General features: G+C 43.2%; 1 protein-coding gene across 2 annotated transcripts; it reads right to left on the bottom strand.

Annotated features, from left to right (window-relative positions):
* Positions 1 to 15,730: 15,730 nt before the first annotated feature.
* On the bottom strand, positions 15,731 to 67,238 carry SYTL1 (synaptotagmin like 1). 2 transcript variants are annotated; one of them, XM_044286079.1, is made up of 15 exons: positions 67,148 to 67,238; positions 58,269 to 58,482; positions 40,972 to 41,120; positions 40,315 to 40,414; positions 39,581 to 39,626; positions 39,202 to 39,247; positions 32,640 to 32,725; positions 32,436 to 32,543; positions 30,122 to 30,288; positions 28,428 to 28,530; positions 26,052 to 26,213; positions 24,572 to 24,650; positions 22,644 to 22,743; positions 21,345 to 21,550; positions 15,731 to 16,843 (listed from the first exon to the last, which is right to left on the bottom strand). In XM_044286079.1, the coding sequence occupies exons 2-15, from the start codon at positions 58,385 to 58,387 to the stop codon at positions 16,707 to 16,709; spliced, it is 1,608 nt and encodes a 535-aa protein (XP_044142014.1). In that variant the 5' UTR covers positions 58,388 to 58,482; positions 67,148 to 67,238; the 3' UTR covers positions 15,731 to 16,706. The 2 variants fall into 2 exon arrangements, with proteins under 2 accessions (XP_044142014.1, XP_044142015.1); XM_044286080.1 differs by lacking the exon at positions 67,148 to 67,238 and adding an exon at positions 58,579 to 58,615.
* Positions 67,239 to 72,089: the final 4,851 nt, after the last annotated feature.

Here is a 72,089-nt window from a genome sequence, read left to right as displayed (position 1 = left end):
AATTACCTTGCTACCAGCAAGTAGGGCGGCTACTTGCTGGTAGCAGCCGCATCCTCCGATCGTAAAGACGCCCCCTCCGCAGTGTGATTGACAGGGCCAGGGAACAGGATCGTTCTCTGCTGGCCCTGCCTGTTTGCATTTAAAATCTTGCGCCTGCGCCGCGGCCGTACCTGTCTTCAATTGGCGCAGGCGCACTGAGAGGCGGCCGCTCCATCCTCAATGCGCCTGCGCCGGGTATAGATGTGACGTCATCGGCGCAGGCACATTGAGGATAGAGCGGCCGAGCGAGCGGCCGCCTCTCAGTGCGCCTGCGCCAATTGAAGACAGGTACGGCCGCGGCACAGGCGCAAGATTTTAAATGCAAACAGGCAGGGCCAGCAGAGAACGATCCCGTTCCCTGGCCCTGTCAATCACACTGCGGAGGGGGCGTCTTTACGATCGGAGGATGCGGCTGCTACCAGCAAGTAGCCGCCCTACTTGCTGGTAGCAAGGTAATTAGCATATTTTAAAAGCTTGTTTTAAACTAAATCTACAGGACCAAAATGATTAATTTGATCATGTAGCCATAAATCGCAGTGTAGGGATTATAAGTAAGCAAAAAAAAAAAAAAGGTTTAGTGGGGTGACAGAAGCCCTTTAATTTTTTTCAATAATAAAATTGGCCTACCCCCCTTCACTTCTATGGAACTTCTGAAAATAATTCAGTAAGTACACGCTATTTTTTGGAAGTCCCACAGAAGTGGAGACAGCTGCACATGCTTGAGACGGAGCTCCAATCTAGAGATAGTAGAGGGACCCAGAGGTGTCTAGATTGACAACCCCTTTCAATGAGGGTCATTCTCAGTTGCATCAATTCCTTTTATATTGCTGCTGTTATGATGAATTCCAAAGAGTAAACCTCCTCTTTTTGTTCTGCCTAGCTCCATCTTTCCCATCAGAGGCGGATTATAATTGGGACGTTTGGGTCTGTAGCTCCGGGCCCGACATCTCTGGGGGTCCCAACACCGACCCAAATGCCCACAAACTACAGCGGGGCATGGGAGCGCATAGTTCCCTGCCCCGCCGCCATCCACCGATCACCGCCATAGGCTTCAGGCCTAGTAGGCCTGAAGCCTATGCGGTAGTAAAATCCCGGCGCAGGCGGGTGTGATAACGTCATCGCACCGCGCCTGTGCCTGGACGCAGCACACTGACGTGTGTGCAGCGCGCCTGCACCATTTACGAGTGAGCGCCGACTGGGACACAGGTAAGTATTAGCTTTTATTTTTTATTATTTTTTTGTGTGCCAACTTTGGGGGGACATTACTGAAGGGACAGTGGGGGGCAAACTACTACGTGGGGGCAAATTACTACCATGGGGGGAATTATTACTGTGAGGGCAGTGTGGAGAAATTAATACTGTGGGGGCAGTGTGGGGGGCAAATTACTTAGTGGATAGCAGTGTCTGGGAAAATTATCTGATGGGGGCAGTGTGGGGGGTTATTACTTGATTGGGGCAATGTGGGGGCAAATTACTTAATGAAGGGCAGTGTGGGGGCAAATTACTTAATGAAAGGCAGTGTTGGGGCAAATTAATAAAGAGCAGTGTGGGGGCAAATTACTATTTGGATGGCAATGTGGGGGCAATTTACTTAATGGATGGCAGTGTCAGGGCAAATTATCTAATGGTGGCAGTGTGGGGGGGGTTATTACTTGATGGGGGCAGTGTGGGGGGCAAACTACTTTGTGAGGGGAATTACTACATCTGAGGCAGTGTGGAAAAAATTACTGTATAGAGCAGTGTGGGGGAAATTACTATATAGGGCAGTGTGGGGGAAATTACTATATAGGGCAGTGTGGGGGAAATTACTATATAGGGCAGTGTGGGGGAAATTACTATATGGAGCAGTGTGGGATAAATTACTATATGGGGCAGTGTGGGAGAAATTACTATATGAGGCAGTGTGGAGGAAATTACTATATGGGGCAGTGTGGGGGAAATTACTATATGGTGGTGGTGTGAGGGCGTTTCTATTAGGGGACACTATACAGGCATTATTACCTGGAGCACAATATAGGATATTTTCATTACTGGGGGCACTCTAGGGGACATTATAATCTCTGTAGACACTATAGGGACCTTTGGGGTAATTTATCAAACTGGTGTGAAGTAGAACTGGGTTAGTTACCCATAGCAACAGATTCCACCTTTCATTTTTGACAGCTCCTTTGGAAAATTAAAGGTGGAATCTGATTGATTGCTATGGGCACCTAAGCCAGTTGTACTTTACACCAGTTTGATAAATGACCCCAATTATGAGAAATCTAACGTGTCTGTGTAACAAACTCTGTAGAGACGAGATGTGGCTGGAAGAATTTGTAATGGCGCTCTGGGTCAAACGGAGGAGAAGAGGAAAGAGAAGATCTACATGACAGGAGATGTCACTGGAAGTAAGAGGTATGTGGTGCCGTATTCCCCTATATGTAAAGCTGGCTCACTACTGTGACCTGTGTCTCATCTTCTCCTCCAAGTCTTTTTTATCATAATAATATGTATTTTACATTTTTCGACTAAAATATTAATTTGTCACTTGTAGTCCTATGTACTGTAACATCCCAGATAACAGTGATAACTTTCTGTGTACAGATAATGTAGTAGATGTTCCATGCAGTCCTATGTAACACCCCACATAACACAATAGTTCACTGTGTTATGTGGAATGTTACATAGGACTGCAGGTAACATCTATGAAATCTTTACTCAGAGAGTTATGAGATGGTGAGGGTCTGACTCCTGGCACCCCCACCAATCAGCTGTTTGAGGAGACCGCAATGTTAAAGTGAGCACCGCAGCCTCTTTGCTCCTTACCAAGCACAGCTCTGTCCATTCGATAGCATTGCGCTTGGTATTACAGCTTAGCCCCAATCACTCAGATGAGACAGAGCTGCGACTAGACCATGTGAACGATGTAATACGGCCTAGGAAGAGACTTTGGCGATTACGAAGCACCGCAGCCTCTTCATACAGAATAAAAACTAAAACTAAAATGGAGGGAGGGGCCCAATTTGGGTAGACAGCCCCAGGCCTATCATGCAATTAATCCGCCCCTGTTTCCCATATATGTCTGGGTTCACATCTGCGTTGTGCACTCTGGCACTGTAATCCGGTCACTGTATCTGGTGTACATGCCGGCTTTCAGCCAGACACAAAATGCTACAGGGTCGGCGTAAATGGCAGAAAGCGTCCGGATTACCTCTGGATCCCATTACAGTGAACTCCGGCATTCTGTACCTCCAACCAGAACAGACTACCAGAGTTCACAGCACAGATGTGAACCTAGTCCAATCTTTATTGAGGTCCCTTTGGATGTAATCTTCTGTTATCTCAATAGTCTCTTTGTAAGAAGCTTGCAACAAGAATTTTTGCTTGTCTTTATTTATCCTCGTGAGCCTAATGAGGAATGGAATGGCCTTAATGACAAGAAACGGAGGGAAGCCTTTGTGGCACTCCTCCATGATAATGCTATTGTCTTTTAGTGACATAAGGACATCTAGAAATTAAATGTGTTGGCTATTAAACTTGGATTTATATTCATATTCATAGAATTCTCCTCATTTAAGTACAGTGCTGTGAAAGTATTTGTCCCTCGCAGATTTCTTCTATTTTTGCTAGTTTGTCACATTAAATTTTTTTCAGACAATCCAACAAATTTTATTATAAGATACAGACAACACGAGTAACACTATATGTAGCTTTTAAATGATCCTTCCATGTTTTTTAGATAAAGATCTATTCAAAACCTATATCACCCAGGTGAAAACATAAGGTTGGATTTAGACTGTCCAATTTTCGGGCAGATTATATTTAGAGTTGAGCGAACACCTGGATGTTCGGGTTCTAGAAGTTCGGCCGAACTTCCCGGAAATGTTCGGGTTCGGGATCCGAACCCGACCCGAACTTCGTCCCGAACCCGAACCCCATTGAAGTCAATGGGGACCCGAACTTTTCGGCAGTAAAAAGGCTGTAAAACAGCCCAGGAAAGGGCTAGAGGGCTGCAAAAGGCAGCAACATGTATATAAATCCCCTGCAAACAAATGTGGATAAGGAAATGAATAAAAATAAAAATAAAATAAATAAAAATTAACCAATATCAATTGGAGAGAGGTCACATAGCAGAAAATCTGGCTTCACGTCACCCAACACTGGAACAGTCCATTGTCAGATATTTAGGCCCAGGCACCCAGGCAGAGGAGAGAGGTCCCGTAACAGAGAATCTGGCTTCATGTCAGCAGAGAATCAGTCTTCATGTCATAGCAGAGACTCAGGCTTCACGTCACCCAACACTGGAACAGTCCATTGTCAGATATTTAGGCCCAGGCACCCAGACAGAGGAGAGGTTCATTCAACTTTGGGTTGCCCCGCAATATAATGGTAAAATGAAAATAAAAATAGGATTGAATGAGGAAGTGCCCTGGAGTACAATAATATATGGTTAAGGGGAGGTAGTTAATGTCTAATCTGCTTAAGGGATGGACAGGTCCTGTGGGATCCATGCCTGGTTCATTTTTATAAATGTCAGCTTGTCCACATTGGCTGTAGACAGGCGGCTGCGTTTGTCTGTAATGATGCCCCCTGCCGTGCTGAATACACGTTCAGACCAAGGCATAAAAGGCTAGCTCTGGCCACGTGGACAATTTAGAGACCCAGAACTTGAATGGGGCCGAACTATCAGTCAGTACGTGGAGGGGTGTGCACACGTACTGTTCCACCATGTTAGTGAAATGTTGCCTCCTGCTAACACGTTGCGTATCAGGTGGTGGTGCAGTTAGCTGTGGCGTGTTGACAAAACTTTTCCACATCTCTGCCATGCTAACCCTGCCCTCAGAGGAGCTGGCCGTGACACAGCTGCCTTGGCGACCTCTTGCTCCTCCTCTGCCTTGGCCTTGGGCTTCCACTTGTTCCCCTGTGACATTTGGGAATGCTCTCAGTAGCGCGTCTACCAACGTGCGCTTGTACTCGCGCATCTTCCTATCACGCTCCAGTGCAGGAAGTAAGGTGGGCACATTGTCTTTGTACCGTGGATCCAGCAGGGTGGCAACCCAGTAGTCCGCACACGTTATAATGTGGGCAACTCTGTTGTCATTGCGCAGGCACTGCAGCATGTAGTCGCTCATGTGTGCCAGGCTGCCCAGAGGTAAGGACAAGCTGTCCTCTGTGGCAGGCGTATCGTCATCGTCCTGCGTTTTCCCCCAGCCACGTACCAGTGATGGGCCCGAGCTGCATTGGGTGCCACCCCGCTGTGACCATGCTTCATCCTCATCCTCCTCCACCTCCTCCTCGTCGTCCTCCTCGTCCTCCAGTAGTGGGCCCTGGCTGGCCACATTTGTACCTGGCCTCTGCTGTTGCAAAAAACCTCCCTCTGAGTCACTTCGCAGAGACTGGCCTGAAAGTGCTAAAAATGACCCCTCTTCCTCCTCCTGGGCCACCTCCTCTTCCATCATCGCCCTAAGTGTTTTCTCAAGGAGACATAGAAGTGGTATTGTAACGCTGATAACGGCGTCATCGCCACTGGCCATGTTGGTGGAGTACTCGAAACAGCGCAACAGAGCACACAGGTCTCGCATGGAGGCCCAGTCATTGGTGGTGAAGTGGTGCTGTTCTGCAGTGCGACTGACCCGTGCGTGCTGCAGCTGACATTCCACTATGGCCTGCTGCTGCTCGCACAGTCTGTCCAGCATGTGCAAGGTGGAGTTCCACCTGGTTGGCACGTCGCATATGAGGCGGTGAGCGGGAAGGCCGAAGTTACGCTGTAGCGCAGACGAGCAGCGGCAGGATGTGAACGCCGGAAGCGCGAACAGACGGCCCGCACTTTATGCAGCAGCTCTGACATGTCGGGGTAGTTGTGAATGAACTTCTGCACCACCAAATTCAGCATATGCACCAGGCAAGGGATGTGCGTCAAACCGGCTAGTCCCAGAGCTGCAACGAGATTTCGCCCATTATCGCACACCACCAGGCCGGGCTTGAGGCTCACCGGAGGCAACCACTCGTCGGTCTGTTGTTCTATACCCCGCCACAACTCCTGTGCGGTGTGGGGCCTGTCCCCCAAACATATGAGTTTCAGAATGGCCTGCTGACATTTACCCCGGGCTGTGCTGAAGTTGGTGGTGAAGGTGTGTGGCTGACTGGATGAGCAGGTGGAAGAAGAGGAGGAGGAAGCCGAGTAGGAGGAGGAGGCAACAGGAGGCAAAGAATGTTGCCCTGCGATCCTTGGCGGCGGAAGGACGTGCGCCAAACAGCTCTCCGCCTGGGGCCCAGCCGCCACTACATTTACCCAGTGTGCAGTCAGGGAAATATAGCGTCCCTGGCCGTGCTTACTGGTCCACGTATCTGTGGTTAGGTGGACCTTGCCACAGATGGCGTCACGCAGTGCACACTTGATTTTATCGGATACTTGGTTGTGCAGGGAAGGCACGGCTCTCTTGGAGAAGTAGTGCCAGCTGGGAACAACATACTGTGGGACAGCAAGCGACATGAGCTGTTTGAAGCTGTCTGTGTCCACCAGCCTAAATGACAGCATTTCATAGGCCAGTAGTTTAGAAATGCTGGCATTCAGGGCCAGGGATCGAGGGTGACTAGGTGGGAATTTACGCTTTCTCTCAAATGTTTGTGAGATGGAGAGCTGAACGCTGGCGTGTGACATGGTTGAGACGCTTGGTGACGGAGGTGGTGGTGTTGGTGGTACATCCTCTGTTTGTTGGGCGGCAGGTGCCAACGTTCCTCCAGAGGCGGAGGAAGAGGCCGAGGCGGCAGCAGCAGAAGAGGTAGCAGGGGGAGCCTGAGTGACTTCCTTGTTTTTAAGGTATTTACTCCAATGCAGTTCATGCTTTGCATGCAGGTGCCTGGTCATGCAGGTTGTGCTAAGGTTCAGAACGTTAATGCCTCGCTTCAGGCTCTGACGGCACAGCGTGCAAACCACTCGGGTCTTGTCGTCAGCACATTGTTTGAAGAAGTGCCATGCCAGTAAACTCCTTGAAGCTGCCTTTGGGGTGCTCGGTCCCAGATGGCGGCGGTCAGTAGCAGGCGGAGTCTCTTGGCGGCGGGTGTTCTGCTTTTGCACACTGCTCCCTCTTTTGCTACGCTGTTGGCTTGGTCTCACCACTGCCTCTTCCTCCGAACTGTGAAAGTCAGTGGCACGACCTTCATTCCATGTGGGGTCTATGACCTCATTGTCCCCTGCATCGTCTTCCACCCAGTCTTGATCCCTGACCTCCTGTTCAGTCTGCACACTGCAGAAAGACGCAGCAGTTGGCACCTGTGTTTCGTCATCATCAGAGACGTACTGAGGTGGTATTCCCATGTCCTCATCATCAGGAAACATAAGTGGTTGTGCGTCAGTGCATTCTATGTCTTCCACCGCTGGGGAAGGGCTAGGTGGATGCCCTTGGGAAACCCTGCCAGCGGAGTCTTCAAACAGCATAAGAGACTGCTGCATAACTTGAGGCTCAGACAATTTCCCTGGTATGCATGGGGGTGATGTGACAGACTGATGGGCTTGGTTTTCAGGCGCCATCTGTGCGCTTTCTGCAGAAGACTGGGTAGGAGATAATGTGAACGTGCTGGATCCACTGTCGGCCACCCAATTGACTAATGCCTGTACCTGCTCAGGCCTTACCATCCTTAGAACGGCATTGGGCACCACCAAATATCGCTGTAAATTCTGGCGGCTACTGGGACCTGAGGTAGTTGGTACACTAGGACGTGTGGCTGTGGCAGAACGGCCACGTCCTCTCCCAGCACCAGAGGGTCCACTAACACCACCACGACCATGTCCGCGTCCCTTACTAGATGTTTTCCTCATTGTTACCGTTCACCACAATAAGAAAAATATTATTTGACCCAATGTATTGAATTCAAATTCAGGCCTTTTTTTACAGACACCTAACACTATCTGGATATCTATTTAGGTACCGTATTACACTAATAAAGGCACAGCACTAACGACAGATTTAGCTGAATATAAATTTGAGGCCTATTATTTAGGCGCTGGGTGACAGGTATACGTTTACAGACAGAATTAGACTTGGAATTGCACAGTAGCGTGTGTGTGAAGTTATTGAGTGACCCTATCTGCACCTTGAATCTAATATACCCTTTTAGGGATAGATTTAAAGTAGGCCTGATACAGCAGAAACCACTAATTTAGAGAATTGCTAAGTTGGGAATTGTATCTCAACCCAGAACAAAAACTGTGCTTTGACGGACCCAAAATAACTTGACCAGCCACAGCAATAACCACAGATTTAGATGAATATAAATTTGAGGCCTATTATTTAGGCGCTGGGTGACAGGTATACGTTTACAGACAGAATTAGACTTGAAATTGCACAGTAGCGTGCGTGAAGTTATTGAGAATGACCCTATCAGCACCTTGAATCTAATATACCCTTTTAATGAATAGATTTAAAGTAGCCCTGATACAGCAGAAACCACTAATTTAGGAAATTGCTAAGTTGGGAATTGTATTTCAACCCTGAACAAAAATATATCCTTTGCCAGACAGCAGACAGTATTACAATTGGCTGGCCACAGCTGAAACACCAGATTTAGGGTACTGCTATTTTGGCAATTGTATTTCACCCCTCAATAAAATAGCAAGCACAGCCAAGCCCCTGATGTAGGATATAGCCAAAAAATAACCACACTATTGATGGTTAAATGCACTTGGTGACAGCTTGCCCCTGATGTAAGATATAGCCAAAAAATAACCACACTATTGATGGTTAAATGCACTTGGTGACAGCTTGCCCCTGATGTAGGATATAGCCAAAAAATAACCACACTATTGATGGTTAAATGCACTTGGTGACAGCTTGCCCCTGATGTAGGATATAGCCAAAAAATAACCACACTATTGATGGTTAAACGCACTTGGTGACAGCTTGCCCCTGATGTAGGATATAGACCAAAAAAAAACACACTATTGATGGTTAAATGTACTTGGTGGCAGCTTGTGCTGGCGCACCACAAGACACAAAATGGCCGCCGATCACCCCAGAAAAAGTGACTGAAAAACGCTCTGGGCAGCCTAAAAACAGTGAGCAATTGAATAGCAGCAGTTCAATGATCCACAGCTTTAGATCGATCACTGACTTAAGTGTTTTGGAGGAGTTAATCACTGCCTAATCTCGCCCTAACAGTCGCAGCTGCAACCTCTCCCTACACTGATCAGTGTTAAATAGAGGCTGGGTCACATGCTGCACTGGCCAATCACAGCCATGCCAATAGTAGGCATGGCTGTGATGGCCTCTTGGGGCAAGTAGTATGACGCTAGTTGATTGGCTGCTTTGCAGCCTTTCAAAAAGCGCCAAGAAAGCGACGAACACCGAACCCGGACTTTTACGAAAATGTTCGGGTTCGGGTCCGTGTCACGGACACCCCAAAATTCGGTACGAACCCGAACTATACAGTTCGGGTTCGCTCATCCCTAATTATATTACAATCTGCCCATGTAAATTCGCTGCTAATCACCCGGCGAACGAGTGAAACGCTTGTTCATCGGGTGATCCTGTTGTTTGTGCAGGCACTCCAACCACCGTTTCTGTTTAGACAGCGCAATCTGCTGCCTAGAAACAATGATTATGGGGATGAGCGATTGCAATAGCCATCCCTTATCATCATACTGTGTGTAAATACGTAGTCTCCTTCACTGAACGAGCAGCTGACTGTCGGGAAGGAACGCTTCCTTCCCGACAATCGGCTATAACATTGTGCGGTGTAAACCTGCACTAATTGCCCCTAAATCTAATAACTGGTTGTGCCACCCTTGGCAGTAACAACTGCAATCAAATATTGATATCTGATAACTTGCTATGAATATTTCACATTGCTGTGGAGGAATTTTGGCCCACTCTTGCCACAGCATCTTAGAGGGATTCTAGTCAGGACTTCGGCTCAGTAACTCAGCACACCTTGAGGTGTGGTTTCTTGCGTGCTTTGGTCCATTTTCCGGCTGCATAACCCAACTGCACTTGAGCTTTAGGTCATGAAATGACAGGCAGATATTTTAAAAAGAAAGTGACAAAATGCTTCTTTAAGTCATATGTGGTTTTAAAATATGTGTTTGGTTAGGATCTGTTTAAAATATGTGTTTGGTTAGGATCTGTTCAAATCTGCATCTGAATTCCCTTAATATCAGTCACACAATGGATCTATTACACAACAATGGTGCCCCATGGATCCCAATGACTTATAATGCGGTCTGTCAAGTTTTGCTGTATTGTTACAGGCAAATATCAGGAAAGAACTATTAATTTCTGTGCCTAGGGCCCACCAATAAAATTCATTCTGGGGGCCCACTGTACAGCTACATGCAATCATCAGAAGAAGTGAGAGCTGCAGGCTCAGATTGTGTCATGTGCTTGTACAGGGATTGTGGGACTAGGGGCTGCCTCTTGCTCAAGGGCCCAGTAGGAGGTTCACCTGTCCCACTGTGGGCCAGTCCGAGCCTGTAGCTCTCACTTCCTCTGATGATTGCATGTAGCTGTACAGTGGGCCCCCAAATGAATTTAATTGGTGGGTCCTAGGCACCCCAGTCAAAGCCTGGAGTGCTGTATCTGCATGCAGCATTCATCTTCTCTGAATGGGGATGAGTGATTGCTACAGCAATTGCTTGTCCTCATGGAGAATCATTGTTTCTGGGCAGTAGACCCCTTACACAGGGATGTGCTGCACAGAAACGATGATTTCTGGTGCTAGATGAAAGACACAATCATCCAATGAGTTTGCTTGTTCATTGGGTCGTTCAGGGGGAAATTATTGGGATCGATCAAATCTACAAAGGCTCATTACCGATTATTGACCCAACTATCAGTCCATGTAAAATGACCTTTAGGCAGTACTGATGGCAATTCGGGTGCAAATGTGAACAGAGCCTTATAGAATAAAATAAATATTCAATAAATTACAAGCCGGATTCCAAAAAAGTTGGGACACTAAACAAATTGTGAATAAAAACTGAATGCAATGATGTGGAGATGGCAAATATCAATATTTTATTTGTAATAGAACGTAGATGACAGCTCAAACGTTTAATCCGAGTATCATTTTAAAGGAAAAATACGTTGATTCAAATTTTCACGGTGTCAACAAATCCCCAAAAAGTTGGGACAAGTAGCAATAAGGGGCTGGAAAAAGTAAATTTGAGCATAACGAAGAGCTGGAAGACCAATTAACACTAATTAGGTCAATTGGCAACATGATTGGGTATAAAAAGAGCTTCTCAGAGTGGCAGTGTCTCTCAGAAGCCAAGATGGGTAGAGGAACACCAATTCCCACAATGTTGCGCAGAAAGATAGTGGAGCAATATCAGAAAGGTGTTACCCAGCGAAAAATTGCAAAGACTTTGCTACATAAAGGGGTATCAGCCCTCAAAGGGCGCCCCATTTTATCAGGGGTGGGCAATCTTTGTCAGAATGTGGGCCTCTACATCGAGCAGATCCTGGCCCCTTTCATCTTAGCCTTACCATCCTATACACGGGACACTACGGATTTATTAAAATGCTTGGAGGGGGTCCACGTTGATGCTGATGACTTAATTGCCAGCATTGACGTGGATACTATTCAAGTATCCCTCTTGTCAAATGGCTCGTTTCACGTGCGAATCAGATGAGCAGGCCTTACCCTTTTTGGATGTCCTGATCACTAAGAATCAGACGGGTGAGCTGGACACTTCGGTGTATAGAAAACCTAATTCTACACATTCAGTCCTTAGATGGGAAAGTGAACATCCGCTCCCTTTAAAACGTGGGATCCCTAAGGGACATTATTTACATCTGAGATGGAATTGTTCTACTAAGAAATAATTTCTACACCAAGCTGCTGACCTGCGCCAGAGATTTTTGGCAAGAGGCTACCCTGACCTGTGTTCTTAAATCGGCATTTAGATCAGCCCTAATTAAGGAACGCTCCAGTCTCCTTACCCCTTGACCTAAACCGGCAGCAACAAACAGATTGATTCGCCTAATAACTTCCTATGATGGTGAAGCCAAATCTATTAAAAGCATAATTGACAGGAATTGGCACATCCTTTTGATGGACCCAGATCTGAGGGAAGTGTTGGGAGATTATCCCCACATCACCTACAGACGAGGTAGGAGCCTACGGGATAGACTTGTACAGAGCCAATACACCCCAAAAATATTGACGGGGTGTACCTGGCTCCGTAACCCGAATCAGGGCTGCTACAGATGTAGTGGGTGCATCGCCTGTCAATATATCAAGACTGGCAAATCCTTCAAAAGCAATGTTACAGGCAGGGAATTTATTATTTGTGATTACATCAACTGTCGGACAAGAAGGGTCATTTACCGGCTTGCCTGCCAATGTGGAAAAGAATATGTAGGCAAGACAATCCGGGAATTTCGTAGGAGGGTGGGCGAACACCTCAACGACATTGCCAAAAATAAGGACACTCACGTGGCAAAACATGTTCACAATTTTCCTAATGGCTCTGCATGTCTCTCTTTCATGGCCATTGACAAAGTGAATCCATCGGTAAGGGGTGGTGATTGGGACAAAATCATATTACAGAGGGAGGCCAGATGGATTTACGATCTTAAAACCATGGCCCTTACAGGTCTCAATGAGCAACTCAATTTTGGTTGCTTCATCTATTTACATATGGGCAACCCCCTTAGCTGCTTGCAAAAAAACTTTACTCACAAATTACCCTATATAGTAGGATAAGAAGCGGAGGAGAAGAGGATAATATTTTTTTTCAAAAGGGGGGGTGCAATAGTGTCACCATATTGGGCCCCCTTCATCTAAGATTGGCCCCGGTATTCCAGATTAATGATATGCTGCCTCCATTTAGGCATTTTTCCCTCTTAGTCTCCCCTCCCCTCTCTTTCCCTCTTTCTTTGTTTTTTGTTTCTTTTGCTCAGTAGCACATTGCTCTCTGTCTCTGTTTGTTTAAGAGAACATTTACCACTTTTTATTACCTGACTCCCTGCATTAAATGCTATATACATTGTTTCATGAGCGCTGGCTATACACCCGCTCCTCCGCAGCATGGACCAGACGTCAGCGCAATCGCCGGCATCTCCTTGCTCCATAGCAACGCACGCACATTTCCTCCTGACTCCCACCCGCCACATGTGGCCGAACGCTGCGCTTCACAGGCTGGTGCGCTGCTTTCCCCCTGCTCCACCCATGGAGCGCGTCGTCTAGGTCAGGTGTCCGGACCACGTGACTCCGGGAGGCGGAGCTGTGGAGTCTCAGGGCGCACAATGCGTCTATAAACATGGAGCCTCACATGTAATTCGGCGTGCAGCTCATGGAACCAATTCAGCTGCTCCATTGGTGTCCCCCCAGTAAAATGTGGGGTTTACCACTTGAAAGGGACCATTGACGTCCCGCTTTTGTATCCTATGGATCCACTGATGTCCCTGTTCTGTCCTCCTGTAGTTCTCATCTTTTTGTGAACCAATTCTCATGTTGATTATATCCTTCTTGTAGGACTGTTTCCTTTACCTATTTGGATTACTTCCCCTGATGATAGACGACTTGAAACGTGACACGACGGGAACTATCCTATAGGGCACAATAGGGATACCTCCCTATTCTAGGGTTAGGTATCCGGACGGGGCAGGAACTCTGTATAGACAGGCAGGGCCGTATCAGCAATGTCCCCATCCCCATTCAGGGATAACTAGGGATACTTGTTCCCTGCGTTGTCTACACTTTGAAATTACCAACGTCCATACCAAGTTACCAGCCTAGACGTGGTGCATCTCCTTTACCACGCTTGGCCTGTCCCTATCGGGGTTATGCCGGAATGGTAAGACTGTTCCTTATTTCTAAAGCCATACCTATTATCCATTGAACGTGGCGCTAGGTTTTAATAATTACCAGTAAAAGTTATATTTTAGCTCCCTTTTTTGCTTTCTTAGGGGAATTGATGTTTTGGAAAACCCTTTTAACTTTTTAATGGACATAATTAACATACAATTACACTGTTCGTAAATATTCCTCTATGCCAACTGTACCTATAGGTATGTCTGGAACTGTTGTCAGTGCTGCTAATCAGCTGAGAAGGATCACTAAGTGGAAGGAAAGGGCTGTTTTCTGGAGTGATTTTCCGCACTGCTCTCAAATGTTCAGCTCTATAAAGATGAGCTGGACAAGCTCATTGGTTTCAGAATGGATCCCCCTCAACATGCTAGTTGTCAGAACTATAGTCATTCATTTAATTGTCCCCTGTTGCACCTCTCTGTATCATCCCTAGCATTCATGTTTATAAAGGAAAACTTGAAAAAAATCAAGAAAAATCAAATGATGTCACCCCCTTCACTAGCTTGGTGATTGCCTAAGGTGCCTATCCATCAACCCACCCCTGCTGACTGATGCTATAATTTATAGGTGACTATACAGATTAGCAATTTTGAAGTCAGGGCCGATTCTCATCTTTGTTTCAGATTGCCCACCTTTAATGACACATTGCCCAGATCCCTAACCCCTCTGCTCAGCAGTTGCAAAGGCTTAGCGGGAACACTGCATGTAATATTGCACAGGACTGTAGAGAGGCGCTAGTAGACAGCCAATCAGTACATGCACTTCAATAATAAAGGTGTGTCATCAGTGAAATGACCTTGCTGATTGGCTGGATTCTCCAGTCAATCACACCTGCTACAGATCCAAACTTGTCTGTCTCTTTGTATGTCAAGTGTGGTTTCAGTGGCCCAGAGAAGACCACTGTATGATGAAATTATTGTAGCCTGAGGCCAACTTGAGGGATCACTGTATATAACAATATAATCAAATAATAGTGCAGCATGAGATGCAGACACATAATAAAAGTGTATTTATTTTATTAAGTTGTGATACAAATCTTTCTTCAACATGTAATACACGTATTTTTGGACATGTCTGAAATTAGGATGCACTTCATATTTAACATTGGGCATTCACAAGCAAATTAGACCAAGGTTTGCGCTATTTTTGAATAGTCTACTAGTCTGAAATTATGCTTAAGGGTATTGTGGTTCAGTTTTCGCAAAATTTCAAATACACAGGATATTTGTACTTACAGGGAACCTGTCATTTTGTATGCACAGTCATATCTGCAGGCAGCATGTCAAAGAAGGGGAGCAGCTGTGCAGATTGATATATAGTTTTATGGGAAAATATTTAGTATAAGGCCTCATTCAGTCAAACGTATTTGGTTTCCGTATCCGTTCCATTCCATTTCAATCAGTCAACTAAAAATGCGGACAGCACGCCGTGTGCAGTCCGCATTCCGTAGCCACACAAAAAAGATAGAACATGTCTTATTCTTGTCCATTCGCGGACAAGGATAGGCATTGTTACAATAGATCCGCAAAAAAAATAACAGATGCAATACAGATGCCAAACTGACGACATATGTATGATTTTCTGATCCATGTTTTGTGGGCCACAAAACGCATACAGTCGTGTGAATGTAACTTAACCTGTATATATACCATATATTTCACCCTATAAGATGCACCAGCCCATAAGACCCACCTAGGTTTTAGAGGAAGACAATAAGAAAAAAATATTTTTCATTAGACCTCAGATCAGATCAGCATTTAGACCCCCAATGTTAATAAGACTCAGATCAAGCCTCAGATCAGAGCCCAATATAAAGAAGACCCCCAATCAGACCTCAGATGAGACCCCCATGCCTCATATCAGCCCCCAGCCATATGTGATCAGCCCCCAGCCATAATTCAGCAGCCCCCAGCCTCAGATCACAACATAAATAACCCACTTACCTCTCCTGCTCCTGAATGCTGCCGCTCCTCATCGCCCGCGATCTTCTTCCTCCTGCCATTGGCTGTGCTGTGAACCGGTGCGCACAGCATGAGGTCACAAAGCGCCCTCACGCTGTGACAGGCCACTGCACTGCCGACAGCCGAGGACCAGGAAGCGGTGAGTACAGAGTCTTTACCGCTTTCCGGTCCTCCGGTACTAATGAGTGCTTCCATAATGGAAGTGCTCATTAGTATTCACCCAATAAGACGCAGGGACATTTTCCCACCACTTTGGGGGGTGAAAAAGTGCGTCTTATGTGGCGAAAAATACGGTAATCATTTAAATATCTGCTTTTTCTATGCTTTAAGACACCAGTAGGTGTTCCACTTTATGACCAACATCAATTTTTATGCACAATAATACAGGGAAGACTGTCAATCACTGCGTAGGACCACCCACTGGACTCCAAAGCATAGAAAGTTCAGGGATTTAAAAATGAAAAACTAGTCATATTAATTTCCCCCACACAAAACTGTATATCAATCTGCGCAGCTCTATAATATGCTGGCTGCATATCAGACACCATTTACAATGTGACAGATTCCCTTTAAATCTATATTTCGTTGTGGGAAATGAGTAAAGGTGTCCACACACATTAGTTTTAGTCCACGGGTTCCATTTTCACAGGATCAGACAGAAAGCTAAAGCAAATTGGCATAAGTAGATCCTGTTCCCTGGGAAAATAGATGATTAGCTTTGTTGGCTTTAACCGAATCATGTCTCCCCCGCTCCGCTCTCGTTCCTCCATGAACTTCAGCCAATCCAATCATGCTTGTTGCTGGGGGAGGGGATGTGGAACGGGTGTGATAGTAGCAAGCTGAGGAACTCTACTCTGGCAGTTATCTAAAGTCTATGGCCAGCTTACATTTATTAGCTGAGGTAAAAGTAGGTCAGCGTGGGGTTAGATTCTGTCTTATTGGCAGCGTCACTTCTGACCATTCGCCTGGATTTTTTATAACTGTCTCCCAGAATGCTTTTTCCTGTTCTGTAGAGTCCATCCAGCTGACTGGAACATCATAACTGCTTCCTGTAAAACAGAAATAAGGTTATTACAAAGTATTTCAGATATCACAAAATAAAACAAGGAAATAAAGAGCTCAGAATATATTACATGGTTTAGAGCTCATTCACACAATAGGACGCTTTGTCCCATTCTTATGCAGGTTTATAGCATCTCCATCTTCCATGATGTCTATGCCACTAATTTTAGCCCCAATTAGGACAAACTTTAAGCCACTATCCCACAAGCACTGCAAGCCACAGAAATCTGTGCAACTCACTGTGGGAAACGAGGTTAGGTAAGTATTAATTATAGTTTTCAGGACACTTACTGTGTTGGAGCTTATTTACAGAGGTGTGGAGAGCACACAACTAATTAGGAGGCAGAAAGGGGGCACTTTACAGAAGAAGAAAGGGGAAAATAAATGACTCCTATCAGAGAAGATATCACTTGTGAGTCACTGGATTTAACTGCACTATTACTGTTTAGGGACAGAAAGGTGGTAATATTACTGTGAAGGGGCAGTGAGGGGAAACTATTAATCTGCAGGGCATAAAGAGAGGCATATATTACGGTTTCTGTATGTACTAAAGTATTATCTGTCTGGAAACCATTTTTAGGGGGTAACTATACAGGTGAAACTCAAAAATTCAAATATCGTGCAAAAGTCCATTTATTTCAGTAATGCAAATTAAAAGGAATTGCATTAATGCAGCTTAAAATTAGATTTTTTTTTTTAAATGGTCAATGTTCTAGGCTCAAAGTGTCGCACTCTAGTCAGCTAATTTATCCATATCACCTGAGCAAAGGGTACCTCAAAATTGTGACTACGGGGTTTCATAATCTATAAGCCATAATCATCCAAATTATACCAAATAAAGGCTTAAAATATCTCTCTTGGCATGTAATGAGTCTCTCATATGTTAGTTTCACCTTTTAAGTTGCATTCCTGAAATAAATGAACTTTGCACGATATTCTAATTTTTCGAGTTTCACCTGTGAAATTATTATTTAAGTACAGTATTTGGTGGTATTTTACTACGCAGCACCTACAGTAATGAGGGAACCTGAAGAAGCATGAGGCACATTAATGGATGATGCAGCAAGATGGTACAGTTAGGGTCCATTCACACGTCCGTTGTTTCTTTCCTGATCTGTTCCGTTTTTTGCAGAACAGATCTGGACCAGATCTGGACCCATTCATTTTCAATGGGTCCTGAAAAAAATCGGACAGCACAATGTCAGATTTTTTTTAAGGACACATTGAAAATGAATGGGTCCAGATCTGGTCCAGATCTGTTCCGCAAAAAACGGAACAGATCAGGAAAGAAACAACGGACGTGTGAATGGACCCTAAAACTGTATCCAAACTTTTGTTTTATAACTGTGTAGTTTAAATGGCAAGTGTGAACTTTGCATTATATTTTATAAAGGAAAGAGCCTACCCCTGCTCTTATCACTGTCAGAAGTGACTGAATAAATCTGTACACAGATGTCCCTACAGAGCCCATTGAGGTTTTTTGGAGGGTGGAGGTTAGACTAGCGGGACATGCTGCTGAGGCAGGGAGAGGTCAGACAGAGCTGCAGCTACTACTGAGATTCATCTCACCCAAGAGAGGTTTATCAGAAGAAACATTATCCTGCTTTTGGGCAAGATATTAAATCACTTAGTCACAGCTCTGTCAGTTCTGTGACTGTTGCAAGCTGTCCTCTCCTATGTACAGACTTCTGTGTATGGATCTGATCAGTCATTTCAGAGAGATTGAACAAGGTTAGTGGAGAAATAAGTGCAAAAATAGGCATTCTGAAACATATGGATTGGACTTTACTCACAAAGGTGGACACTTACACTCAGTGTCAGGCTGGCCCACAAAAAGTACCAGATAATCCTCTGGTAGGCCCAGGCTCTGATACCATAGTTGGCCCCGAAGGTTCAGGAGAAAAAAAAAAAACACTTGGAGACAGTAAATTGCCACTAGAGACTTTATTGATGATATAGGGGTTGGGCCCCGAGAATAATTTCTTCTAATGGGTACAAGGAACACCAGTCGACGCTCCAAAAATGGAGCTTTATATCATTATAAAACAACGAGGAATCAAAAATCTTAAGAGAAAGGTTTGTCAGTAAAACAAAACTGCCTTGTGATTCAAAACACAGCTTTTCCAGTCTCCTCCTCATGAAGGTTTATTTACCATTTCAATGCTTCTGAAACAAAAAAGTGAACTTGCATGTTTTTCCACAAAGTGTTTTGTACCTTCTGAAATATTTGACTGGACCTTTTCAATAACAGAAACATGTTCTGAGATCCATATAACAAGTATATTGTGGCTCTCCCGTATCCGGTTTATGGTTAAGGTGCTCTGTTTTTTTGGATAATTCACCCTGTCATCCACAAATATGTTACAAGAATTCAAAATAAAAACAGGCACCTTCTGAGATCCGTGTGTCATGCAGGCTGAGGCTTGCTAATGCACAAGATTGCCAGTCAATGTTGGACCCTTGGGGTGCTTAAGTCACCTTTTTCTGTGAGAGGGCACTTGAGCAATATGTTCTAATTTGCTAGCATCCTACAATGGTGAGCTATTCCTATGTAAGTCTGCCCATGTACCGATATCTGCCTATTTTCTGCATTTGACCCTTCACTGCTTGACCCCCATTCTGCCCCTCAGCTGTCTGCCCTTAGTTTAGACTGTATATTGGATCGCAAAAACTCTGCTTGCCCTGACTTCAGCCTGTCCCTGTTCCTTTAGTGCTCTGCACCAATGTCTCTTAACCGCCATGGCTGAGACCACTCCAAAAGTTAGCAGCCTGGTGATTCTTCTGCAGTGGGTTCTAGATCCCTGTGTGGGGGATAAAAGGGGAAGGAATCCACTTAGATAACTCCCATAGGAGTATGCCTAAGCCAGTCTGTTTAGGGGACACAGTGGATCCACATCTACTTCGTAATAGTATTGTACATCCAATATACAACACACTCAGTGCAGTCGATCTCATAGTTCATATAATGTGAGCCACAATTTATGAAACTCTTGATTTAACTTGTTTTTCTAAAAGCGGCAGAGCAATAAATATTAGTCTAAAAGACATAGATACATATATTACATCACGCCCCACCCTTTCTAGAAAAACAAGGACTTTGTTGTGATAACCAATTTTTTCCGGACATTAAAGTTCCCCAAAGTACTCCCGCTCTTTGCCTCACATGTAACAACTGCTTGTTTGATGTTATTTAAAATAGGATCCAAAACTCTGGCAACACCCTAAAAACACACAATTTAAATTGGACACTTGTTGCTGATTAGTAATACTGAAGCAAAGAACTTGCTCAGTCCTAGGGTGAACAGATGGAAAAAAAAAGTTATTTTTTTGTAATATAGTTTTATTTGATGATAGCCTGTTTAAATAAGTGTCCCCACATTTTATTTTAGCCCATATACTGTAGCATAGGGTGTTATAAAAAAATAATATATATATATATATATATATATATATATATATTTATTGTAGAGGCTCCTTGTTTATGACTGTGTTACTTGATGTGCCATTTATGAGTTGTCTGACATCTTGATTTCTTCTTCCCCTCTGATGAGGTTCCCCTAATGCAGACTACATTTCAAATCATGCCTCTGGATCTTCAGAGAAAGAGGAAGTAGAGTCTTATCACACAGCACTTACTTTGGTCTGAGTCCTATCTAAGGACAGCAAGTGATAGATCATTGACAAAGAACTGCTGTCCCTTAACTCATACTGTAGAGTCATATTCCTATATGATGAAGCTTTAGCTTGTCTCCCCTTCCTCCTTCCTGTGATTGACAGGTCCCTCTCTGTTAGCTCTTGCAAGGAGATGGCAAGGAAAAGCAGTGTGAAGCTGCATCTTATATACTGGAGATTCTGCACCCACCACACACATATAATATAGACAGTTTTTGTGAGTCGAAGGAGCATTCTAACTGCAGATATTCATTGTAGGGGCTGACCCAGGTTCCTTACATAAGGCAGAAATTATATCTTCTGGAGAACTTAATACATGGGGGTACATACAGAGGAACAATGAAGGTAAGGCTTAGGTAGAGGAGATCTCTGAGAGCTGCCAGGAGGAATTGTACAAATAATGAGGTAATCCTGTAGTTCAAAGGAAGTCAGCAACACTAGAGAGACTGATATCCTGTCTACACAGGAGATCAAACTTTGGACTGACAGCCACATAACACAACTGCTCATAAAGAAATGGTATTAGGATGAAACAATGTACACTCCATTATTTCTATCGGAGTTCCAAATGACCCGCACCCATCTACCATTGATGGCATATCCGAGATATGGCACCAATGTTTCCTACAGAAACTATTCCATACAAGTGTAAATTCTGGCATAGGTGTAGGTAGTCCATTTGTGGACAAATTTACTAATGTTTTATAGCATTTTCCTTGGCATTAGTTAAAGACATAATTTTTTTATCATTATTATTATTATTATGTATACATATCAAATTCTGTTAAGAAAGTGAAGGAAGTAATATTAATTTACCTCGGCCAGTACTGAGACGAATTCCTCCAAGGGGTCGATTGGATATAGTTCCTTGATCCCAGACTGTGAATTCTACACATGCTTCAGTCAGGTCCTCCATCCGAAAACCATCATATACCATGGTGTGATTGTACATTGGCCGTAAACTACGTGGAACTACTCGTGTGCGCTGAATACTCGATGGACTGTCATCTGGAAGTACACAGCTATATGGAGGTAAGGCAGAAGTTAATGCACTGTAGGCTAATAAACTAACACTTTACATAAACATATTATAATGTTGGCCAACATTGGACTTCTGAAAATTAAAACTTTAAGCCCCCCTTCACACGGGCGTCGCTGGTGAGGTCGGGATGCGTTCAGGGTGCATTGCGGGAAACCCGCGCGAGTAGGCACGCAATTGCAGTCAGTTTTGTCTGCGATTGTGTTCCGATGTTCATTTTTTTCAGCGCAAGTGCAGTACGTTTTGCGAGTGAGAAAAAAACTGAATGTTCGGGTTTGGGTTTGGTGTTCTGTAGATTTTATTATTTTCCATTATAACATGGTTATAATGGAAAATAATAGCATTCTTTAATACAGAATTCTATGTATAATGTCAATTGAGGGTTAAAAAAATAATAAAAACATAACTCACCTCATCCACTTGATCACGCAGCCGGCATCGTCTTCTTTCTTCTTCTTTCAGGACCTGCAAAAGGACCTTTGTTGACGTAATTGCAGGTCCTGCTGAATGAAGATAGAAGGATTTTCTATCTTCATTCTGAAGGACCTGCCCTGACGTCACCGCACTCACCACGTGGTGAGCGCAATTACGTAAAAGGTCTTTTTGCAGGTCCTGAAAGAAGAAGAAAGAAGATGATGCCGGCTGCGTGATCAAGTGGATGAGGTGAGTTAATTTTATTTTATTTTTTTAACTCCTCAAGGCACATTTTACTAAGCATTCTGTATTAAGAATGCTATTATTTTCCATTATAACCATGTTATAAGGGAAAATAATACAATGAATAGATTTTAATGAGGTCCGGGGTTGCTTATCACTATCATCTCCTAGCAACCATGCGTGAAAATCGCACCGCATTCGCACTTGCTTGCGGATGTGATTTTCACAAAGCCCCATTCATTTCTATGGATCCTGGGTTGCGTGAAAATCACCGCTCATCTGCACAGCCCTATTGAAGTGAATGGATCCGGATTCAGTGCAATGCGTTCACCTCACGCATTGCACCCGCGCAGAATTCTCACCCGTGTGAAAGGGGCCTAAAGAGTAAAATTAAAATATAATTTCTTCCTTTACTATACCATTTTACGAATGAACTGATATTTCCAGCTTTATGAGGAACAAGCTGCTGTGCCTCCTTTACCCAAATATGCAGTTCTCCAGAGGGTGGAAGTCCGAAACCTGCCATGAAGAAAAAATAGTAATATAAAAATATGTGACGAATGTTGTCTTCCTGAAGAACTGGAGTACAGCAGAAGAAATGGAGAGTAATTTCACTAATATAAGTTTCTGCATTCTCTGCACAAATGGGGAAGTATTGGCCAAATTATAAAAAGTGCTCATTCAGCCCTTAAAGGGGTTGTCCCATGAAAAATATTCTACAGTTTTCAAACCAGCACCTGGATCTGAATTCTTTTGTAATTGCATGTAATAAAAAAATTAACATAGTCACTGAGTTATCCTGCAGTTTGATTTTTTTCTTATTTCTTTGTCCTGCTCACTGGGATGGCCGCACATGCTCAGTTTTATCCTTTAACTGCCTCCTGAGCTGTGATAGGGAGAGCTGAGACACGCCCACTTAGCTGCAGCAGAATATAGACTCCCCTTGTGCTGTCAACTTGATATAAATCTAGCAGAGCAATGAATGGGGAGATCTCTGGATCCAAGTGTCACAGCCTCGGTGTTGTGCGCGGTGACACTTTAGCCATGCATGCTGGTTGCCAGAGGCAACGCATTGTTGTCGCAGCATGTATGTGCTTTGCTCCCCTTCTCCTGGTTCCGCCCCTGTTTGGTGTTTTGGGGGTTAACTATCTGGCTGGGTGTGGCCACTGGGTTCACATTGCCTGTGCCTTCCAGGCTGGAGTCTGTTGTCCTCCAGCCTTGATGTGTGCTGGAGTTGCTCCTGTCCTGGATATGTCATCGGTCCAGTTTGAGGGCCACCTAGTTGGACATACTGTCACGATGGGGAGTGGGGGAAACTCCCCACCGCCTGAGGCCGGTATAAGGGAGCAGGTCACCTTCTATTGCATCCCTAATCCTCGCCCTAATTCCTCACCATATGAGCGGACCTGGATGGTAGGACGGCTAATACCCAGGAAACCTAGGATCCTAAGTCTCCCTGATAATCTCTCATAATAGGGAAAGGGCTGAGACGATCTGTTCATCCCAGACACGGATGAACAGGAGTCTTACCCGGCCTAGATGCAGGGAAAGGCAGTGTCAAGGCTAACGTGTCATGGCGTACAGCAACAAAACCGTAATACAGCCGTGACAGTTAGTAAAGAGCAGCACGGGCAATATTCGATTTCGAGATATTTTGTGAATATTTTGTAGAATATTCATAATATATTTGCGAATTTGAGATTATATTCTTGATTGCGAAAAAAATCGGCATTGTATTATTTGCGTAATGCGTGCGCAATACCGGCGTGGGTCACTTATGCTACATTTTTCAAGCTGGTATAAGTTTGCTGAGACTAGAGAAAATGGTTGATACAGCAGAACATTAGAATAACTTTATATGCAGATAGAGTACTTCAATATATTTACGCTTGCGAATTTTCAGCAATTAATGATGCGCATATTTTTTTACAATACGTGCAACTTGTATAGTAAGGGGCAGGCAACTTTTCTATTGGTTGCTAGGGATGTTGCTAATATGTGACAAAGCCTTCTTATTGGCCCACAAGCTAGAAGAAGGGAGGGATTCGTCATTACAAATATATAGCACTATATTCTAAATATTCGCTAATTCTCGAAGTGCCGATATTTGCGATAAAAATGTGCTTTTCGAATATTCGCGCTCAACACTAGTGACAGTGAGGTACAGGGCTGGTTCTAGCTTTGTTAGAAATATGTTGTCATAGACTATATGATGTCTGATTTTTAAAAAAATCCATTAGTCATGGGATAACCCCTTTAAATATGAAGATTCTACAAAACGTTGAGAGTCACTAACCAGGCAAATAGTAGTAGAGTCAATATAAGAATAGATAAATAGAGAACTCACCATCAGTGCCCTGAGGAATGAATTTTGCAGCCAAATTAAGCCTTCCTCGACTATATAAAAACTCTGGTGATAAAGGTGTCTGTGAAATGTATGACAAGTTAGAGCTGGTCTGTCTGATCAAATGATACAAGTACAATCAGCAACCAAAATATCTATCAGGAAATATCAGCTGATGAAAAGAACAGCTATCTATACATCTACCGTACTGTCAGGAAGTACTTCCAGCAACCTGCTATACATTTATGACATATTGAAGCTGAGCTTCAGCCATTAGCAGGAGATAATAGTTGTGTTTTACAGATAACTCTAATCTCAGCTATTTAACCAATTAGATGCCAATAGGTGTCAGTAGTAACTGTTGCATGTAACCCCATAAGCTCCCATTGCAATGTGATTGGGTTTACATGGCATAATGACAACAACAAAAAAGCTTGGTGTAAGTGTTGGGTACAATATCCCATAATTCTTGTCCAGTGCTATAATTCAGCTCAGATACTGTATGTTTACTGCTTCGCAAAGCATCTTTTAGCAGGCTGAAATCAGTTGGCTTTCCCTATTGTAAAAGTATATCAGTAATAAAGCTAGCTCTGCCAAGATGTACTGGAGTCATCAATTTGCTGAGTAGAAATAGCTTTATTCGAACAACGCATTTCAAGAGAGATTTTCTCTCTTCATCATGTCCAGTAATGTAATGATTGTTACTGAACCTGATGAAGAGAACAAAGTTGTCTGAATAAAGCTGTTTTTGCTCAGCAAGTTGATGACTCTAGTACATCTTGGCAGTGCGAGTCATATCACTGGTATCATATGTTACCTTTGTCTCCCAGTTCCAATCACAGCTCTGCTGGTCTTGAGGATCTAGGGATACTCGGCAGCCTCTCTTCCACTATACACTCTTCATAGTGTTGTGCCTACTTGCACAACCCCTCAAGGTGAGCTCCTACTTGTTCATCACTTACATTACTATGTAAAGTTTCTGCACTAGGGTGGCCCTGTTTCTTGTTTCTATTGTAAAAGTGATAGGTTTTGTTTTTGCTGTGTGATGGGGAACCTTTGGTCAGGGATCAAGGAACCCCAAGGTACCTAGTCTATACAGACAATACAGGAAAGAAGTGTGTTTCTCCAGTACAGTCACTCCCAAGAAAAAAATATATATAAATAGCTACAGCTTTAAAAATGAACACAATAATTCTCTTCTATAAACTATAATAAAAAGAAAAATGAATACACTAAACATTCCCTTCAAGGCTGTGTTCTCACAAGCTTTGAAGATACATGTTTCTAAGAGGCACTGTTGCCAGCTATGGAAACCAATCAACAGTTTAGATTTCTATATTCTGACTGGGTGCTACGGAAAACAAGGCTATTTTTAAGAACCTTCAGAAACATTTTCATACAAATATGTGAAACTGAATTCACTGCACTTGTATAAGCAGTAGACATAAGATGTAGTACTTCATTGATGAAACCCGACACTCACTCTTGGCTGAAGAGTATGCCATGCTGGCTGAGTTTGACTCCAGTCCCAAGTTGCAAGTTCCAGTTCTACTTCCCCCAAGAAAATGTTCCTCGCTAGTGACCCACGATGCCACACAGAAAGGTTTAAGAAACGGCTTTGCAGTTCTGATCTCTCAATCTTGTACTGCCATGTAGAAACAGTGTTATAAAAGCCATGGTCTGAAATAACTAGTACTTTATAGAAGATTTATTACATACACATGTTGTGAAAACACATAATGATTTACATTTTTATGCCTTTGTTTTTTTATATTTTTGAACAAATTATTTTTTAACTTTTATTTTTAGTCTGTCTAGGGGACTTGAACATGCAATTGTTCGATCACTTATACTGTAGACTGCAAAAGATAGTGTTGCTGTCTATGGTGATTCGAACATCACCCTATTTAGCCCTGCCAAAGGCAGGGCTAAATAGTAAGATTACCATGGCAGAACTGGGAGCTTTCTCAAGACCCCAAGCTGCCATAACAACCGATCTTATCCCATGATTTTGCCATGAGTAATCAACTGGAGGACTGTGGAGACCATCTCCCTCTGACTATCCGCTTAGATGCTGTGGTCGTTATCGATCATATCATCTGAGGGGTTAAATGACCAGGATCTAAGTTATCGTGGATCCTAGTCATGTGTCAGTTGTATAACACAGAAGGGCATCTGTCAAGTATGCAGGGGGCTCAGCTGATGAGCCTGCACCACACAGCACTCCCCTTTCACTATTATGCTGTAAATGTAATGACTAATGAAACATGTTTGATTTGTTGTCATTTTTAATATGATTAATATTTACTGTTTCTTAAATTTATAACAGTTTCAGTGCATGCAAACATCATTCCTGTGCATTGCTTTATGTGTATTTTCTCACCTGATTAAACATTATGATCACAGGATTAATCATTATTAACCATGAATATTTTTAAAACATAAATACTGTAGATGGAACAAATTTCTGTTTGTTAGAAAAGACCATTTTGTGCCATGGACATGATAATTATTGTTAACAATTAGGCTGGGTTCAGGTTTTCTCATGCAGTTTTTTTCAAAATCAGAAGTCGATTCAGATTCTGTGTAGACCTAGCCTACCACTCATCTCACAATCTTTATGTCCCACCAACTACACTTTACATCCATTTAAAGACACTGTCCAAGATATCAATAAAAAGGTGATGAGCAGGAAGATTTATAGAATAATGAAATAAGCAGTACTGTCCATCTAAATGTCCATTGCTCCAGCAACACGAGTCTGATCCTCGCCATCTGGAAGTAATTATATCCTGTTCATCTTCATATGGCTGCCACAGTCTCACTGGCCTCAGCACTGACATGTACATGAACTGCTGATTGTCCAATTACAGTGTAGCTGACATGTGAAGATAACTTCTGGAAGGCAGGGACAAGTGGTGGGAACATAACCGGTAGTTCTGGAGTGGTGATAAATTTTAAAGCTGAGTCTATTATTTTTCAAGGTTTCCTGCTAATAGACTTTTTTTTTTTATTACAAACAAAAATCAGCATGTAACATGCAACTTGGTTTTCTCTTTTTTTATACTGTATTTGGTCCCTATATGGGCACATTCAAAGGCACTGTCACAGAATGACAACTTATCACCTAGCTATCACCTGATCAATGGGGGTCTGACCACTGGAACCCTCACCAATCACAAGAACGGCAGTCTTGTGTGCCCCACTGAAATGGAGCAGTGGTCAAGCAGGCACACGTTACATGAATGGGAGCTTAACTGCAGTGACCCAAGACGGCCACTACACTTTGAACTGAGCTGTTCTTCTAGCTCCAGTCAAAGTGTTAAGGTACCTTTACACAAAGCGATGATCGGTACGATTGAATGATGAACGAGTCGTTTCTTATTGCAGTAAAGGTTTCAACAATGACCCTTTAGACACGCTGATTATCGCTCAAGAAATTGTAATTTTGTTTGCATATTCCATCATTTGTAAAGCAGACTGTTGCATTTACACAAAGCGAAATTTGAGAGGTGTACAGTGAACGATTCCTGTTTACACGTATGAAATCGTTAACGTCCCAGGATGATTTTTGTGCCCACACAAAAGATCGAACCAACAAGAAATATACTGGGTGTCACTCTATGCAGTTACGCTCGATTTAACAATAATTAACACAATAATCGGCTTGTATAAAGGTACCTTTCAGTACTGGAGGCTGCAGGGAACAGCTGATCAGTGGGGTGCCATGTGTCAGACCCCCACTGATCGGATATTGATGATGACCTAAGATCCCAAAAAAGCCCTTTAATAAAGAACATGTATAAGCATGCCATTCACTTAATTGGGGTAGACAATGTTTCATATGCCTTGGACCAACCTTCAGGGTTTCGTTAAAGAGGGGGTCCAAAGTTTTCTTCTTCACCTTTGTTTTCCTCTTGCCTTGAACAGATTTATCAGGGAGCAAATAACATTTCACATACCTAAGGATATTTATTAAAGAAAATTACACATAAAATCCCTTTTCTTTAGACTTATTTGATAAGAAAACAATCCACAGACATAAACATCATTGCAGACTAGCAGTTAACAAAATTCAGCAATAAAAAATGTAGAAGTTCCTCAAAGCGGCTGTCCAACCCTTGACAAGTGATGGTTTATGCTCAGGATAGGTCATCACTATCTGAGGGGATTTTGACACCCCGCACACCTGCCGACCAGGTGTTATACAGTTGATCCACATCAGAACTAATAACGTCCTCTGTGTTGTGGACAAAGCTGGTTACTGCAACACTGCTTCCATTCACTTCGATGGGAGCAACACTGTAATAATTAGCTTGGTTCACTGAACAATGGACAGTGTAGTTCTGGCTCCAGCTTCCTGGGCTGGAGCTACTGCAAAAAAGCTGATCACTACGGGGTGTCAGACCCCAGCTGATCAGATAATAAGGATAGGCAATCTTGTAAAGGGTTGGGCAACCCCTTTAAGTCTAAAAAGAAATCCAAAGGGTTACTTCAATTTACTTTTGTGGCATAAAAAGGTTGCAAATTATTGTGCTTTTCATTTTGGCTACTTTTTTCACTCCTCACTGCTATTGAAGGAAATGTGGGCAGTTATCCAGGAGCAGTCTCTGCCAGCATGTTTCCATCCGATTTAACAACCCTAAAGACAAAAATTGCCACTTTCAATACTTCTGTTTGAAAACACAAATGCTGGACTTTTATTGACTAATTTAATTTAATTGACTAATAATAATTCAAGATCATATCACTATCCAAATTGTCCTAGAGACTCTTAAAAAGCAGTAAATCTTCTGAACTCTTAGAAGAACTGTCTTCTGCAAATTCTTATTCAGTCATTAACCACTCTGCCATAATAAACACTTTCCTGGCACTGATCTCCGCTGATAGGAACATGTGAACGCTGCTTGTTTGCATTGGCTAGCATTGTTAGTAAGGGTACTATCTCTCTTGCACTGTTTATGTGGCACTTTTGCTGGCTGTGCCTATGAGATCATTCTGGTATTGGTTATTAGAGCTCTCTGCGCTGTAAATTAGGGCCCTCTGGCATTGTTGAAGAGGGAACTGTCACTCTGGCTTGAACAGTTTTTTGGGTACTTGTTGCCTGTAGAAGTGTTTCGGGCACTCTTTCTCTGGCGCAGTTTATGGTTGTAGTTTATAGTATCTGGGTTTGTGAAATCACTAAATATCAGTGCCACTGTGGTCCCATACTATCTATGGGATCATTGTAGCTGTGTTGTAGTGCTCATGGACACCCACTGGCTGTACCTATTACTGCAGGAACCCTAGATGGCACTGTTTGTAAGATTTGTAATATCCTCTGGCATTGTTAATGGGGTTGCTCTGGCCCTTGTTATGGGACCTAGTTAGAAACTTAGGATGGTGCATATGTCCTTTATTATCTTCCTAAAAACTATTCTTTAAAGTTAGCAACTCGGAAGACAATTCTAACGATGTCAAATCACGCAAATAATTTTAATGTGTATGCCAAGCTATATCCTGTAATGCTTCTCTCTCTCTCTCTCTCTCTTTCTTTCCATTCCTCCCACTTACGGATTAGAAGTCTGGCTATGTGCTGGCGTCAGATCCCTGCATTGTATAACCAGGACCCTTAGTTCCTTTTTGGAGGAATCATATTGAATAGTGAACTGGATCCAGCCTTGAACATCTATAGAACGGATTTCTCCTGCACTGAATAGGCTCATCATGCTTCCAGAAAGCTGTAAAAGGAAACATGGCTTTTAATAAACTACAAAACAACAGAAACCAGGAAATACCTACAAGGTCATCACAAACATTCAGTACGATCTGCAGGCAGCATGTTATCCCTTTGAGGACCATAAGATTACCGTCATCAATATAAAAATAATTATATTTTTTTCCCTTTAAAGGGAACCTGTCACCTCTACTATGCTACCCTCACTGAGCATTTCTAAATGTTCATTGTGTTACCCTAAACATATAAATTACACTTTTAATTTCATTTGCAGATGACTTCAATAAGTATTAAGCATTTTTGTACTTCCTGCCTTTTATGCAAATTAACATAAGAGTCATCTTACTTGTGCGACCAGAGAAGAGTCATATTTTCAAGCTCTGACTCATCTCAGGTAAATTTGCATATGTATTAAATCGTTTTTTTTTTACACAATAAAAACACACAGAACTATGGGGACTGCATATTGCAGATGTGCTAGCGGCCATCTAGCAACCCATGTCCTCAGCTCTATACCCAAAATCCAGATGACAGGTTCCCTTTAAGAATGTATTTGAACAATAAATAAAGCTAGATCCATTTGTTGATAAGAACTAATATTTCTAAGTATTTTAAGTTCTTAATCAGATGATACAGGCAATTAAAAACATCGGACAAATACATCCCTTGGTTGGTCCTCAAAGGGTTATAGAGCAGGAAGAGCTGAGCAGATTTATAGATAATTTTGTGGAGAAAGATTCAGCAAAACCCGTTAAACCTCTATTTTTTATCTTTTTATGCTTAAGAGTCCTAGAGATAACTGCCAATTACTAATAGGAACACCCACATGACTCCTCAGAAAGAGCAGAGATTTAAATGTATAAATTACATGTTATACTGATATTTTCCCACAGAACTATACATTATTCTGCTCAGTTCCTTGTGCTCTATAAAATGCTGCCTGCAGATTACATTTTCATGGTGACAGGTTCCCTTTAGATAACAGATAACATAAAGTGCTTAATTATTATCACTCATTGTACAGTATATTCATACATGCCAGTTATGAAGCAAAAAGCAACATGGTTCTGAAAAATCCTCAGCAACTTCTATAGTTAAAGATGGTGTCCAGGATTTTGATATTGATGAGCTATGTATAAGTAATCCAAGGATCCAACACCCCACAGACTAGTGGTCAAAACACCACAATAAGATAGGGAATAACCATTTACATGCAGAATACTCCTTTCATGTTGGCCAAACTCCCCAACAGGACCGATTGACCATCTAATCTTTAGGGGGCCTCCTCACTCTCTCCTAAAGGCAAATGTCAGATGAGGAGTATCAGGCAGTTGTATTTCAACGTGCCCAATCCTTTTGTTCTCAGGTAGACAGGAGGCACCTGGCAGCAGCTGACTCCCCTCTGCCTATTCAGAACACAACCACCCTTAGCCAAGCTGAATAAGTGTAGCAAACAATAAAACAGTGATCCTGATCAACATAATGGTATGATAATGTCACAATAGGTAGGGAAGGGAACAGCAAACTGAATGTCAAACTAAACAACGGACTAGGCCCCACAAGCTAGGGAAAAACAAGGTCACCACCTAGCAATCCCTGACACACTTTCCCTAGGTTGCTAAGCCCATGTGCATACCTCAATGGTAGATAAACACATGTCCCCGTGCCTAAGACTATAACACACTAAACAGACCCTCAGCAATAGGGAAAAAGGGTAAGAAACACTCAGCGCCTTCTACCACCGAAAGCGCTAGCATCTCCACTAGAGGCCTAGACCGAACAAAAACCAAAAGGGGAAAAAGAAGGGAAAATACTTCTCTGATATGAGAAGGAGCAGGCGATCCACCAAGCATCCAAAGCTCACACAAGGTAGAACTATAACCCCCAAAGGCTATAGGGAGAGGGAGGAATAAATAGCCTCCCCAATGACCAAACGAACCACACCTAATAGGAGGTGGGATTCTGTTCAAACCCAAAACAAAACAAACTGTCAAAAAGAGTCACGTGCAGCAACTCTGACAGATCATCTCAGAACACCCACAGGGCAGGGTGTGACAGATAATAGCCACAGCATCTCTCTGATACATTATAGGTATATTGTTCTACAATCAACTTAAATTGGCGCAACTTAATATAAAACCATTTTCTTACAGATTTATTGCCGAGAGTTGGCACAGATGGGCTGTAGTTAAGGTTTCTATGTCCACTTTCACCTACTGGGCTCTTACTGACAGTCAAGTCATTTTCAGTATGGTTTTCCTGAAAAGATAGGTATGTTAAACAGTAGTACCTAGTATTTAGTATCTACTTAGTTTTCAAGAATAACTGAGATGTTTAGTGCACTAGGCACATTACCTCCCCAGTTATAGCTTCAGATGATAAGTTTATCTCTTCCATTCCGAGGTCTCCAACACTAGGTATGCGACGACGCATAGGAATATCTTGAAGAAAAACAAAGTGATACAATGAGACTAACAAAGACAGGTTTTATTAGTAAGTTTAAATATAAGTTATTAGTAATTGATTATCAAGCAGACTATTTAAAATTGTATATAGTCATCCACAATGGCTGACAAAGGGCTAATGTCCGCCAAAAACGTGAGCCTATTGTTTGCCACTTTGACTTCTTTTTACAACATATTTTCTAAGCTATGACCCTGATCTGCCCATTCAAACTGGCATGTTGATGGACACACAAAAACGGGTCATTTATGACCAGTGTAGACTGCATATTCCACCATGTATATCCCACCCAGATACCTCAGCTGGGTGAGATAAATAAAATCCAGAAAAGCTGCAGGGGTTTCAGCAAAGCAGTTTGCTTAGAAAGTTTTGTTTACATTTTGTTCTTAGCTGGATTTCATTTGGACTGGTGGATAGGTTTGGTAGTGGGATCTGCCAGTCCACATCCTTCCAGTAAGGGTGTTGTTTTTTACCTTAGGTGATAGCAGGTGAGGCCTTCTGTAATAAAACCATCCCTCTGTGTGTCAGTCTGTGGAGAGAAAACTTGGAAACAGAGGCCTACAGAGGCTCAGTGGTCTCAGCCAGGAGGGCTGAGGGGCCACGAGGCTATGTGAAGCCTGATCTCTTCCTTGTCTGGACTTGTGCCTGATGAGCAGACCTATTAAGGCTTGGAGCCTGAGACCCTGTGTACAAGCTGTGCTTAGAGCTGAGTTAGGGAAAACTACAGGGAGTGCAGAATTATTAGGCAAATGAGTATTTTGACCACATCATCCTCTTTATGCATGTTGTCTTACTCCAAGCTGTATAGGCTCGAAAGCCTACTACCAATTAAGCATATTAGGTGATGTGCATCTCTGTAATGAGAAGGGGTGTGGTCTAATGACATCAACACCCTATATCAGGTGTGCATAATTATTAGGCAACTTCCTTTCCTTTGGCAAAATGGGTCAAAAGAAGGACTTGACAGGCTCAGAAAAGTCAAAAATAGTGAGACATCTTGCAGAGGGATGCAGCACTCTTAAAATTGCAACGCTTCTCAAGCGTGATCATCGAACAATCAAGCATTTCATTCAAAATAGTCAACAGGGTCGCAAGAAGCGTGTGGAAAAACCAAGGCGCAAAATAACTGCCCATGAACTGAGAAAAGTCAAGCGTGCAGCTGCCAAGATGCCACTTGCCACGAGTTTGGCCATATTTCAGAGCTGCAACATCACTGGAGTGCCCAAAAGCACAAGGTGTGCAATACTCAGAGACATGGCCAAGGTAAGAAAGGCTGAAAGACGACCACCACTGAACAAGACACACAAGCTGAAACGTCAAGACTGGGCCAAGAAATATCTCAAGACTGATTTTTCTAAGGTTTTATGGACTGATGAAATGAGAGTGAGTCTTGATGGGCCAGGTGGATGGGCCCGTGGCTGGATTGGTAAAGGGCAGAGAGCTCCAGTCTGACTCAGACGCCAGCAAGGTGGAGGTGGAGTACTGGTTTGGGCTGGTATCATCAAAGATGAGCTTGTGGGGCCTTTTCGGGTTGAGGATGGAGTCAAGCTCAACTCCCAGTCCTACTGCCAGTTTCTGGAAAACACCTTCTTCAAGCAGTGGTACAGGAAGAAGTCTGCATCCTTCAAGAAAAACATGATTTTCATGCAGGACAATGCTCCATCACACGCGTCCAAGTACTCCACAGCGTGGCTGGCACGAAAGGGTATAAAAGAAGAAAATCTAATGACATGGCCTCCTTGTTCACCTGATCTGAACCCCATTGAGAACCTGTGGTCCATCATCAAATGTGAGATTTACAAGGAGGGAAAACAGTACACCTCTCTGAACAGTGTCTGGGAGGCTGTGGTTGCTGCTGCACGCAATGTTGATGGTGAACAGATCAAAACACTGACAGAATCCATGGATGGTAGGCTTTTGAGTGTCCTTGCAAAGAAAGGTGGCTATATTGGTCACTGATTTGTTTTTGTTTTGTTTTTGAATGTCAGAAATGTATATTTGTGAATGTTGAGATGGTAAAAATAAATAATTGAAATGGGTATATATTTGTTTTTTATTAAGTTGCCTAATAATTATGCACAGTAATAGTCACCTGCACACACAGATATCCCCCTAAAATAGCTAAAACTAAAAACAAACTAAAAACTACTTCAAAAAATATTCAGCTTTGATATTAATGAGTTTTTTGGGTTCATTGAGAACATGGTTGTTGTTCAATAATAAAATTAATCCTCAAAAATACAACTTGCCTAATAATTCTGCACTCCCTGTACTGTGTATTAGGAGGCACCTAGATGGGCAGGTGTTTATTTGATGTTTATGTTTGTGTGGGTTCTGCAGTGCCAAAATAAAGCACCAGGTTGGATATTAAATCCTGTTGTCTGCAAAGAAGTCTGTGATTGTGACCCCTGAGAGAGAGCGATCCCACTTTTGTGGCTTATATCTGGTGCAGATTCTGTTGCACACCATGGTGCACTTATTCCCTGCCCACACCACGCCCTCTTTTTTAGACCTGGCCTGAGTCACCATGGTGTGTGGCAGGCCTGTCTCATTCATCATTTTCTATGTCTGGTTTAGGCGTAGAAAATGGTCTAAATGCAAGACAGCAAGGAAGCTGTCTTAAATTTACAAGTGGCGGTGGATACACTGAAGTTATGTAGAGGACGGCGCCTTTACATAACTTCACCGATCCACCGCCAGCTATAGGGCTTATTAAGACCAGTGTCTAAAGCGCTGGTCTTAATAAATGTGCCCCACAGTTCTTAAAACATACCTAAAAGGTGCAAAGGAAATCTGTGGGTTGATTTAAAAAAAAAAATACTTATTTGTGCCAATAGTAGTTGGGCCACTTGTATAGCTACCTGTGATAGTAGTGTTCTATGGTGGTGAATAAAGGAAAGGATGTGGTATGCCATATAAAATACCTATTTGTGTAGTATTGTACATGCTGCTATAAAATGAGATTTGTTTTCTCAAGTTCTCCTTTCCAACTACTTGTACAAACATTTCACATGTTCCATTAATAATGTGAAGGTCAAATAAATGTAAAGTTACTTAAAGGGGTCTGTCACCTCCAAAATCGTAAGCAGACTGCCATGTAGGTTGGGTGCTCTGAAACCATACCATTCTTTTGAAAATCCGTATTTCTAATCCTGAGAAGTGCTTTTTTTTTTTTTATGCAAATAAGATTTTCAGTGCACCACGGGTGGAGCCACTCAATTTAATGTTAAATGCCGGCCACCTACCCTCTTGTTTGATTGACAATCCCTGAGCTGGTAGCGATGATACAGCAGAAGACAGGTGCACCAAATAGAATGTCCCCCTGGTGCACGGGAAAACGTATTTACATAAAAATAAAAAGAACATTTCTCAGGATTAGATGTTCAAAACCAAGGTATGGTTATGTTTCAGAGCACCTAACCTAAACAGCAGTCTCCATACTTTGAAACCGATTTTGGAGGTGACAAACTGCATTTAAATAATTTTACAAGAAAGGTATGGTTTGGTTTCATGGCATCTACATAGGCGTGCGCACGGGGTGTGCCGGGGGTGCCTGGGCACACCCTAATCATCACCTCCGTGCTGCACTGCCATCTGCCAACTCCTGATGCGATCCTTCATATAGGCTGCAGGCTAGTGGTCTGAAGCCTATGAGACAGTAGAGCGCTAGAATGGATTTGCTCTAGGGAGGTATGATGTCGGGAAAGAGGCGGAGTCTCCTCATACAGGGGGCGGGGCCTCAAGATATGCCGGAAATTAAACAGAGCAGGCTTTTGGAGAGAGGGGCAGAAGCCATAGGTAAGTCTGTGGAGGAGAAGAGTGACTGTTATATGGACTTGGGGGGCTTTTTGCAGGGGCTGAAGGGAGGAGGAATAATCATTGTACACTGGAGACTGTTAGAGGGGTCTGAAGAGAGGGGGGTGAAGTGATATTATTTACAAGGGGACTGTATGCTGGAGAGGCTGAAGGCAGAGAGAGTGATGTATTTTACATGGGACTGTATGCTGGAGGGGCTGAAGGCTGGAGGGGTGATATTATTTTACATGGGGACTGTATGCTGGAAGGGCTGAAGGCCGGGGGAGGTTTGTATTTTACATGGGACTGTATTTTGGAGGGGCTGAAGGCGGGGCGTGATGTATTTTACATGGGACTGTATGCTGAAGGAGCTCAAGGCAGGCAGCGAAGAGAGGAAGGGTGATATTATTTACATGGGACTGTATGTTGGAGGGGCTGAAGGCAAGGAGTGATGTATTTTACATGGGACTGTATGCTGGAGGGGCTGAAGAGCGCCATAATTATTACTATTCTGGTCCATTCACACGTCCGTAGTGTTTTGCGGATCCGCAATACACCCGGCCGGCACCCCCATAGAACAGCCTATTTTTGTCCACAGCTGCGGACAAGAATAGCACATGTTCTATTTTTTTCCAGAGCCACGGACCGGAAGTTCGGCAGGCCGCTCCGGAAATGCGGATGCGAAGAGCACACTGTGTGCTTTCCGCATCCATTCTGTCCCCATAGAGAATGCATGGGCCCGCACCCATTCCACACAATTGCGGAATGGATGCAGACACATTTTGCGGACGTGTGAATGGAGCCTAATACAGAGGGGGCCATTATAATATTAAAGGGAACCTGTCACCAGGATTTTGTGCATAGAGCTGGGGACATGGGCTGCTAGATGGCCACTAGCACATCCGCAATACCCAGTCCCCAGAGCTCTCTCCGCTTTTATTGTGTTAAAAAACAGTTTTGATCCATATGCAAATGATCGGATATGAGTCAAGCGGAAAGGAGCCCAGCACCGCCCCGCGTCCTCCGAATCTCCTCCTTGCTGGCTGACGTCACAGAGCTGGAGCGCCGAAATCTCGCGATGTGCGAGCTAGCGCATGCGTAGTTTGTTCCCTGTGCTGATGCCAGTACAGGGAATGAACATGATGCCGACACTGCGCATGCGCTAGCTCGCGCATCACGCGATTTCGGCACTCCAGCTCTGTGACACAAAACTGTTTTTTAACACAATAAAAGAGCAGAGAGCTATGGGGACTGGGTATTGCGGATGTGCTAGTGGCCATCTAGCAGCCTATGTCCCCAGCTCTATGCACAAAATCCTGGTGACAGGTTCCCTTTAAGAATAATAATAACACAGAGGGGCCAATATATATTATAATTACACAGAGGGCATTATACTTCTGGGCACTACGGGTGGAGGGGAGGTCTGTTATCTGAGGATGATAGTAAAGTGAGAAATCTAAACATTTTTCTGTGAAACTCTGCAGAGTCGCGGCTGAAAGAAGGTATCATGGCGGTCTTATGTCCGAATGAAGACGTTGAGGAAGGTCTACATCACAGGAGATGTCACTGGAGGTAACAGGTATGTGCTGCTGTACTCTACTGTATAGTGTGTACCATTATATGTAATGCCCATCCACATATCTGTTTAGAGGGGGGGGTGGCTATAGGATTTGGCCCACACTGCCGAAGCCTGCCCCCAGACTTCAGGTCACACTGTACGTGTTCTGAATTCTGGGGCCTCACACCCATCTACTACATTATCTGTACTCACAGAGTTACCACTGTGTTATCTGTGGTATTACATAGGACTGCAGGTGACATCTGCTACATTATCTGTACTCAGTTATCACTTTGTTATCTGTGGTGTTTCATAGGACTGTAGGTGACATGTACTGCATTATTTGTAAAAAGGGGCGTGTTCACAGGTTGGCGGGGGGGGGCAATACTTGGCTTGCCCCGGGCGCTGGCAACCCACGCTACGCCACTGGAACTCTGCCCTGTATGTTCCCTGCTGCTTGCTACCCCTCCTCAATTACTCCTCTGTATAATGTACCCTGATACCCCTCAGTTATATGATACCATATAAATGAGGGGTATCAGGGTAAATTACAGGGGGTAATATAACTTAAGGATCAGGGTAAATTATACAGGGGGTAAAACTAAGGGGTATTAGGGGTACATTATTATACAGGGGTAATATAACTGAGGAGGGCTATCTCAGGCGACATAAGTTATATTACCCCTGTATAATGTCCCTGATAGCCCTCCTCAGTTATATTACTCCTGTATAATTTACTCTGATAGCCCTTAGTTATATTACCCCTGTATAATAATCTACCCTGATACCCCTTAGTGTATTTGTGTGTGTGTATATATATATACACATACATACACACGCGCGCGCGGCGTGTGTTTGTGCTTTAGGGTGCACACCCTAATGCAATAGGCTGCGCACGCCTATGGGCATCTACCCTACATGTCAGTATGCTTACTTTGAAACTGATTTTGGAGGTGACAGACTCCCTTTAAAGGTTTGTGTAGAATCGATTGTCAACAGTATTAGTATAAACAAGTCTATGCAAACAGAATAGGAAGTGTGCATCACCAGCTCAAATTTAAGTTAAATATATATGGATGATAGCCAAGAGCTAACACTTACCTGGCGTATCACTGTTATCTTCCTCCTTGGAGGTTGAGTTGCCCTCCTTGAAATAAAATTAAATTCTGGTATTACACCTGTAATGAGCTGAAATATATTCATAGTACACATAGAATGTGGTATGGCGGTGCTGGAATGGAGGGGGCTGGGGTTGTAAGTGTACATTTTTTATTATTCTTGCAGTTTTTGAAAAAACTTAATCAGAAAAGTCCTTTAATACCGAAGTCAAGTAATAGGAGAAGTGGTGAAATATAATACAAAGAGACAAGAATCCTGGGTGCTGTTTCACAAGATTTCTGGATGCCACCGTAATTTTCAGACCTCTGACTGGCTTACAGCAAGCTGCTCATACATTACTAGTCATCTCAATTGCACATACCTGACCTTCATCAGAGGATTCTTGCTGTAGAGGCAAACTGGAAATCCTGTGATAAATTACAGATGAATGACAAGTAATTGGTATAGTAAAGAAATGCCTGGATTAGTAAGACTATGTTAAGACAAACCATATAATACATAGTAGTGAACAGGACTTCAGACATTCTGCTCACATAGTGCAGCTGAGAACCACGCAATTTTTAAGTCATGTCGCCATCCTTTGCCGTTTTGGTAATACCAAAGCCATGCTAAAAATTTTAGCGCCACATAAAAATATTAAATATGTCATGGATGTAATTTACATATGCTATTATTGATATTGTCTTTTACAAGTGACATATTTACTATTTACTATATTTTCTATACTTATTTTGGAAAAATCAATAAAACTTGAAAGTAAAAAAAAAAAAAGATGGACAAAACATGGCTACTTTATGCAAGAAACAGCGACAATCTTGTCTATGGTTTTTTTCTAGTATTGCAAGTCAGCCATATTCAAGTACGGTAAATGTGGCAGAGCAGCAATGTCAGATACGACCCATGCACAAGAGTCAAGCGTTTTTAGAAGAAAGCAGCCTCGTTTTCAAATCTCATACAATCCATTTCAATTTACATTTAAAAAAGTCTTATGTGTCTCTACCCCTAGTGTAAAATTATTTAATAAGATGTTTAATGAATCTAGAAAATGGCAGTACTCCGTCTTGCTGTAGTTATTTCACAGACTAATGACATTACCTTATCAACGTTGTTTTTGCTTCTTCCTCCTCAGAATCCTCACTGTCATAATCTCCATTCAGTTCTTTGTCATCCTGAGCCCAGCTCTGGTCCCATTCACCTGGCAAAAAACAAAAATTCACACTATTAATAATGAAGCTCTCACTTTACTATTAACTAAGAAGAAGGAGTCCACAACCCCAAAGGAGTATAAATTAAAAAGCTATACATGGGCAGATACCAGCTCCGTTTCCGCATTTTTGAATATTAAAGAGGACCTGTCCCCTCTCCTGACATGCCTGTTTAGTCTACTTGCGTTCCCCGTGTAATAACAATTCTGGAGTATCTATTTTTATGACTCTGTATTGTGCCATTCCTCTGTTATTTTTTGTGCTATTACAATTACTATTATATGGAGAATACAGACATGTCAGGGAAAGTGACAGGTCCTTCTTAATAGTCATAAAAGCATAAATGGAGCTGGCATCAATCTGTGTATGGCTGTGTCTATGGCTGACTTTTTAAGAAGATAAAATGTACTAGATTATTTTATACTCTTTGGAGTACTGGAGTCTCTGTCAGTTTGCTATACTGTAACGAGTAACAGAATTTCTCCAGCCGAGACACCTGAGCATGGTGAGATGACTCCTTCCCTGTATAAGGAAACCTAAGACCCACCTCTGGTTTTCTTCTTCCTCCTGATTGATGCCCTCACTATGTCAACTCCACCAACTTGACCCCATGGACGTCTTGCTCTGACATCACTGAACCAGTCTCCAGACAGTCTTTTTAATATTCGAGGATCTGAAAGAGATGACCGCAGTTTCCTGTAGAGACAAAATGTGCATTTACTGTACTATGTATTCTAAAAAAAAAAAAAAAGGAAATTAATCTGTTTCCCACATATTACCATTTATCACCAGAACACATCCTTTTACCTTAGAGCATGTAGAAGATAACCGAATAAAATGTTTGTGATTTCGCTCAATTACCATAGAGGGCACTCTTTCTAGGTCATTTGTGGGACATTCAGCAGATGTTCAGTGTCTGGCCTGGCTTTATTTCTAAGTTAGCAGGGGTCAGTCCTGGTGACAAATTCCCTTAAACCATTAAAAACACCTCCAAGGATGCCTTTAGGGGGTTGTCCAGGTTTTACTAGTTCTAAAGAGTGCTTTTAAATACAATTTTTGTTGAAATATTCCGTCCCTGCCTGTCACGGCCAATTCTAGCCTTTCTGCTCCCTATAGCGAAAATGGAAATGGCATCCTCCTCCTCCCCCGTCCAAATTGTCAATCCAACCCTTCCCCCTAGCCCTACTGTTAAAGACATATTTGAATAAACATTATATAAGGCACTTCCAAACATACAGGGTAATATAGCACCACATACCTCTTACATGCAGAGAAGTCTCATCTGATGTAGATGTTCTCTTTTCTCATCTTCTCCATTTGTACCAGACCACCCTGACAAACTGTTTCAGCCATGTCTTGTCTCTGCACAGTTCGCCACATAGACATCTTAGGTTCCCCATTTCCTCTTCACCCTTGTAGAGACCAATAGTGTTACCCTGCTATCACCCTCAATACTGTAATTCTCCCCAAGACTACCCAATTAGTAGTAGTGCCTCCCATATTGTGCCCAGTAATAATAATTCCCCTCAATACCCCCAGTAGTAATAATGCAGTTATAATGCCCCCATGTAATGCCTTCAGTATTAAAAAAAAACAAAAAAACTGTAGTTATAATGCCCATCATTTATAATGTCCCGCTATAGTGCCCCTAGTATTTATAATGGCCCCCGTAGTGTCCTCAATATTTATAATCCCCCCTCTGTAATGCCCTCAATAATTATAATGCTACCCCAATATTCTTAATAGGCTCCCTTGTAGTGCCCCAAGTATTAATAATGGACCCATTTTTAGTTCTACCATCTGTAGAGCCCCCATTATTTATAAAGGCCCCCTTGTAGTGCCCCCAGTATTTAAAACGGCCTGTTCTGCAGTGCCCCCAGTATTCACAATGGACCTCTCTATAGTGCCCCCAGTACTTAACATTCCCTCCCTGTAGTGTCCTTAGTATTTGGCATCCCCCCAGTAGTGCCCGCCATTATTTTGCATTCCCCATGTAGTGCCCCCAGTATTTAGCATGGCGCCTCTCTGTACTGCCCCCTTATTTTGCATTCCCCCAGTATTTTGCATTCCCCCTGTACTGACCCCAGTATTTAGCATTTCCCCCTCTGTAGTGCCCTCAGTATTTAGCATCCTCCCTCCTCTGTAGTGCCCCCAGTAGTGCCACGAAAGGAGAAAAAAAAACTCACCTGACTCTAATTTTATGCCACCAATGCAGAAGAGGCCCATGGCCTGCATTGATTGTGTCCAGGCACTGGTGGTCACAATGACATCATTGCCTTCTGCATTGGGTCTCAGGTGGTATGGGACGCAGGCAGACATGACGACATTGCACCACCTATTGCCACACCCTCAGAGGCAGTTCGGTTACCTCCTGAGACAAGATGCTCATATCACCTCATGGCAAATGCCATCAACATTAGTGTATTGTGGCAATGTGTAGGGGAGGTCCCAACTCACCCTGGACAGATGATGTTCGGACAGAAAAGGATCAGGGGAATTAAATTTTTTCATCCAATCCTGTTGTTCTACTTAGAAATAAGCTGCTGCCAGAGGTGTCTGTCATTGGCTTTGTTTTGCCTCCCAAAAACACATACACACTTGATATAGGAGTCAAGTGTTATAGCTGTTGACTAAAAGACTGTTTGGATGACAACTCTATTGGAAGTGTACCTTAAAGGGAACCTGTCATATTGAACATGGTGTCTGAGTTGCAGGCAGCATGTTATAGAGCAGGAGGAGCTGATCTGAGCTGATTGATATATACTTTTGTGGGAAAAAGTATTCATTTATATCAATGCTCATTCTGGGCTTTGACGTCCAGGAAGGGGTCCCATCAGTGATTGACAGTCTTCATCTATGACTGTGAATACAGATAACTGTCAATCACTGATAGGAGCGCCTCCTTGACTTCAAAGCCCAGAATGAGCAGGAATTTAAATGAATGAAATACAAGTCATACAGAATTTTTTCCCGTAAAACCTGCAGATTATTTTCATTGCAATAGGTTCCCTTTAAGTGCCACTACTTGAACAATTTGCAGTGGAGCTCAAGTCTGTAAATAGGTGCTCCCCTTTGTAACCATCTATACAATGTACGGGATCTGTCCCCTACAAAGTCTCTCTGTGCAATAAATGGTTTATATATATATGCTGGACCCAGAGCGTGTGACCAAAAGCTGCACCTCGACGTACGTTTCACCTGGAGAGGCTTCCAGGTGAAACGTACGTTGAGGTGCAGCTTTTGGTCACACGCTCTGGGTCCAGCATATCATGGGTAATACATGTTTTGTTGTTTTGCTCAGTTAGTTGTTACATTTCTTTTTATATCTCTATTGCCACCTGCACTTGGCACACTTGCCTCTGTCTGTATTGTACAGTTCAATGGCTATGTGCATATCTTATGCGGCCATCCCAGGTTTTTGGGTGGGCTAGTTTGCCTTGTGCTATTTGTACATTTTTTCATTTATCTTTCTGTGCATGCAACATACATACCAGTACATGTTACTTTGAGTGAACCTACAGTTCTCCCAATTTTCATGCTGATGTATACCTAGGGCTGTGACATCTTTTTCCCTGCCAGTTGGGTGTTTGGGAGAGAGGTTGTATCTGACCTTCTTACATGAGGTCTCCCCCCCCCCCCCCCCTCCTGTACACTTGTGCCTTTTGTTTCATATATTGTTTGTTATGTGATCATGTCTCAATAAATTACATATATTTTATATGTGTGTCTCACACTTTTCTTTGGGGTTATTGGTTCTGTTTTTGGGTTGGCTCAGTATATTATACTAGACCCCAGTGTTATCTATACACTATATGTGAGTTTTTTCTTATAGGTTGGTCTAACTAAGAACTCAATCTTGACTAGCCACAGGAGGTTGCACGTGATTTTGTGGTTAGCGGAGAAGCTGTGTTTCCTTCAAAAATTTTCTGTGGGGCCCAGTCAGTTGTAGTTACGCCACTGACTTCTACCCTTTATAGTCTGACCCCACCCTTCTGACTATGTGGTAGATAGCTTCATTTGGGTTTGGCTGAGCTGGTGTGAGTTTGTCTCTGGTGTTCCTGCTCATCCATCTCTACAGAAGTTAAGTGTCATGTGTGTTTGTTATATTCCCTGTTGTTTATATCTGGGCCTGAGACAGAAACTTCCATTCATCCATCTGGGGAGGAATGGGTTGTCTCTGGTCCTAACCTTTTCTAGGGCCTTATAGGCATATAAAGGCCTAGGTATCCTGAATATGAATATCCCTACCTTCAAGGTCTATTCATATTGATAGGTAGTCAGGGCCCGGATTAGGGTTGTCTAGGAGGTGACCTGTTTCTTCCCTAGTTTCCAGGTCCAGTTACGGTTCCCCTTCCCTCCTGTGTTCAGTGTAGAATTTCCCACCCACACTGATCGTGACAGTACTAAAGTCTTAAAAATAAATACAGTAAAATAAATATCCATGGATCTTGAAAATGTAAGCAAAAACTGCACTTAAAGGGATGGTCCAATTTTCAAGCATTGAAGCTTCTTTTAGGCCTCGTTCACATTTCTGTGTCAGTGTCATGTCCGTGAAAAAAAAGCGTACATGTTTCATCAGTGAAGATGTCCGTCAAGGATCCATGGTTGGTCCGTGTGTCCGTTTTTACCATCCGTGTCACCCGTAATTCACAAAAGTTGCTCAGTCTTCAGTGAAAAACGGACGCAAAACGGACACAACAAGAATGCCATCTGTGCTGTGTCAGTGACTTGAATGGGTCTGCCATCCGCAACATATGACCAGGACTATCTTTTGCAGAGCGGAGGCACGGATCGGAAGCCCATGGAAGCACTATGAAGTGCTTCCTTGGGCTTTTAGGTCCGTGGCTCCACACTGCAAAAAGTTAGAACATATATGTCTGGTTACATGACCCTCCATCAGAGGCTATCTTATGGACAGGACCTCGGTGTCGACAGCACAGATTTGCCTAACAGGAACATGGCTTGTAAAATATAACAAACCACACAAAACATCAACAAAGGCTATATTAGCAAGGGCCATATAGTCATCTTACATACACATTGGTCACAAGTAGCCAGAAAGATGCCGACCCCTTTTTTTTTTGTAGTGTCGTTCTTATACTTGTGAGAGATGTTTCTTTTTTTATCACAGCATGCTCGGTGTCTGCCATTTAGACCCTCATTAACTGGTGTTTTTCTCCCATAGACCTCCATTGGTCCTTTTCTTTTGCAACTCAAAAAAAAAAGCATATGCAATGTGTATTTTTGTTTTTAATGGCATTCTTGCATGGCATTTTTTGCAAACTTTTTTTCCCCCATACAGCACCAAATAAGAAGTGAAGGCATACATTTACACGCTTTTCTGTAAAAACCTACAGGCCCACATTATTCTAATCCTAAAAATGGCATAAGCTAGACAGTCTGTCTAGACCAGATTTATTACAGAGGCTCAGATGATACATCTGCTGCAGGGATAGACACTTTTATCTAACTCTATACCAAATATTGGCTGGCTTGCAACAGAATTTCATGCCAGAATTACGCCCCCTTTCCCACTAAACCCCACCTACTTGTTGAGCAAGTCAGAAAAAAGTCTAGAAAATCTAGCTGTGCCAAATTGCACCAATTTGCAGCACTTTTTGACAGATTCTGGGCATAGACACCATCTGGGCCGCTATATAGGCAAAAACGCCTCAAAAACACGAAACGTTGATCAACTCGGCACTGCATGTGAAGGAACTCTAAAGCCTGCATAGTTTGGCAGCATGTTAGTAGTAAATAGGAGACGGATGAAAGGTGGTTTGACTGTAGGATCAGACTACACGTGGTTCATTTAGGCTACTTTCACACTTGCGCTTGATCGGATCCGTTCTGAACGGATCCGATCATATTAATGCAGACGGAGGCTCCGTTCAGTACGGATCCGTCTGCATTAATAAATTTCTAAGTGCGAAAGTAGCCTGAGCGGATCCGTTCAGACTTTCAATGTAAAGTCAATGGGGGACGGATCCGCTTGAAGATTGAGCCATATGGTGTCATCTTCAAGCGGATCCGTTCCCATTGACTTACATTGTAAGTCTGGACGGATCCGCACGCCTCCGCACGGCCAGGCGGACAGCTGAACGCTGCTTGCAGCGTTCAGCTGTCCGCCTGGCCGTGCGGAGGCGAGCGGAGCGGAAGCTGAACGCCGCCAGACTGATGCAGTCTGAGCGGATCCGCATCCATTCAGACTGCATCAGGGCTGGACGGAAGCGTTTTGCTCCGCTCGTGAGCTCCTTCAAACGGAGCTCATGAGCGGACAGCAGAACGCTAGTGTGAAAGTAGCCTTAGGCCCCTTTCACACGAGCAAGTTTTCCAAGCGGGTGCAATGCGTGACATGAACGCATAGCACCCGCACTGAATCCTGACCCATTAATTTCTATAGGTCTGTGTACAGGAGTGTTTTTTTCACACATCAGTTCTGCGTTGCGTGAAAAACGCAGCATGCTCTATATTCAGAGTTTTTCACGCAGCTCTGGCCCCATAGAAGTGATTGGGGCTTTAGTTTTTTATCACGCGCGTGAAAAACGCATCAAAATGCATTGCACCCGCGTGGAAAAAACTGAACACAATCACAGACAAAACTGACTGAACTTGCTTGCAAAATGGTGTGAGTTTCACTGAACGCACCCTGAACGCATCCAGAGCCAATCCGTATTGTTTGTGTGAAAGAGGACTTATAGTCTGTTACCAATTGAGAACTCTGAGCACTAATGCTTTCACTATTATGTTAATCACTAAGGTTGTCACTGCTGTGGGGGGCACTATTAGCCTAGGGCTACACGACGACATGTGTCGCGCAACAATAAGTCGCTGTGACACATAAGGAACAACTACACTGCAACATGTGTCACGCGACATTTTGCCGCAACAATGTCGTGCAACAATTTTTATAATGATAGTCTATGGTGTCGGACTGTGACATACTGCGACGCAACAGTCACTGAAAAATCCATCCATCGCAGTGCGACACCATAGACTATCATTATAAAAATTGTCGCGCAACACATGTCGTCCCGTGTAGCCCTAGCCTAAATGTTATGGGAGGTACTGTGACATTGTGGACGATAATGCTATGGGGACACTGTGGATGTCACTATTATGGGGTATGTCACTGTTAGGCTACTTTCATACTTGCGTTCAGAGCGGATCCATCTGAGACGGATCCGCTCATATAATGCAGACGGTGGATCCGTTCAGAACGGATCCGTCTGCATTATATTGTAAAAAAAAATTCTAAGTGTCAAAGTAGCCTCAGACGGATCCGTCCAGACTTTACATTGAAAGTCAATGGTGGACGGATCCGTTTGAAAATTGAGCCATAGTGTGTCATCTTCAAACGGATCCGTCCCCATTGACTTACATTGTAAGTCTGGACGGATCCGTTTGCCTCCGTACGGCCAGGAGGACACCCGAAAGCTGCAAGCAGCGTTCAGGTGTCCGCCTGCTGAGCGGAGGCTGAACGCCGCCAGACTGATGCATTCTGAGCGGATCCGCGTCCACTCAGAATGCATTAGGGCAGTACGGATGAGTTCGGGGCCGCTTGTGAGAGCCTTTGAACGGAACTCACAAGCGGAGCCCCGAACACTAGTGTGAAAGTAGCCTTATAGGAACGTCATATAGAAGAAACCGCAGCACTCTCCTGTCTTCAATTCAGTGGAATTTATTTCACCAGCAAAAAAAAATAAAAATGCGACGTTTCGACCGTAAAGGTCTTTCTTAAGCCTTATAGGAACAGCATGACTATTACCCTAGGTTCACACCTGAGCGTTTTACAGCGCGTTCAAACGCGCTGTAAAACGCTCAACACGTGAAAACCAATGCTTCCCTATGGCCCTGGTTCACACTTGAGCGTTTTACAGCGCGTTTGAACGCGCTGTAAAACGCCCGACGCATAAACAAGTTCTTGAGCTTTTTTTGGGGCGTTTGTCGCGCGTTTTGGCCATAGACTCATTGGACAACACTGCAGTCAATCACTGCAGGATCCGTTTGCCTCTGTACGGCCAGGCAGACACCCGAAAGCTGCAAGCAGCGTTCAGGTGTCCGCCTGCTGAGTGGAGCGGAGGCTGAACGCTGCCAGACTGATGCATTCTGAGCGGATCCGCGTCCACTCAGAATGCATTAGGGCATGCGACGTTTCGACCGTAAAGGTCTTTCTCAAGCCTTATAGGAACAGCATGACTATTACCCTAGGTTCACACCTGAGCGTTTTACAGCGCGTTCAAACGCGCTGTAAAACGCTCAACACGTGAAAACCAATGCTTCCCTATGGCCCTGGTTCACACTTGAGCGTTTTACAGCGCGTTTGAACGCGCTGTAAAACGCCCGACGCATAAACAAGTTCTTGAGCTTTTTTGGGGGCGTTTGTCGCGCGTTTTGGCCATAGACTCATTGGACAACACTGCAGTCAATCACACAAACGCGCGTCAAACGCACGTTTACTATTGCAAAAAACGCGCATAAAAACGCGCGACAAATACGCGCGTAAAACGTGCATCTCAGAAACGCTCAGGTGTGAACCCAGGGTTACTGTTATGGGAGCACTGTGGCGGTTACTGTAGAAGAAGAGTAATTAGTGGAATAAGGCCCTTGTCCCAGGAAAAGTTGAGTATTTGCTAAATAATGCTAAAGGTAGATTGTCATGAAGTAAGCTTATAGTGGATGCAGTTTTTTTTTAATGAAAATAAAGCTGAAATATGATATGAGAGGCAGACCGGAGCTAATACAAGCTACCTGAAAGTATGGTTTAAGACTCCTAATCACATATTTCAGCATTGTTACTTTCATAGCAGTCTCTGCCAAGTGTAACACGATCCCACAAGGCAACATGTACTAAATTTATTAATAGCTGTGGTCTGAGTGCATTGCAAAACCATTGTTATACATATTAACGTGGCTGTCCCTGGCATAGCATTTAAAGGGGTTGTCCGACAATGGGACATATTTCGCAAATAGACCAAACTTGTAAAACTTTGCCATGTTCCCATAATATCAAATAGGATAAACCCTACATGCAGCTATTGAGCTTTAGGCCTCATGCACACAACCATATAAACTTTGCAGGCTGCAAAGCGCGGATCCGCAAAATACAAACATAACTATGCACATGGGCCTGGCTGGGAGCAGTGGTATAGGTAATGATTACAGTATTACAGGTATAAGCACAGTATAATTTTTATTGGCCAATGTGTTTGATATGTCTGATTAGCGCAAAATTCTAAAAGTTGTGCTTAAAATCTGACTACAGTAGATAAGAACACAGTGAGAAAGTGGAAGTTTGTATTTAGATTCTGAATAATAAGTCTTAGGGTACTTTCACACTAGCGTTATTCTTTTCTGGCATAGAGTTCCATCAAAAGGGCTCTATGCCGCAAAATAACTGATCAGGCATATCCGAATGCATTCTGAATGGATAGAAATCCGTTCAGTTTGCATCAGTATGCCTTCCGTTCAGTCACTGTCAGGCGTTTTGGCCGGTATTATGTCCGTCCAAAATGCCTGATCAGTCGCCGGAATGCCGTATCCGGCATTAATTCCTATTGACTTCCATTAGTGCCGTATCCGGCATTGCAAAACAGCTGAAGGCATGCGCAGACCGGGAAAACTGTGAAAAAGACTGCAAGACGGATCCGTCCATCCATATGACAAGCAGAGAGACGCATCCGTTCTTGCAATGCATTTGTAGACGGATCTGCACACGGATCCGTCTACAAATGCTGTCAGTTGTGACACTGATCGGTGGATCCAGCAGGCAGCTCCAACAACAGAACTGCCTGCCGGATCACACTAACGCTAGTGTGAAAGTACCCTTAGAATTGTGGTAGGTGGACCTGTGCTTTAAATTATGTCAAATACGCTGTATTGTGAGAGGAAAAATAACTTTTTTTGCTAGAAAGGTGCCCCACTGGTGGAGGCCTCAGTGATCAGCTGTAATATCTGCTGGGGAACCTAGTAGCAAGTGTTCAGTTCAGCCGCAGCGCCAATGAATGGGAAATCATGCATTATATAGCTCCTACTGAAATCAAAGCCTTTTATCATGGCCCCAGGGTTCTTCCATAGTACAGGACGTGTAAAAGATAATTAACAAATGACTAATTCATATTCTGTTATAACACTCCAGTCCTAATGCAAGCCAGCAGGGTCTGTCTGAACCTCATAATTGCATTACTACAATAAAATAAAGTATACTAAAATAAAATGAGAAGGTCTGCTACACACGATACACATTGGTGTAAATGTAAACCACAATTCAATCACTGTGTGCTCTAAAATGGGGGTCGTGAGCCACTATACCTCCAAACGGCCAGACTGCAAAGTGAAGGAGTCTGAAGTAATGTGCCTACTGCTCTATTTAATGCCTAGGGGGCTGAGTACTATAGATGACTGTATATGTCAGTCCCCTAGACTGGTCCATTCAAACTCCAACTCACTTGTCCCTGTGGTCATGCAGTGAGGAGAAGGGGGGGTGCTCTGGACTGTTTTAGTGATCAGTGGAGATCCTGGGATAGATGGTATATGTCCACTGTGGCACAACAGCTTAAATTAAACCTGGGAATGGTTTATAAGAATTGTAGCCAGAATCTGGAGTGATATCACAATGTATGAGTTCCATTCTATGGCCACAGCTCTGCAAATGGCTGTACAAATTAAGCAGAAATGTTTTGCATACTGTAACAAATAGGTACTGTCACGATAGGTAGGTAAGCGGGTAGGTAGCAGGGAAATAACTAAACACACGAAAACAAACAGAACAAATGACTAAGCCCAAAAGCTAGGGAGAAAAGGGTCACCTCCTAGCGATCCCTAAAAGTTTTCCCTAAACTGCTGTGCCCATGTGCATACCCTAATGGTGGATATGCACATGCCTTCGTGCCTACACCTATACACCCTGTGCAATCCCTAAAAGGGAAGAGGCAACCTGCTTCTTCAAACCCGGAGAAAGCAAGCGTCTCCCTAGAAGCCTAGATAAAACACACAATGGGACTTATCTTAGAGCAGAGCTGGAGCAGACGATCCACCACACATCCAGAGTTTGACAGTACCCCTTCTTCTACGCTCGACCTCCGGACACCCCAAACCAACTTTATCCGGGTGTGCCCTGTGAAAGGCCCTCACCAGGTGGCTAGCACTAGCATCAGTAACCGGAACCCACATTCTTTCCTTGTGACAGTATCCCTTCCAGTGCACCAGGTACTGAAGGGAACCCCCCCGAAGAACAAGTGAGTCGAGAATCCTAGGGATCTCAAACTCCAAATTGCCATCCACCAGGACAGGGGCTAGGTGGCAATGGAGATGGTTCCACAGGTTCCACATATTTCATCAATAAAGACCTGTGAAACACATTATGGATCTTCCAGATCTGCGGAAGATCCAGATGAAATGCCACCTGGTTGACAATAGCAGAGATTTTGTAAGGGCCAATAAATCTTGGACCCAATTTCCAAGATGGTACCTTCAGCTTAATGTTTTTAGTGGACAACCACACCGAATCACCCATACACAGGTCCGGACCATTCATACGTCTCCTGTCAGCCATCCGTTTATATCTTTCACACATTTTTTCCAAATTAACTTGTATCTTCCACCAGATAGATGACAAGGCGGAAGATAATCTCTCCTCTTCTGGCATCCCAGAAGATCCAGTCCCAGAAAAAGTACCAAACTGTGGGTGAAAACCATATGCGCCAAAAAATGGTGACTTATCAGTGGACTCCTGTCTACGGTTATTCAAGGCAAATTCAGCTAGAGACAAGAACGAGGACCAGTCATCCTGGTTCTTGGCAACAAAGCACCTTAAATAGGTCTCCAGGTTTTGGTTAGTGCGCTTTGTCTGATCATTCGACTGGGGATGAAAAGCCGAAGAGAAAGACAGTTGAATTCCCAGACGAGAGCAGAACGCCCTCCAAAACCTGGAAACAAATTGTGTCCCCCTATCAGACACCACATCAGAGGGAATGCCATGTAGTTTCACAATGTTATAAAAACCTGAGTGAGAGTTTTGGCCTTGGGCAAGCTAGGTAACGGTACAAAGTGGGCCATCTTACTGAAGCAGTCCACTACCACCAAAATCACAGTTTTCCCAGAGGAACTCGGTAATAAAGTCCATGGACAAATGCGTCCAAGGAGGAGATGGGATGGACAAAAAAAGAAGAGATCCTGAAGGCCGAAACCTTCGCACGTGCACAGGTCTCACAAGCTGCCACATAACCTTCCACACCCTTGCGCAACCCTGGCCACCAGAATCTCCAGGAAATAGGATCTATGGTGGATTTGCTTCCAGGATGTCCTGCAAGGACCGTATCATGATGTTCCTTGAAAACCTTGTATCGCAGTTCAGCATCAACAAAAAACAACTTGTCTGGAGGACAAGAATCAGGAGCCTCCTCCTGGGCCCCCAACACCTCCATCTCCAACTCGGGTTACAGAGCGGAAACCACCACCCCATCAGCCAAAATCGGAGCGGGATCCTCCGAATCACTCCCCCCAGGAAAACGACGTGACAACGCATCTGCCTTGACTTTTTAACCCCAGGGCGAATGGTGACCACAAAATTGAACCTAGCAAAAAACTGTGACTATCTAGCCTGTCTAGGATTCAGGCGCTTAGCAGACTGCAGGTAAGCCAAATTCTTGTGGTCAGCATATACCGTAATAGGATGAGTAGCCCCTTCCAATCAATGATGCCATTCCTCAAAGGCCAATTTGAGGGCCATTAATTCTTTATCTCCTACATCATAATTTCTTTCAGCGGCCGAGAGTTTCTTGGAGAAAAAAAAGCACATTTGCTAGGTGATGAACCCTGCAACAGAACTGCTCTGATCCCCACTTCTGATGCATCAACCTCCACGACGAACGGTTGAGACACATCAGGTTGCATCAGAATGGGAGCAGATGCAAAACATTTCTTAATAGCAGAAAAGGCCTGTAATGCCTCATCTGATCAGACAGAGAAGTCAGCGCCTTTTTTTGTCATATCTGTCAAAGGTTTTACAATGGTGGAATAATTCAAGATGAATTTTCTGTAGTAATTGGTAAAACCCTAAAACCACATCAGAGCTTTCTGATTCTCAGGCCGGTCCCATTCCAGTACCGCCCGGACCTTTTTGGGGTCCATACGAAAGCCAGAGTCAGAAAGCAGGTATCCCAAAAATGGTAGCTCCTGGACAGCAAATACAAATTTTTCCAATTTTGCATACAATTTATTCTCCCGAAGGATCGACAACACCTGTCTCACGTGATCCTGATGGATCTCCAAAACGGGTCAGTAAATTAGTATGTCATCAAGGTAAATAACAATGAACCTTCCCACTAAATGATGGAAAATATCATTGAGAAATCGCTGAAAGACCGCTGGTGCATTAGTTAAACCAAAGAGCATGACAAGATTCTCGAAATGACCTTTGGGTGTATTGAAGGCCGTTTTCCACGTATCTCCTTCCTTAATTCTGATCAGAATATAAGCTCCTCTTAAATCCAACTTGGAGAACACCTTGGCTCTGACAATTTGATCAAATAGCTCAGAAATTAAAGGAAGGGGATACGGATCACGGACCGTAATGAGATTCAATTCCCGGAAATCTAAACACCGTCTAAGTGATCCGTCTTTCTTTTTTTTACGATGGCCTAATATGTCCCTTTGCCAAACTCTCGGCAAAATACTTCCGCATAGCTTCTCTTTCCAGTTGGGACAGGTTGTATAGCTGAGATTTGGGCAGTTTAGCTCCAGGGATGAGATTGACTGGACAATCATATTCTCGATGGGGGGGCAACTCCTGAGCTCCACCCTCCGAGAATATGTCCGCAAAATCAGAAAGAAACTGAGGTAGGAACGTAGTTGACACCCCTAAGATAGAAGCACAAAGACAGTTGTCCGTGCAAAATTCACTCCAGCTACTGATTTCTCTTGTTTGCCAGTCAATAGTAGGGTTATGCTTTATCAACCATGGTAAACCTAGAACCATCAGAGCAGGCAAGCCCTTCATAACAAAACAAGAAATGAACTCAACGTGTGAATCACCCACCCTCAACTGAATGTCATATGAGTAAGATAAGAACGATATGAGTAAGACTCTTTTGTGAGAGAGGGGAGGAATCAATAGCAAACACTGGTATCTCTTTACATGGGCGTCCGCAGAAATTTTTCCAGGGGGGGCATAATTTTATTGACATTCATGCTCTGCTTTTTTCTGAGAATGTAATGAATGGGAGGGGCATATTCATTATCACAAAGTATAATAACGCATGAGCTGTGCAGTGGCGGATCCAGAGCCTGGTCTTGGGAGGGGCATTTCCAGATTATTTTCTGTCCGCCGCCACAAAACAATGGTGCTTATAGAACAGACTACACAGTGTAGCGGTATACTGTATATTGTGGGGCACAGTGTAGAGGTATACTGTATATTGTGTGGCACAGTGTATGCTATATGTGTATAACATAAACATATTTCACATGAAAACTTACAGTTACTTGGCTTGGCCCTTGGGGATCTCGGACACCACTTCAACACTTTGGCCGAGGGGCTCGGCAGAGCTGATGTTGTGTTTTATCCTAATGAGAAAGATTTCATAATAAGGATTTGGAGAAGGGGCAGAGGGATAGCAGAGCAGGGAGAGGCTGGTGCTGCTGCTAGGGTGCTCATATCATGGGGGAGTAATAAAGCCCACCATAATGCCCCCCCCCCCCCCAGTAGAAATAATTTTCCTTATAATGTGACAGTGCAAAAAATACCCCCTTGTAATGCCCCCAGTTGAGCTAATGTCCCCATAGTGCCCCCATAATGTGTCAGTATAAAATACCCCTATATAGTGCCCCCAGTAAATGCCTCCATAATGCTCCTCTCCCCCCCTTCCTCCTAGTGCCCCCCATAATGTACCAGTATAAAATGCCCTAGTAGATACCCTCAGTGTCCCCCATAATTTGCAAGTATAAAATACCCCTTCTTAGTGCCCCCATAGATGACTACATAGTACGCCTCTCCCCCCTTCCTCATAGTACCTAACATAATGTGTACTGTAGTATAAAATTCTACAGTACAGAGCCCCCCATATATAAAACACACCTTCTTTGTGGTGTCAGTAGATGCCCCTATAGATGCCCCCCATCATGTGCCAGTAATACCAGCCCCCCATCATGTGCCAGTAATACCAGCCCTCCCTTCATGTGCCAGTAATGAAAGCCCCCCCTTGTGCCAGTAATACCAGCCCCCATTATGTGCCAGTAATGACAGCCCCCCATTATGTGCCAGTAATGACAGACCCCCACTATGTGCCAGTAATGACAGCCCCCATTATGTGCCAGTAATGGCAGCCCCCCATTATGTACCAGTAGCCAGAGACCCCCATTATGTGCCAGTAATGGCAGCCCCCCATTATGTGCTAGTAGCAAGAGACCCCCATTATGTGCCAGTGGCCAGAGACCCCCATTATGTGCCAGTAGCCAGAGGCCCCCATTAAGTGCCAGTATCCAGAGACCCCTATTATGTGCCAGTAGCCACCAGTATTTTACACACAAAAAAAATATACTTACCTCCTTGGCAGCGATGCGATGCAGGCCTCTTCCGGCCTGTGTCCTGCGCTGGCCTCTGATAGGATGCAGGCACTAGGCCGGCAGCCTATCAGAGGAAGGGAAAGGGACACGCCTCTCCCTCCCCTGCCTCAGCACAGTCATCTGTATCGCTGTCCTGAGGACGGCGATACAGATGACTGGCGATGAACGCTTCCACAATGGACATGTTCATCTCCCTGTGCCCTGATTTCCAGGGGATGCACTTGCTGCCCCATGCGGACGCCCATGTCTCTTTATCTAATGTGCTAGTTCTAAAACCAAGATTTTGGAGGAAATGAAAATCAATAAGGTTTATCCCCGCACCAAATAGTCTAGCGCCACCATGGCAGGCAGGAGGAAACGGGTATGGCAGGGAGAATGCATATTTGCTTGCTCAGACTCTCCATTCACACTACCAAGAGTCAGGGACATTATTTTTTTTCTTTATGCGAATACCTCCGTAGTTTTCATTAGCGCTTTGAGGTTTAACAAAAGGACATGCACAAACAAAATTACCTTCTTTTCCACAAAAGTAATATAGCTTATTCAGCTTCCTAAAATCCCTGTAAACCTGGCCCAACTGCATAGGCTCCTTTCCTGCTCCAGATTCAAATGTCATATTACCCCGGGGAGTAGGTGGGACGGATCCACTTTCATACGGGACCCCCTGCTTGAGAGGAATCTTATACCTCTCTCTAAGACGTCTATCAAGCCACACTTCCAAAGACATGGCCGTCTCCCATGAATCGGGATACTCATGAAAAGCAAGGGCATCTTTCAACCTCTCAGCTAGCCCCTGACAAAACTGACTCCGGATTGCAGGAACATTCCACCCTGTGTCAGTTGCCCATCTTCTTAATTCTGCACAATACGACTCTGCAGTACGTTCTCGCTGTAACAAACTGCGCAACTTAGATTCAGCCATAGAGACCCGGTCTGGGTCATCATAAATCAAGTGAAAGGCTCTGAAAAATTCATCCACCAACCGGAGGGATTGTGAACCAGTCAGCAGAGAAAAAGCCCAGGACTGCGCGTCAACTTTGAGCAGAGATATATTGATCCCCACTCTTTGATTCTCATCACCAGATGAAATCGGCCTCAGACGAAAATACAACCTGCAGGATTCCCTGAACCACATAAAGTCATCAACACCCCCTAGAGAACCTATCAGGGAGAGCGACTTTAGGCTCTAAGCAGACCTGATTTCCTCCAACAGCGCCAGATGCCAGAGCTTTCTGACACTGTGCAACAGAACTGCAGAGATCAGCAACCTCCAGCGATAATCCCTGCATGCGATCAACCAAAGCATCCATAGCCTCCATTTCACAAACAGCAGGGAAATGACAGCTTTTTGTCGGGTTATAATGTCACGATAGGTAGGTAAGCGGGGAAATAACCAAACACAGGAAAACAAACAGAACAAATGACTAGGCCCAAAAGCTAGGGAGAAAAGAGTCACCTCCTAGCGATCCCTAAAAGTTTTCCCTAAACTGCTGTGCCCATGTGCATACCTTAATGGTGGATATGCACATACTCTCGTGCCTAAACCTATACACCCAGGGCAAACCCTAAGCTGTAGGGAAAAGGGAAGAGGCAACCTGCTTCTTCAAACCCGGAGGAAGCAAGCGTCTCCCTAGAGGCCTAGATAAAAGACACAATGGGAAATAACGGAGAGGACTTATCTTAGAGCAGAACTGGAGCAGACGATCCACCACACATGCAGAGCTCACAGGAAAGAACTATAACCCGCACAGGCCACTGGGAGAAGGAGGGATAAATAGCCTCACTAACAATCAAACCTAGTACACCTGAGGGAAGGTGGATCCAGCTCAAACCCAAACCAAAACAAACAGAGAAGTCAGACATGTGCAGCCAGTCTGACAGACCTCTGCAAATTCACAGGGCAAGGCATGACAGGTACATTTCAGCAAGACCATGCAGTTGTGTAACCCCATTCACATAACTTGTCTAGTACCTTTGCATCCATGCTTGTGACAATACATTCCCAATCGTAGTCATAATGGATCAGCGCTATCCACTGTGCCACATGCTGCCTCAGTTTTCCTTTTTTATCAAAATGACAAATACATAAACTGTGTTCACCAAGCGGTATGAATGGCAATACTTTTATTTTGCAAGTCGGTACAATTGTAGCAGTGCTAAATTTTGTATATTTTTATGTTTTTCTGCTTTTGCACAATGAAAACTCTATGAAAACAAGATGAGAAAATGTTGTATATGTACAAACCTAAACATATAGAAAAACAAGTCTTAATCACTTACTGTACTCGCTGTTTGTCCTTCTCCCTTAGCTGTGTGTCTCGCTCCAGAACCTGAGTTATAACTCTCTGCTCGTCTCCTGTCAAGAAACTGAGATCCAGAAGGTCCTCGCTGTCATCCATTCTTTGGCCGCATTGGTCACACCACCAATAAGGGGCACAAGTCAATCACACAAGCTGAATGACCATGCATAGGATGATGTAAACCTCCTTGCCACCTGTAGAGACATAGAAGTTAAGGATTAGGATAATTTGAAGAATACATGAGACCTAGAACAATAAACAATGAATAAAAAGCAGGGCACACTACACACACAGTGTAGGGGAGTACACGAGTTGCAGCTGCTTGGCGGTGCATTTACAGGATGTATGTTTAATGAAAAATACCACAAGCCTTGAATAAGGAAATGATGAGCTATGGTCTGGCGAGAGTAAGGTTAAAAATAAAGAATTGTTGCACCACTAAAACCATTTTTGAACCAAATATTTTAAATCAGGTTTGGATAACAAAGGAGAATGTTTTTCTGTGCATTATAGATATACTCTACATACGTTTATTGGTGGACTTCATAACTGAGTGGACAGTATACACAAAGGAAAGCCCACTATGTGCCCCCTGGACACAGTTTGAAAAGGGGCACACTACTTTTGCCTACCAGCTGGGTAGACGCCCAAATAAAATGTAATCTGTATGGATGGTAGTGATACAACTGGTATGTGGGAACAAATTCTCAATACAATCGAAAGGTAATATTCTTGACTAAGAAGGGGCTTGCATGACACCTGAGATCTGGGGTGTGCTCTCCAGTTCTCAAGTATCTTTCTATTTAATCAATCCACCCACAAAGAAAATAGTGACTTAAAAATAGCAAAGTAAAATAGTGACATTTGCCACCTTTACTCTGTGCTTTAACAAAAGATCCTGTCCAAACAAATGCGACTATCAGACTTTTTTTTGTATAACTAAATATACTGCACTGCCGTAATATAAAAAAACACAAAGCAGACTTTTTTTTTTAGCTATTGAAGTACACCCCCAAGAGACACACCTCATAATCACTATACATCTGCTTGCAATTTGTGTGTGTGTGTGTGTGTATATATATATATATATATATATATATATATAATGTGTATATATATATATATATATATATATATATATACATACATACACAGTACAGACCAAAAGTTTGGACACACCTTCTCATTCAAAGAGTTTTTTCTTTATTTTCATGACTATGAAAATTGTAGATTCACACTGAAGGCATCAAAACTATGAATTAACACATGTGGAATTATATACATAACAAAAAAGTGTGAAACAACGGAAAATATGTCATATTCTAGGTTCTTCAAAGTAGCCACCTTTTGCTTTGATTACTGCTTTGCACACTCTTGGCATTCTCTTGATGTTTTTCACTTCACAGGTGTTCCCTGTCAGGTTTAATAAGTGGGATTTCTTGCCTTATAAATGGGGTTGGGACCATCAGTTGCGTTGTGGAGAAATCAGGTTGATACACAGCTTATAGTCCTACTGAATAGACTGTTAGAATTTGTATTATGGCAAGAAAAAAGCAGCTAAGTAAAGAAAACGAGTGGCCATCATTAATTTAAGAAATGAAGGTCAGTCAGTCTGAAAAATTGGGAAAACTTTGAAAGTGTCCCCAAGTGCACTCACAAAAACCATCAAGCGCTACAAACTGGCTCACATGCAGACCGCCCCAGGAAAGGAAGACCAAGAGTCACCTCTGCTGTGGAGGATAAGTTCATCTGAGTCACCAGCCTCAGAAATCGCAGGTTAACAGCAGCTCAGAATAGAGACCAGGTCAATGCCACACAGAGTTCTAGCAGCAGACACATCTCTAGAACAACTGTTAAGAGGAGACTGTGTGAATTAGGCCTTCATGGTAGAATATCTGCTAGGAAACCACTGCTAAGGACAGGCAACAAGCAGAAGAGACTTGTTTGGGCTAAAGAACACAAGGAATGGACATTAGACCAGTGGATATCTGTGCGTTGGTCTGATAAGTCCAAATTTGAGATCTTTGGTTCCAACCACTGTGTCTTTGTGCGACACAGAAAAGGTGAACGGATGGACTCTACATGCTTGGAGGAGGAGGAGGTGTGGGGGTGCTTTTCTGGTGACACTGTTGGGGATTTCTTCAAAATTGAAGGCATACTGAACCAGCATGGCTACCACAGCATCTTGCAGCGGCATACTATTCCATCCGGTTTGCGTTTAGTTGGACCATCATTTATTTTTCAACAGGACAATGACCCCAAACACACCTCCAGGCTGTGTAAGGGCTTTTTGACCATGAAGGAGAGTGATGGGGTGCTGCGCCAGATGACCTGGCCTCCACAGTCACCGGACGTGAACCCAATCGAGATGGTTTGGGGTGAGCTGGACAGCAGAGTGAAGGCAAAAGGGCCAAAAAGTGCTAAGCATCTCTGGGAACTCCTTCAAGACTGTTGGAAGACCATTTCAGGTGACTACCTCTTGAAGCTCATCAAGAGAATGTCAAGAGTGTGCAAAGCAGTAATCAAAGCAAAAGGTGGCTACTTTGAAGAACCTAGAATATGACATATTATTAGTTGTTTCACACTTTTTTGTTATGTATATAATTCCACATGTGTTAATTCATAGTTTTGATGCCTTCAGTGTGAATTTACAATTTTCATAGTCATGAAAATAAAGAAAACTCTTTGAATGAGAAGGTGTGTCCAAACTTTTGGTCTGTACTGTATATATATATATATATATATATATATATATACACACACACAGTGGATATAAAAAGTCTACTGTTAAAATGTCAGGTTTCTGTGATGTAAAAAAATGAGAACTTTTTCCACCTTTAATGTGACCTATAAACTGTACAACTGAATTGAAAAACAAACTGAAATCTTTAAGGTAGAGGGAAGAAAAAATATAAAAAATAAAATAATATGGTTGCATAAGTGTGCACACCCTTAAACGAATAGTTCGGCCTGTCATCCTGCAAGTTGATCCAGAGGAAGGCAAAAAACCCCAGTGAGGTAGAAGCCAATTTTCCTCACTTTAGGGGAATAAAAATTCCTTCCCGACTCCAATCAGGCAATCAGAATAAATCCCTGGATCAACAATCTCTCTCTAGTAGCTATAGCCTGTAATATTATTACGCTCCAGAAATACATCCAGGCCCCTCTTGAATTCCTTTATTGTACTCACCATCACCACCTCCTCAGGCAGAGAGTTCCATAGTCTCACTGCTCCTGCCGTAAAGAATCCTCTTCTATGTTTGTGTACAAACCTTCTTTCCTCCAGACGCAGAGGATGTCCCCTCGTCACAGTCACCGTCCTGGGAATGAATAGATGATGGGATAGATCTCTGTACTGACCCCTGATATATTATACATATTAATTAGATCTCCTCTCAGTCGTCTTTTTTCTAAAGTGAATAACCCTAATTTTGATAATCTTTCAGGGTACTGTAGTTGCCCCATTCCAGTTATTACTTTAGTTGAATAACCTTTTGATTTTATTACAGCACTCAGTCTTTTTGGGTATGAGTCTATCAGCATGGCACATTTTGACTTTGCAAGATTTGCCCGCTTTTCTTTGCAAAAACACTCCAAATTTGTCAGATTGCGGGGGCATCTCCTGTCCACAGCCCTCTACAGATCACCCCACATTCCAAAATTGCAATCTTCTTCTGGTGAAGCCATTCCTTTGTTGATTTGGATGTATGCTTTGGGTCGTTGTCAAGCTGAAAGATGAAGTTCCTCTTCATGTTCAGCTTTCTAGCAGAAGCCTGAAGGTTTTGTGCCAATATTGACTGGTATTTTGAACTGTTCATAATTCCCTCCAGCTTAACTAAGGCCCCAGTTCCAGCTGAAGAAAACAGCCCCAAAGCATGATGCTGCCACCACCATGCTTCACTGTGGGTATGGTGTTCTTTTGGTGATGTGCAGTGTTGTTTTTGGGCCAAACACATCTTTTGTAATTATGGCCAAAAAGTTCAACCTTGGTTTCAACAGACCATACCACCTTTTCCCACATGCTTTTGGGAGACTTCAGATGTGTTTTTGCAAAATGTAGCCTGGCTTGGATGTTTTTCTTCGTAAGAAAAGGCTTTCGTCTTGCCACTCTACCCCATAGCCCAGACATATGAAGAATACAGGAGATTGTTGTCACATGTATCACACAGCCAGTACTTGCCGGATATTCCTGCATCTCCTTTAATGTTGTTGTAGGCCTCTTGGTAGCCTCCCAGACCAATTTTGTTTCTCATTTTTCATAAATTTTGGAGGGACGTCCAGTTCTTGGTAATGTCACTGTTGTGCCATATTTTCTCCGCTTGATGATGACTGTCTTCACTGTGTTCCATGGTATATCTAATGCCTTGGAAATTCTTTTGTACCCTTCTCCTGACTGATACCTTTTAACAATGAGATCCCTCTGATGCTTTGGAAGCTCTCTGTGGACCATGGCTTTTGCTGTTGGATGCAACTAAGAACATTTCAGGAAAGACCAACTAGAGCAGCTGAACTTTATTTGGGGTTAATCAGAGGCACTTTAAATGATGGCAGGTATATGCTGACTCCTATTTAACATGATTTTAAATGTGATTGCTTAATTCTGAACACAGCTACATCCCCAGTTATAAGAGGGTGTGCACACCTATGCAACCACATTATTTTAGATTTCTTTGTTTTCTTCCCTCCACCTAAAAGATTTCAGTTTGTTTTTCAATTGAGTGGTACAGTTTATAGGTCACATTAAAGGTGGAAAAAGTTGTAAAATGATTTATCGTTGTCTCATTTTTTTACAGCACAGAAACCTGACATTTTAACAGGGGTGTGTAGACTTTTTATATCCACTGTATATAACTCATATATATAAAAATGAGCTTCTGTCTGTTTAAGACCGGGTCTCAGCTCTCTAGGACGTACCATTCCTGAGATATTCCCATAAATTACCTACATTAGCAAATACAAGCCTGCAAGTGTTTCTCTTCAAATCCCAACTGCCATACACACAGTTTTACTCCAGGTTTCCATAACAACCCAGCCATTTTTCTTCACTGCTGTAGGTCAGATTTAGGCTAGGGCTACAGGACAACAATAACTCGCACAACACATAGGGCACAACTACACTGCTATATGCATCCATCTTGGATAGATTTTTTTGCGACTGTTGTGTCGCAGCATGTCGCAGTGCGACACCATAGCCTATCATTATAAAAGTTGAGACAAAATGTTGCGCGACACATGTCATCGTGTAGCCCTAGCATTAAAGGGGCAGGGCACTGTGGAGGTCGCTGTTAAAGGGGCAGGCTCTATGGAGGTCACTGTTAAAGAGGCGGGTGCTGAGGAGGTCACTGTTAAAGGGGCGGGCAGTGTGGAGGTTACTGTTAAGGGGGCAGGGTGCACTATTAAAGGAGCAACTGCTGTGGAGGTCACTGTTAAGGCAGCAGGGTACTGTGAGGTCACTTTTAAGGAAGTGGGGTACTGTGGAGGTTACTGTTAAGGTGGCAGGGCCCCTGAGGAGGTCACTGTTAAGGGAGTAGGGTGCTGTGAAACTCACTGTTAAAGAGCGGGCTGCTGTGAAGGTCATAGTTAAGGGGATTGGCTGCTGTGGAGGTCCCATTTTAAAGTGGAGGGGCACTGTGGGGGGGGTCAGTGTTAAGGAGTGAGGAACTGTGGAGTTCACTGTTAAAGGGGCGGGGTGCTGTAGAGGTCACTGTTGATATCTTTTAACGACACACAGAAACATTAAATGAAATAGATAAAATATACCATGCAAAGCCATGTCCTTCTGCTAGTATATATATGTATATATATATATATATATATATATATGTATAAATCGTACAAATTTAAAATGATCACTGTAATTTTTAATAGGTCATCAGCTGTCCAAACATGATGACCAAGGACATGATAAAAATAAGTACCTAAGTACCTTCACCTGCACCTCACCTAATGTGGGCTACTGGTATGTGCCAAATGTCTTACTGGGCGTCTCTGTAGGTGAAACAGGACAGAAGCTAAGAACATGAATAAATGCTCATTGTCATACAATAAAACAACATCAGAGATACGAAAATGTTAATATTAAACGGCAATTTCAAATCCAAGACAGTCTAAGAATGAAAAGTAATGACAACCTTTGATACACTTAGAACAGGAATGAATTTGTCACATAGATTTGTGTCCTTCTGTATCACTTAAAGGCATTGTCGAATCTCAACATTATGGCATAGTGTTAGAATATGCCATAAATGTAAGATAGGTGCAGGTCCCATCTCTCGGGCCTGCTCCTATCCCCGGAACAGGGCCCCCAAAGTGAAGGAAGCACAGCTGCACATGCATGCAGGGTTCTTCTTTCCGGCACTGTTTTACATCAGGTGTCTTTAGTGATGCAATGGATGACTGAACAATCCCGTAGAAAACTATGGGATCAGTTCTAGCTTCAGTTGCCCTCAAGTATCTTCTAATTGATGCCTGAGGGCAACTGAACTGGATCGGTGGATACATGTACAGCTGGCCTAAAAAAAATATTTAGTAAAAAAGAGTATAGCAGCAATGGAAAGTGACAGCGTGAAAAAAAATATATTTTTTGAGCGTCTTGTTTTTATACCATTCTTTACGTAGTATAAGTGACACAATAACTTTATTCTACAGATTACAGTAGTACAATTACCCCGGCATCAAATGTACAAAGCATTTGTAAGGTCTTTAGTGGCCTTGTGCTAAAATAAAAAACGAATTCAAGATTTTCCGCATCATTAAGCACCAAGTACTCCATCATGACAAAGTGAAAACAGAATGTTAGAAATCTTTGCTAATTTATTGAAATGGAAAAAACTAAAATACTCATCGACATTTCATTGACATAAGTATTCAGAACCTTTTGCTCAGGACTTAGTTGAAGCATATTTGGCAGTGATTACAGACTCCAGTCTTCTTGAGTATGATGCCACAAGGTTTGCACACCTGGATATGGGGATTTTCTGCCATTCCTCTGCAGATCCTCTCAAGCTTTGTCAGGGTGGATGGGGACTGTTGGAGGACAGCCATTTTCAGGTCTCTCTGGAGATGTTTGAATGGGTTCAAGTTAGGGCTCTGGCCGGGCCACTCAAGGACATTCACAGAGTTGTCCCTAAGCCACTCCTGTGTGCTTAGAGTCATTGTGTTGTTCAAAGATAAAGCTTCAGTCCAGTCTGAGCTCCAGAACACACTAGATCAGGTTTTTATTAAGAATATCTCTGTTCTTTGCTCCATTCAGCTTTCCCTCAACCCTAACCAGTCTTCCTGTCCCAGCTGCTGAAAAACGCCCCCACAGCATGATGCTGCCACCACCGTGCTTCACTGTAGGGAAGGTATTGGGTAGTGCCTAGTTTCCTCCAAACATGATGCTTAGAAAAGAGGCCAAAAAGTGCTATCTTGGTCTCATCAGACCAGAGAATGTTCTTTTTCAGTCTTTAGGGGCTTTTTTGCAAACTTTTATGTCTCATGCCTTTTATTGACGAGAGGCTTCTTTCTGGTCATTCTGCCATAAAGCTCAGATTGGTGGAATGCTGCTGTGATGGTTGACCTTATGGATGTTTCTCCCATCTGCACACAGGATCTTTGGAGCTCATGCAGAGTGACCATTGAGGTCTTGGTCACCTTCTTTACTAAGGCCCTTTTGCGATGAGCAGCCAAGAAGAAATTTTTGTACCCTGCACAGATCTGTGCCTCCACACAATTCTGTCTCTGAGCTCTACAAGCGGTTGTTTCCTGCTCATGGCTTTTGGCTTTGCCATGCATTGTCAGCTGTGACACCTTATATAGACAGCGGGGGAGGGGGGGTTCTTTCCAAATCATGTCCAATCATCTGAATCTACTATATACAGTATGGACTCCAATCAAGGAAACATGCCAAAGATGGTCAAGACAAATGAGTGGCCCCCAGAGCTACATTTCAAGTGTGATAGCAAAGAGTTAGAATACTTAAGTCCAAGCAAAATTTTAGTTTTTCCTTTTTGATACATTTTCCAGCATTTCTTAAATTCTGTTTTCACTTTCTTACCCCACTGCAAGGCACCAGTGCTAACCACTGAGCCATCACGCTCCTCCAATAAACATGTGCATCACTGCTGTAGTCATGAAAACACAGGGAGGAGTGACAGTCACAAATTATTTAAATTATCAGAAATAACATCGCCCCATTACTAGCCTATAAAGATAGAGAACTATTTTACGTGTCATCAGATGCCATGTGGGTCACTGCCAATCATATATTATAATTTTTATTACATCCTTAGTGTTCGGTCAACTTCTTCTCGACTATCCTTAATTGTTGTTCTTCTAGGTTAAATATTGGATAAAGGAAGCAACTGTAAACATAACGCGTCTGGTCTGTCAGTGACCGTCAGGAAGAATGGTGCACAGATGATACTATGACACATGTTTGCACTACAGATGCATTGGAAACTGATCCCCTCAAGCTTTCATGTTGACAGTAATGGAACTCCCTCCACCTATCAGCATCACACAAACAGGAAAAGGAATCCCTAAAGCTATCAGTACCACGCACACATAGGAGGTGTTGCCTCAGTTTATCTAAACTAGGTACACAGGTGAGTCTTTTCCATAGACAATATAGAATATACTCTTCCGTATGTCACTATTAATGCAACATGACAAAGGTTTGTGACATCAGCACCAGTTAAACACTGGAAATGAGAAATATAAAACTTTAACCACATATGGAATTGTTCTCCTGTAAATGTCCTTGCTAATAATCTGATCACACACTAGTCAACCTGGCTTCCTGAATAATAAGATAATAAATTCTAATTTCTTCATGTCAGCTCTTTTTTCCTATTAAATTCCTTTATTTTGGCTTACCTGTGTGTGAGAGCACAGATCCTGTCCAGGTGTACAGGCAATTTGTGTGGAGCGTAGGTATGTGCATACAGTACGCATAGCACTGAGTCACTGCAGAACACTCCACCCACCAGACAGGCACACCTCTTTCTTTCTACGGTATACATAGAACAAATACAAAAGGCTATTAACTTTGTAAGCACTGTCAACGTTCCCAGGAGCTTCAGGCATCCAGTGACAGTCTGCTACTGGAGCTTTTAGAGCCTGAAGAAGTTTCTGATTTATACAGTTGGCCACATTATTGAGTATATTGTTGTTATATTTACAAAAGTAATGTTATGTTAGGATGTACAAAGTACCTATTTTACACACATTTTTTTTAATAAATATGCAATTATATTCACAGGCCAGTTATATCAACTTCAGGGATCCCTGTGAAATTTACTGTAGGGGCTTAATTTTATATGGCCTTATTGAGCACCTCAAATACACTGAACCCTACTAATACAACTCTGTCCCAGAGCATTCTTTTGGTCCAAAATATCATTAAATACTACAGTGCCTGAAATCGGAGACACTGCATCACCTGGTCAACTCAATCTCCTTACGCTTAAGTAGGCTCAGATAGAATTTTACTTTTTTCTTCTTTCACACTTTGAAGTCTCCTCAGGACCTGATTGATCAGTCTGGCAGGTCAATCCTGTCCGTCACATGCAGCAAATTTATTTGCAGAAAATTTCTGCGACTGAAAATCAGTTCCATTTATCTAAACGGGACTTAAAGAGATCAATGTGCTTCACACCAAAACAACACTATTTAGATGAATGGAACTGATTTTCAGCAACAAAAATTTTCTACAAAAAAGAAATCTGTTGAGTCTGAAAGCCCAGGTAAAAGCATTGCACCCATTTGTCTAACCTCTGATTCCTCAGATCCCAGCTGACAACCCAATTGAAAGTCACTTGGCCTTTTAAAGAACTTCTTGGTTTACAGCTTCTGTAGATATTGTGTATCTGTTCGGTACTGCGCGACGTATACCCCCTTTTCCCCTCTCTCCCTGCCTGTTCAGTACTGTAAAGGCCCACAGTATATGATACAGTGACTCCCAGAGTAATGGAATACCTTGTCCTCGATGTTGCAGCTGCGGATCCTGTTCCTCTGTGTCCTTCTTGCTTTTTCTTTTTTCTGTTTTTTTCTCCTTTTTAGGTGCCAGACCAGGATGGGGAAGGGTTTGGGGAGGTTTGCCCTAATAATTATTTATTATTTTTTGTGGGTTTTTAAAAAAAAATATAAAATCTAAACTGCAGAGCTTGCCCCGGCCGGTGGCACAGCTCGTGGTTTGAAAAGGCCGCTCGTACACGCTTGCACGGAGTGCTGCGTGACGTCACGGTGGTAGCTACGGTGGACCAGGAGGACCAAAAATACTCCAACGCGTTTCGATTAGATCGCTAATCTTCGTCAGGGATAGCTGTTCTGGTTCCTGGTGCTGATTTTAAAGGTCCGTATCTCCTCCCATTCTTAACCCCTTCCTTGCCCGTATTCTGGTTTGATGTCTACTGGAAAGCGAATAGTTCTATTTCAGAATTCAGTCCTGAGGGTGCTAGAGTATTTAAGTTGAATATCCAGCGGCTTTCTGTCCTGGACATTTTCTTTATATAATCTCCTCCTCTTTTGTCTTTTTTAACTATTTCAATACCACAACAGGTGGTGCCGTTATACTTTCCCCCGTGTTTCTCTTTGTAATGTCTGGAGAGCGGGTGACCCTCATATTTTCTTCCTATGTTGTAGATGTGTTCCCCTATTCTTTTACTTATTGTTCTTTTTGTGCGTCCTATGTATGTTTTTTTACACGGACATGTTATTGCATATATTGCGCCCTGACTTTTGCAGGTGATATGATCTTTTATTTTGTATGTTTCTGTGTCCCCTGTCCATTCATTGTGTATTTCCAACTTTATGTTCTGTTTTTTATTTATTTTTAGTTTCTTGCATATACCGCAATTGCCGCATGGAAAGAAACCTCCCTGCGGTTTCTGTCCTGGAGTTGTGTTTGATATTTGATTGTCATTTTTGCTCAAGCATTTGTTGGTTGGGGCTATTATGCTTCCCACATTCTTGGCTTTTCTATAAATAAATTTTGGATTTTTGGGGATCAGGTCTCCTATTATTTTGTCCTCCTTCAGGGTTTCCTCCTGGTCCACCGTAGCTACCACCGTGACGTCACGCAGCACTCCGTGCAAGCGTGTACGAGCGGCCTTTTCAAACCACGAGCTGTGCCACCGGCCGGGGCAAGCTCTGCAGTTTAGATTTTTTATTTTTTTTTAAAAACCCACAAAAAATAATAAATAATTATTAGGGCAAACCTCCCCAAACCCTTCCCCATCCTGGTCTGGCACCTAAAAAGGAGAAAAAAACAGAAAAAAGAAAAAGCAAGAAGGACACAGAGGAACAGGATCCGCAGCTGCAACATCGAGGACAAGGTATTCCATTACTCTGGGAGTCACTGTATCATATACTGTGGGCCTTTACAGTACTGAACAGGCAGGGAGAGAGGGGAAAAGGGGGTATACGTCGCGCAGTACCGAACAGATACACATTACGCATCATTCACTTGATTTTCAACGGGGGCGATACCGTTGCGGTACCGCTGCGTCAGTTTTTATTATAGTGCAAGCGCCGGTGTACCACTAGTATTCTGTAGATATTGGTTTCTTTGAGACGTTGTTGATGTCCTTACACTTGTCTCTTCATTCTTCTGGTATGATGTCAACATTCCTCTTTCTAGTGTTGTACGTACACTACCTGAGTGTGACGGGCAGTGCATGTGGATCCACTGTACCAAGTAGCTGGTTTGGCTATCCTTAAGGGCGTTTTCCTGAATGTCTCCTGGTTTTCACCCTTTAGCTCCCTATACAGCTATCTGGTTTTCCCTGCAGGGGAGCTACCAGGCTGCTACGCCTTGGGATAGTTCTAGTGTAGCTGGCAGCTGACCCACGGTGGTCAGAGACACTGATGCAATGCACCAGGGGAGTCATGGAGTCAATATTCCTAGTCAGGTAACAGACTGAGGTCAGAGCAGGTAGGCTTCATGCATAACAGAGAAACTAGTCCAAGGTCGGGGCAGGCAACAATGGATCAATACGAAAAACAGGTCAAGGTCAAGACAGGCAGGAGGTACAGTACACAGGCAGACAGTCAGAATAGTACGCCTAACTAGCGAACTAGGAAACCTAAAGCACAGGCACTCTCCCCTTGGGGAAGGTGCCTTAAATACTCAGGGACAGCCAGTCATAGGCTGGGGAAGAATTAGGACCCGCACCTGCAGAGAGCAGGCGCCCTATGGAACAGACATCCACATTGGAGTGCAGGCCGCAGCATGATGCTTTGCATGCCTATGACTGGGACTGCCAACTGGAGGAGGCTGACAAAGGGGACCGGACCGCTGGGAAAGTCGTGGGGCTGGCTAGGTGCAGCACTGGGCATGGGATACCAGCGCAACACTGAGTCCCTTCTATTTCCCAAATCCTAGGACTACGTCTAGAGGAAAGGAGGTTTTTCCATTAACATAGAAGAGGATTCATTTTTTTTGTATATAATCTTTATTGGACTTTTTTGGAATTATATCACAAAAGTAGAAATATTGAACAGGCATGATACATGACACATCTGGAACAATATCCAATTTGTATATCACAATGACATTTCAGTAATGTATACATGTTCAAGATGTTGATAAAGATTAGTTCTGCAACCAGAGCAGATCAAAACCACCCCCCCACAACCTTATATGTCTCTCCCTATAAGTCGTACTAGCCGTTAAATTTCAATCAATTAAGAGTCTCCCTAGGGTCCCTGCATTTTTTTTTCTCTAAGTACCATTCCGAGGATAGAAAAGGTTTCATTAGTTCCCTCAATTCTGCATCTGAATAAACTATTTGCATAAATCCTTCCCACCTCTTGAAAAATGAATTGATGTGTCCACCTCTAAGGGTATCCGCCTCGATCTTTTCCAAGTCAAAGCACCTTTTGATGTGTTGGAACACTTCATTTGCTAAAGGCATACGTGGTTGGAGCCAGTTATTGAGTAAGCAACGTTTGGCCGCCAGAATAATTATGTGTACAATTGGGTGTATGTACCCATGTTCTGGAGGAGTATGAAACAGAATAAACTCAGGTGTATTAGGGATGGACACTTTTAAGTAGCTTTTGATTTGTTTTTTATTAATTTCCAAAATTTCATCGTTTCAGAGCAGGACCAAATCCCATGAACCATGTCAGATCTCTCAAGATGACATTTTGGGCAACAAGTCATTCTGTTTTGACTCTGGGCTTGAGAGGAAAACTAAAAGCCATAAATTGCTTTGTGCATAAGTCAGAATTGCGTCTCTCTCTCTCCATCCCTCATTCAATACCACCCTTCTCACCCTTTCCCATCCCTGCAATATTATACGTTGTGCCTCGATATTTGGAAAATCTTTCTTCCAGGATGAAAAAAGAGTCTCCGCGAGAGGTTTTTGTTTGGTCTCTCGAATCTCCTGTATATAGCCGAGACAGTGACTTTTTAGTGTTACCTTGCCCTATCATATGATCAAACCTACTGAGAGAGAATGTCGTTTTTGGGTCACGGATTCTATTATATAGGAAACTCCTGATCTGAAACACATGAGAGCGGTTTAAAATGAATTTTTTCTGTAATTCAGTAAAGGAGTAGTAACGTTGTTCTTGTGTGTTCCATAAATCTAGAGCCCTAGTAATGCCCACCATCCTCCATACATTAAAATGTTTAAGTTCCACCCCTGCTGGAAATTCCGGGTGGCCCCATAAGGGCATGTATTTAGAAAGTATAAAGGGAAGCCTGAATATTATACGGGTTTCTTTCCATGTTGCTATGGTATCTTTTATCAGTAGGCTCGACTTTATTAATGGGGGTTTAGCTGAATATCTTGTATGTAAAAGGGCCTTC

The sequence above is a fragment of the Bufo gargarizans genome, chromosome 3, assembly GCF_014858855.1.
Source record: "Bufo gargarizans isolate SCDJY-AF-19 chromosome 3, ASM1485885v1, whole genome shotgun sequence".
Taxonomy (NCBI): domain Eukaryota; kingdom Metazoa; phylum Chordata; class Amphibia; order Anura; family Bufonidae; genus Bufo; species Bufo gargarizans.
Note: the sequence above shows the minus strand (reverse complement) of the source record. Positions and strands in the feature narration are given on the sequence as shown.

Bases quoted from the DNA above. Each gene is read 5' to 3' on its own strand.
- SYTL1 (XM_044286079.1), bottom strand. From the start codon at position 58,387: ATGGATGACAGCGAGGACCTTCTGGATCTCAGTTTCTTGACAGGAGAC. The intron at 39,627-40,314 runs GTAATGTCATTA...AATTTATCACAG, and splicing joins GCAAAAACAACGTTGATAAG to GATTTCCAGTTTGCCTCTAC. The intron at 26,214-28,427 runs GTTGGTCCAAGG...TCTACATGGCAG, and splicing joins TCTTTAACGAAACCCTGAAG to TACAAGATTGAGAGATCAGA.